At 42.5% G+C, this 51,894-nt stretch overlaps 1 protein-coding gene across 1 annotated transcript; it reads right to left on the reverse strand.

Moving 5' to 3' along the window:
- Positions 1-1,405: 1,405 nt before the first annotated feature.
- Positions 1,406-42,547, reverse strand: LOC114052344 (copine-4-like). Its single transcript, XM_027874903.1, has 7 exons — positions 42,374-42,547; positions 42,094-42,192; positions 31,583-31,669; positions 29,962-30,021; positions 17,484-17,617; positions 4,113-4,167; positions 1,406-1,474 (listed from the first exon to the last, which is right to left on the reverse strand). Exons 1-7 carry the CDS (start codon positions 42,545-42,547, stop codon positions 1,406-1,408), a joined length of 678 nt encoding a protein of 225 aa, XP_027730704.1.
- Positions 42,548-51,894: the final 9,347 nt, after the last annotated feature.

Below are 51,894 nucleotides of genomic sequence, written 5' to 3' on the forward strand. Positions count from 1 at the left end.
GGGGGGGGGCGTCTGGGAAATAGTTCTTCCTGAAAGGGTGAAGGGCTCACTACTTGTGTACTTCATCTCCCATCATAATCATATCTGCTCACAGGACAAACATAAACTTAACATATAATCCATGTGTGTGACTGACTGTTGGATATGTTTTAAAGGGACCCAAAGGACTGACAAAGAGCCTTGTCTCCCGAGGAGTGAGCATTGCCTTGCTCTAGTACAGTCTTTGGAGTGGCCTGGAGTGTACTGCGTGTGCACATTTTAGCTAAATTCTCAAAGCACGAGGGAGTCATAAGGCGGACCATAGGACTATAGAAGCACAGGATCACAGAATGAGAGTTGGAAATCATTTTAGAGGATGTCCAGTTCAACCCCCTCCCTTACAGATGAGGAAAATGAGGACCAGTGACAGTAGGTAACTCCCTAGACTGCAATTCTAGTATTCTTTGCACAGCACCACGCAGCACTGGCGTGCATATTGCTGGTTCCAAAAGCAATGGAGCTGGGCTCTGTTATTTATTGTCTCTGTAACTGTGGGCAAATCCAATATAAGTCAGCAAGATTTTAATAAACACCTCTTATGTCCAAGGCAGGAGGTGGCTAGGTGGTGCAGTGCATAGAGCTCTAGGCCTGGAGTCGGGAAGATCTGAGGTCAGTTCTGGCCTCAGACACTAACTGTGGGACCCTGGGTAAGTTTGTTTGCCTTAATCCACTGGAGAAGGAAATGGCAAAACCATTACAGTATCTTTGCCAAGAAAATCCCATAGACAGTATGGTCCACAGCGTCACGAAGAGTTGGACGTGACTGAACAACAGACAATATAGAAGGCAGGTGTCAGACAAAATAATTTTTAAAAAAATGGTTCTTGCCTTCAATGGCTAATTGCTTCTCTGGGCCTCAGTTTCCTCATCTGCAAAAATGAGAGGGTTGGACTATAATGTCTCTAAGGTTCTATCTCCTGATTTTCAATCTTATGATCTTAAGTCATTCTTTCAAGCTCCTTTACCTCCCTATTCCTGCGTCCTCACACTCCTATGGACTACCGTTGACTGGTAATTGACAAATAACTCTTAGAGAAAGTACCACCTTGGGAATCCCAAGGCTGACTTTGGTACAGAAGGATCCTGGAATGATTATCACATCATGGTGTTGTGTGTGAGAAGAGTGGCTCATAGAATTGGAAATGAAAAGGACCTTGTAGGTGATCAAATCTACCTCTGGCTTCTTCAACCCTCCATTTTGCAAATGAGGAAGCTAAGGCCCAGGAAAATGAAGGGACTTGCCTAAGGTCATACGGATAAGTAACAGAGCAAGGATTCAAACCCACGTCCTCAGACTCCAAATCCTGAGTTCTTTCCATTGTATTATATTGCACTCATGGAAAGGGCTGTAAGATTGGTTTATATTTTAAACTGTGATTTTACCTGCACATTCCGGATTGTCTTCATTAAAATTGATTGCAAAGTCATGAGAGACCTACACACCAATTAAAAAAAATGAAAGAAAAAAAAAGGAAGAGAAAAGAATTACAACTTTAATCCAGTAAGGAGGCCCTGGGGTTTAAAGTTTGCAAACAAATGTCCCTTACATTCATTATGGGTTTAACAGCAGGAATCGTCTTAAGCCTTTCTCCAATCAATCTGAGAAGGAAGCTAAATTCTCAGCTCCCTGGGGAGTAGAAGTGACAGGGATATTTGTTGAATAACGTTTGGTAGGGAGGGGGGGTAGGGGAGAGGAAAGATGCCTAAGAAAAACAGAAAGAACTGGGTGAGAGAAATACATGTCTAAGTAGCCTGGGAATGCTGGACACAGATTGGTGGCCTAGATTCTGGTGGGGTCTATGACCTGGGTGATGAATATTTTAAAAAAATAACAGTTCTATAACCTAATCGAGCCTTCCACTCATGATAATAAACAGAGGAGCTCAGGTTTGAGGTGTGGGTATTTTAGCATAAATTTAAAGCAAAGGAAATAGGAAGAATAAGTAGGAAATGGCCACGTAAATAGAGGTGAAATTGACCGTGATCGAATTTTTGAAAAGCAGCAAAGCAGCAACTTACCTCTAGCCTATCTTTCCATACAGATTTTTTTTTTTTTTTTTACTGTTCATGGTTGACGTATGGTATTTACTCTTTTCTTTCTGAAAACCCCTGAGACACAAGGGGTAGCAGAAGCTCTAGTGTCTGGAACTTACTATAGCTGGACATCTAAGAGAAAAGAAAATTGTCTTCCCGATCTTGAGAATCTTGGGATAGATAGACCCTGACAGTAAGAGAGGATCACTAATTAAAGAAAGGGGAATCTCACAGCCAGACACCTTTCCAATTCCCCCTTGTTAGAGAAAAAATTGTATCGTGGAGTGGATAGAACACTGAAATTGGAGTCAGCAGCACCTGGGTTTGAGTTCCACCTCAGACACATGCTTGTCATGTAACTCGCATGGGGCTTAATCTCTCTGGGCCTCAGTTTCCTCATCTGCATAATGAGGGGGTTGGATGTGATGACCTCTAAGGTCTTTTCCATTTCTAAATTTAGGATCCCTGAGAGCTAGTAGCTAATTGGATTAGGAGAGAAACTCCCTTTGTCTGTAGAGTTCAGAGGCTGCCAAGCAGTCTGGACTGAGGAAAGGAGAATAGGAGCCCCAGGTACTAGATGGAATGTTTAAAACTCTAATGGGTCCAAAATTGTGACTTGTGAAAATTATTTTCACAAATTTAAGGATCTGATCATTGCAGCACATGCTGCATTCTGGAGGTTGCCCCCAAGCCGGTAAATAAATCACTGGGGTAAAAGCCCCATCACCACACCTGATCCCCTTTGCCCTGGCTGCTCCCTTGTGAGTGAAGTTGAAGACAGGATGGAAAAGAGGGGTTCAAAGCACCTTGGGACCCAAATCAAGAAGAGGAGACAAGTCAGAGGACTAGGGACCAGAGCAGTAACAAGGATGGTGCATATGGGGTCTGCCCGAGGGTCCTCCATTTTAAATGGTGCTGAAGTTTAACACAGCCATTCTTACAGCAGCAATAGAAACAGCCAATGTTAGCATCTACTTTAGCAAGAATAATTAATGAAACTAGGAAGATGCCAGATGGACATCATTAATAATGCTCATCTGTGAGCTTATGGCAACTAATTTCCCTCCTGCTCCTGAATTTGTCTGAATTATTTCTTGTGTTCTTTTCATATCACTAGTAAAGTTCATGGGAGGATACGGTCTGTGCTGTTTACTCAAAGTAACAAAATGGCTCGTGCTGGTTTTGGGATCTCGACTCTGCTGGGGGGCTAGTCTGACATAGGTTTTCAAGTTGGAGGTGTGAGGTGGAAAACAGCCAGAAGTAAAAGCACGCAGCCAGGGCGGCTTTTGCCAACAACAATGGAAAGTAGGAACAAGAGAGACTGGGCTGAGGGCAATACTTGGGCTTCTGTTCTTTTACATAGTCTCTACAAGAAATCTTCTGTTTTGGGGAAACTACTTTTACTTAACCTTGACCTTAAGGCATATCCCAGGCTAAGGCTCTACGGGGAATGCCTGTTCCCATGGCTCTGCATGGATCCTTCCATGTTACAGCATCCGAATGTTTTATACCATCTCTGTCTCTAGGCATCATAATGCCTAGTTGTTGTGGCTCATTGCTACTGATTCCTTCACAAACCAGATTTTAAACCTTGAGGAGTGGATCTGCTGGAAGCACATTTAATAAATATTTTGCCAATGCTAAAGTACTTCAAGTTGCAAGAAATAGACTTGCTGAATATTTCTCCAATGCAAGGGTCACATCCTCAAGAGGCCGGACACTGGGACAATTCCTCTGGTCTATTTTCAGGAGCCACCCAGCCTTATACTTGACTGATTGCGCTATGGTAGATCATAGACCGTGGGTTTCAGTCTGTGATGATCTAACCTCACTGTTTCCATGTGGTTCAGTTCTTTTATCCACAGAAGGGAAGGGAATAAGGGAATAACATGTGTCACCTACTATGTGTCAGGCACTATGCCAAGTGCTGTTCAGGTACAGTGTAAGTTAAACCTTAATGGAGGCTAATAATGCTCTTGAGAGGATCTCAAGCAGTACAAAAAAATGATCTCTCCTCCCCCCAATCCCCACCCACTCACCGTGTACTCTGGAGGTATCCTGGCTCCAAAACCAAAAGCTGGAAACATTTTGTCACTGAAATGAAGATTTAAAAAAAAAAACTGATTGCTTTAATTTGCTTTCTGATGGATACAATAGGAATCCACATTACTTGTTTGAGAGGAGGTATGGTGTGACATCAAATGGTCCTAACAGCATAGGAGCACAGATTGAGGGTTGGAGGGGACCTTAGAGGTCCTCTTGTTCAAACCTTTATTTTACAGATGGAGAAACTGAGGCCTAGAGAAATGCAGTGACTTGCTCATGATCCCACAAGTAGTAAGTGACAGGGACCAGATTTGAACTCAAATTCAGGGTGTTTTTCCCTGGGCTCCCCTGCCTCTTCAGATGTAAGGAGAAATAAGGGGTGGAATGGGTAATAAAATCAGATGACCTCACAAATCTCATTAGTTATGGGTCTCAACCCTCCCCTAACTTTGTACAGAATTTAATGACAAGGAAAAAAAAGACCTCAAGGCCTTAAATTTTTTTTGCATCCATAGAGATGATGTTACATATTGAGCCACAGGAAAAAAAAATCATTTACATTTTGTTTTATACCATAGTCATATCTGTTCATGTCATATCTCTTCAACAGCAGCTGGGATCACAGTTTGTAGTTTGTATTCCCCCAGGATTCAGAGGCAGAATGGTGGAATAGATAGAAAATTATGGGTTCAGGTTTTGCCTCTGTGTGACCCTGGACAAGTCACTTAACATTTCACTGCTCTAGGCAACTTTCTAAGACTATAAATTGCAGGGAAGTTGCCAATGTGAATTGGTAGAGAGAGCTTTTCACCTGTGAGTTCCTCATGCCCATTAAATCACAGATCCAATCTTTCTCTATTCCCCTAAACACAGTACCTAGTGCCATAAGTGCTGACTAAGTGTGTGCTAGATGAATGGTCTATACACTGGTAGAATAAGTCTGTAAATGCTCAGGAGTTAGCTGTCTAGGAAAGGAAACCTCAAAAGAGCATGTGAAAAGCTAGCAGGACGATGCACATAACATTTCATGATCTGTGTAGTCAGCCATGACTATATGAATTGTTTTCTTCTTCTATAAAATGGGACTAATAATAATATCTACTTCACAGGGTTGTTATGAGGATCAAATGAATTAACATTGGTAAAGTGTTTTGCACACCTTAAAATGCTATATAAATGTCAGCTTTTGTTGTTGCCGTTATTATACGCTCAAGCCTTACTATACCCTTGTGTATGCCATGGCACCATGTTATGGGTCAAACTGTTAAAATGCAGCCCTCTTGGTATTCCTGGCTAAAACTCCTGGGATAACGAATAGGTTAGGCTCATGACATACAGTTATCTCTTCCATATGGCGCAAGTTAGGGCCACCCTCCCCACCCCACAGTCTGGAAAATCCATGTAAAAGTTTTTTGGCCCTCCCTTTGTACCAGAGAAGTCTGAATTATGGCATTAAAAGATCAAATATATTGATATTATACAATATTTCACATATTTTTATGCATTTATGAGTTTCTAAACTTTTTCTGTGTTGTCTGTTGGCCTTTGCATGTTGTCTGTGGCTTCTGCAAAACTCTCCAAATATTCCCCTTTAATTTCTTATGCCAACCCGTGATTTATTGAAACCAAAATGGGGAAAGTGGAGATGTGGAAGGGATGACCATACCAATTTTGTGCCCTTCTGATTAGCATGACAATGTATAGCCCTCTTCATAGTGACCTGACTTAATATTACATTTTCCATTTACTTCTTTCCCTGGTAGGTAAGAATAAGAAATATTCTTAGTCCTTTCCGAAGTTCGTAGAGCTTGCTAAATGGGCAAGATTTCAGATTTGCACTTGTCTTTTCAAATGCTCTTACTTTGTTCTTCGTGGTACCGTGGTGGTGGTCAGCGCTTCATCATCTATGATCTCAAGGGTCCTGTAACAGTGGACATAGTAGGTCCACCCAAGAGGATAGGGAAGGGATCAGAAGGTACTGTCAGTGATGCAGCTGTTGCTCATTGCTGAACATGTGCAATCATACCACCCAAGCCTTTTTTTGTTTCCTGTGCTGAAGTCTCAAGAAGTTCATAGCACAGCCCACCTCGCCTTATTTCCTAAGGGATTCCAATGACAAATGGGGGGGCAAGGAAAACCACTGGCATCTCAGAGCTGTACTATTCCACCATGAAGATGTCCTTGAAGAAAGAATTCTTCCCCTCCTTCTAAGACAATTAGTTCTGAAGTTCTAGTAGAGTCTTATACCCATGCCCCAAAGTTCTACTTCCTGCTTTTGTGTATAATCTAGAAAAAATCTCTGTTGGAGAAGAGACAAGTGCAAGCCTCCAGTCCTTTGCCCACAGCTGATGTTGGACAGCTCAGCTGTTCTGCCTTGTGGAAGGTGGTGGCAGTGTTCCTTTTTTAAGGTCTGTTCTTCCCCTTTCCATTTGTGGAGAAGCTAGGGACTGATTCCACCCTTCGCCTATGTCCTCTTGTGTGAGGGCATAACTGGCTAATCCTGGTAAGTGCCTTCTCCTGCCTTTGTGGTTCTTTCTGTAGAAAGATCTGAATGTCTCATCTCAGTCTTTCTCTACCACCCTCTGGACCTTCCTTCATTCCCTCCTTTCACAGGGCTAGGTTGGGCCTAGGGCTCCTCTAATTATTCCCTCTTCTCTTTTTACACCTTCTGAGAGAACAGTTTTCTCGTGAACCAATTTTTCTTTCGGTTCACTTGAGGTAGAGGATTCACTTCAAAGATCTTATTCCTTAGAATCTTCTCCTTACACTCAAGGCCTCTTGGCTTGACCTCCTGAGGGTTGGTAAGTCCTATCCCACCCTTCTCACTGTTAACTGCAGAACAAATGGATGGATTTAACAAACTTTATCCCAAACTCTGTCAGAGAGTGGGAAATCTGTGGTAGTAATGATAGTCACCACTGCCAGGAAGTCAAGGTGGAAATTGAGAGGAGAGAAAGGGAGAAGAGGATGATCTTTCCATTCTACTCAACCATCACTTATTAGACACTTTTATGTGACACACATTGTGCTAGACTCTGGGCATACAAAGGCAAAAAGGAAAAGTTCTTGCCTTCGGGAAGCTTACATTCTTCTGTCAGAATATAGCATATGCACCAACAAGTGAAAACAAAGTAAGCAAAGAAGGGAGAAAGTATTGATGATTGGAGGGATCAGGGATGACTTTTTTGTGGGAGAAATGGGCCTGGGATGAGCCTTGAAGGAAAATAAGGATTACGAGAAACCTAGATGGTGAGTGAGTACATTACAGAAGGTTTTTATGAGTATGAGACAGAATGTCAAGTGTGGAGGATGGCCAGTGGTCTGGTGTGGTTGGAATGGAGAATGACTGCAAGGGGAATAAGATAAAATGTCTGGAAAGGTAGGTTGGAACCAGATTGTGGAGAGACTTACATACCAAGCTAAGAACTTTGCCTTTTATTTAGAAGCAACAATGACTGAAAAGTTTAGAGCAGGGAAATGGCCTCTGCCTTTGGAAGACTATTTGAGAACGTATAGAGAACAGTTTGGTACAGAATTGACTCGAAGCAGAGAAAGCACACGAGGCTATTCCAGTAGTCCAGGCAAAATGTTACAAGGGACTGACTGAGAGTGATGATCATGTCAGTGGAGAGAGGGAACCACATTGGAGATACATGAGGTCCTAGAGGTAGCTTCAACATGACTTAGGATTTGAGGGAAAGTGAAGTGTCAAGGATCACTCTGAAGTCATGAATTTGGGTGACAAGGAAGATATTCGTCTCATTCACAGAAACTGGAAGTTTGGAGGAACTCTAGATTGAGGGGGGATGGGAAGATAAATTCTACCTGACATATTGAGTTAAGGTACTGATAGAACATCCAGGTACAGACATCTAGTAGGAGTTGATATGTGACTGAAGTTTAGAAGTTAGAAAAGGTAGAGATCTGCATAGAGGTGATCATTGAATCTAGGGCAGCCGATGAGATCACCAAAGGAGAAGGGGTATGTGTGTGTGTGTGTGTGTGTATGTATATTTATATGCATATATATATGTGAATGGAGAAGAGAAGGTCAAGGATGGTACATAGTGGGGGCAAGTTTAATGGCCAGGAGATGGATAATGAACCAGAAAATGACTGAAAGAAAAATTCAGAGAGGAAGGAGGAGGACCAGGGAAAGTCATGTCATTGATTCCTGTCTGGAGGAGGAAAGTGGTCAACAGTGAAAAATTGCAAAAAAAAGATCAAAGGGATGAGGCCTGAGAGAGGTCACTCTATTTATTTAATAGGTAAGAGACTGTTGGGAGCAGCTTGAGTCAAGTTGTGGGGTCAGAAGGCTGACTGTAATTGGTGAAGTAATGAATGGTTGGGGATGAAGTGGATGTAGTGAGAGCAGCCATCTTTTTTTTTTTTTTCTTGGAGTTGGACAGTGAAAGAGAAGAGAGATTTAAGACTGAGGAGATGGAAGCGTCAAGTGAAGATTTTTCAGGGAAAGGGGAGAAGTGAGTATGTTTGTGGGCAGAAATGAAAAGGATGAATATGGTAGAAAGGGAGGAAGCTATAGGCCAAGAAAGGTTGCAGAGTAGACGGGAGGGGATGGGGTCAAGGACGCAAGGAGAGAGGTTGGCTCCCTCTTCTGGGAGACTGGAGTGAAGGGAGCAGTGGAGGTCTGGGTTAGAGGAAACAAGAAAGCCTGGGGTCTTCAAGGAGGAGGCAAAGTCATCTATCTGCTGGGGCTGGGGCGGGACAGGCAGCAGTGTAGGAGATGTGAAGAGAGAGGGAAAGGTTTCCGACGCTCACTAGGGACGTGGGATAGAGTCAGGAAAGAACAAAAGCATTGTTGTGGAGCAGTGAAGACCCAGGTGAGTTTAATGGAATTGGCTGGCTCGGGTTGGTGACTTCCCAGCACCATTCAGCAACTTGGAGATTGAGTGGAGAAGGAAGACAGTGGGAATGCCTGAGGGGCGAAGACTGGTAGAGTATGAAGTGTATTAGGATGAGGTAGGTGAAAAGGACACAAGAGCAGAGGAAGTTGGTTAGTTGGCCAACTATAAGGACACAACTGAAGAAAGGCCAGAGCTGGGGATCCTGCTCTGGAGGCCATGGTGAACATGAATAGGCTTAGAGGGAGTGAGGGAGAAGGAAAATTGGAAAGACCAGGAGATTATGATAAGAGAGGGAAACTTTGGAATTCAGATTGATGGTGGTGGCAGTTATAGGTGATACTGGGATGTAAAGTATGATCAACATGGTGGGTGACAGATAAAACCCACATTAGCTCATTCAAGACTCAGATTCACCAATCTGAATAAGTAGAGCAGGTGTTCTCATGTCCATTTTACAGATGAGGAAACTAAGCCCGGCGAGGCAGAGAGCCCTGGGAATCACCAAGGAAGTGGCTGAGCTCTGTGTTGTTTCTACAGTATCGAGGTGATGTAATGAATATAGGATTTGTGGAGGTGACTAAGTTAAGGTTTGATTTTCTGGGTACTCCAATGCCAGGCTAAGATGTCTAGCAACTACCAACTCCCCACTTCTTTGCCGTTGTGGTGCAGAGATTCAGGCACTGCAGAATATTAGGCCCAGCATTCGTCTGAGAAGGTTAATGTTGTTGACAAATAGAAGAATCTTGACAGCTTAGAAGGGATTAGCCAGGGCTCTGAGAGAAATAAGTGGGAGGTTACTGGAAATATTGAAAATGCTTTACACCAGCCATTTTCCAGTGGTCAGAGAAGTCAGGACAAGCCAGAGACTTAGAAGGAAATGAATATGATCATCAAGATGTAAGCTTTAGTGGAAGTGGGCCTGGTCTCCGTGCTTATGATAAGGTTTATTATTATTCTATAATATACATTATATACTGTAATACAACATATTACATATTATAATAAAGATCTCCTATGATATTATTATTAATAGTAATAGCTAGTTTATATATTACTTTATGTTTCATTTGATCTTCACAATAACCCTGGGAGGTTGGTGCTATTATTATACCCATTTTACAGATGAGGAAGCTCTGGCTGACAGATTAAGTGACTTTGCTCAAAGTCACACAGCTATTAAGTGTCTGAGGCAGAATTCAAATTCAGGTCATCCTGACCACATCTGTTCACTGTGCTACCTAGCCTCCTACAAAACCAACTTGGAATCAGAGAAATAAGATGGCCCCAATCAATCCATAAACAGTCATTTATTAAGCACCTACTATGATGCCAGGCATTATGCTAGGTTCCAGGAGATACAAAGACAAAACAGTCCCTGCCCCCAAGAAGCTTACATTCTAGTGGGTGAAATTCCAAGTACACATAGAAGTAAATACTTCTTTAGGGGGATCAGACTAGGGATTTCATAAGTATAGGGACTGCCCTGAGAGGAATGTCCTCTACCAATACAGACTTACACCAGCCAGCACTTTTTCTATAACCTCTAGTCTTAAAGAGGTAAGTGACTTGCCCATGGTCTCACAGTCACCATGTGGCAGAGGTGACGCTTGAACCCAGGTCTTTCTGACTGGCAGGATAGCTATCACAATATCATAGTGCCTCAAAAATACAAAACATACAAAGGAAATAGAAGGAAATGTTACTGGGGTTGGGGAGGAGGGGAAGGCATTAGAATCTGGAACCTGTTGGAGGGGACATTCCAGCTGGACTTAGAAGGAAGTGGGGGATCCCGCTAGGGAGAGATGAGAAGGGAGAGCCTTCCAGCATGGTGTAGGAGGCCCAGCCCTTTACAAAGTGTTGAGATGGACAATGGAGTATGGTGTAGCCTGTGTAAAGAGGGGTATTTCATATGTTCTCCTCTTCTTTGCTTCATTTAGGTGAGACCTACCCAATTAGACTAAATGTTCCAACCCCAAGCACAGAAACCAGTGCCCTACCTTAATTACTGTTGTTATTTCCACATCCCCCCCATTATCAGAAGGGATTAAAAATCTCTTCCAAGCCACTGCAGGGAACCTGAAACTGGCTGAGCAGGACATAGTCGGTTATGTAATTGGGTTTCAAGAATAGGGAGGCAGCACTGTCTTACCTACGAGGGGAATAATTAATGAACTAGGAGACCACAGATTCCCCAAAGATGGTCATTAGAACCCATCTGGCTAATAACAGTCACTTAAAAAAGCCAAATCTCAGCATAATTGTTTTAAACATTCCTTCTCCTTGATTAAAATTAAAAGTAGGTAGAGCAGATCCCTGCTGTGCAAAACTCAAGAAGACTAAGGCCTAGAAGAAAATACAGAATTAATGTAAAAACTTTTAAAAGCATCTCCAACCAACCAGTACTTGCTATAAGCCAGGCACTGTATTAGATAACTTTTAGGGATACAAAGACAGAAATAAGACAGCCCCTGTCCTCAGGGAGCTTACATTCTATCAGGGGAGATTACATGTGAGTAAATAAATCTATATAAATTATATGCAAAATTAATACAAATTAAATATTCTGGCGGAAGGGAACCAGCAGATGGGTCATGGTCTCCTTTAATTTGACGGCCATGAGCTGTGCAAATCCAGAGCTTTTAGACTCAAAGGGACTTTCTCAAAGAAGGCAGCATTGAAGGCCATGATCCTCCCACACACAGTGGGAGCTTTGGTGAAAGGGCAGTGGAGGAGGAGATGGGAGATGCATTCCCATCTTAGCCCTGGCTCACTCTGTACCCTGAGACAACTCACTTTCCCTGAAGTTCAGTTTCCTCACCTTGAAAATGAGATGATTCAACTCGATAATTGCTAAGGTGCTTTTTAAGTGCTAACATTCCAGATTTTATGAATACACATTGTCAGGGACTTTTTTTTTAGTCTTTGTATGCCTTGAACCTAGTACAATGCTTGATGCTTTTAAAAAAGTTGTATTGCTCTGTTTAGTTTTTCTGTGACCTACGTTTCAAACATGTTCTTTCCTCCTCTCCTGCCCAACAAACCTTATAATCAGTGCTTGTTGAATGATACTGAGATCACTTAACATTTTTATGTCTCAGTTTTCTTCTCTAAAAATTGATAGTGTTGGAATTGTTGAGTGGTTTCAATTCAGCGCCCATTTATTGAATACTTCTTGTATGCCAGGGACTGTGGTAAGCACTGGGGATAGAGTTGGAAATGGAAACCAACCCTTCTAGCATTAAGTTTATCATGGATCTTCTAAACCTTAGGAATGAACAGACAGACTACACAGTAAGATTTCAGGAGCACCAGGAATGGTCTGCCCCCCAAAATACTCCTTCCGCTATGCATCATTTTCAGCCTTTTGTCCATTGTGGCTCCATACTTTTGCTTAAGGCTCTGTGCCCTGTGAAAATTTAGCACATCCAGGGACAGCTTAAGACTTTAAGTCTTGATAATAATAAATCCTTTAGAAAATCTATGTAAAATGCTCTATAAGACAAGAAATACCATATAAATGTGAGTTATTATTATTAGTGGGAATTGACTTAGAAAAAGTCCTTTTCTTGGAATGTAATTTGAAAGGCAGAATGAATAGAGCATTGGACTTGGAGTCAGTTCTAAATCCCAGGTGGTGAGTTCCATGAAGGCAGGGATTGATTTTCCTTTTCTTTCTATCTTGAGCACTTAGCACAGTGCCTGGCACATAGTAGGCACTTAGAGAGTGCTTGTGAACTTGGCTGCCTGGCTTACTTACCACCTGTGTGACCACAGGCAGGCACTAAGGCTGCCTGAGATTCAGATCCTCATCTCTAGAGTGAGGGGCTTGGCCTACCTGGCTGGGCTTCGGAAGTCCTCTCGAGTTCTAAATCTATGGTCCTATCCTGCCTCTGGGTCTTGTTTTCCTCATCTGGGGTGTAGAACGGTGCACGTAATGTCAGACTCAGCTGATGTGTTGGCTGGTTTTGCTGAATTGCCTGATTTTTTCCCTCTTTTTGTGCAATTTTTTACACAAGGGCTGACTTGCTTGCTGGAGGAGCAGGGAAAGAATAAGTCAAAGGAATCTGTAGAAATTAAATACTCGACAGAAACCTGTCGGACTGTTTTCTGAGTTATGAGCCCTACGTTAAGGACGAGTTCTAACCCTCCCCCAGAAGCTCATGTTTACACGGCACCTTCAAGTTTCCAAAGCTCTTCCAGGCAGTGCCAATGTCGCTAGCCTTTTTTTATAGATGAGGAAACTGAGGTACTGATGGTGAAGAGGCATTTCTAGGGTCACATAGCTAGCGAGCCTCAGAGCTGGGGTTCAGATGTAGGGCTCTCTTGACTCTGAATCGATTCAGTGGGCTTTCTACCTCACCACAGAGAACCTCAAACGAAGATCAATGATGAAGGCTGAAGCTACCGTCTGGTCTATTTGGCCTCGTTTATCTCCAGACGTTAAACATGACTATTTTCCCTGCCATTGTTGAGGTTGGGAAAGCACTTTCAAAAGAATTGGAGAATCACAGAATTTTAGCTTTGGAAGGGACCTCGGTGGTTGTCTAGTCACCCCAAATAATCCTCACAATAATCCCACGAAGTACCTAATGCAAATGTTCATCCCCAGTGTACAGATGAGGAAAACTGAGGCTTTGAGGAATTCTCTAGTTTTTCAAAGGTAGGAGATCATATTCATTCCACTACATCACATTTTTGTTCACAGCAGAAAGAAAAACTTGACTGTTCAGGGTCTTTGGGAGAAGTTGTATGGCTGCTAGGTTTCAAAAACTCCCCAGCTGCTGAAAAACAGGTATCCTCTATAGAACTTTATCCAGCTGCGTTGATTCTGACTTGTAAAAAATAATTGTGGCAGGACAGAAGGAAATTTCCTGACTTTGTGTCTGTCTCTCTCTCTCCATCCACACAAAGAAAGAAATGTCCCAGAACCTTGTAGGCTTTTAAGCTGACCAGATTGCATCAAGCATTCTCATGGAAAAGGCAACCCTCGAGTCTTCCAAGAGTCCCAGGCTTTCCCTTCCGACATATTTTTCCATCTAGGGCATTGTCTGGTTTTCATCTAAAGCTGCCTTAATATGAAGGATGAACTCTACTGACCTGCAAAACTCATTCTTCCTCACCAGTTCATTAAATAAAAAGAAACAGTACTGAATATTCTTCAGTGAACTTCTGTGATGTCATTTGCTACTGAACTTCATTTATCCTTTAGGTTTACATAGGTTCTGTATTTTCTTTGTAATTTAAAACATTTTACTCGGATAGTGGGTGAGAGCGTTACATTTGGAGTCAGGAGACTCCAGAGAATCAAATCCTGAGCCCCCTCGCTGTCCCCAAGTGATGGCACAGGGTCCATAGCCTGTGTGGGTCAGAGGCAAGATTGAAACTTTGATTTTTCCTGACTTTGAAGCTGACCTTGCTTGTTCTGACTTAGTTTATAATATGGTGGCACTTCTATAAGTCCTATCTACATTTTGCAGATGAAGAAATTAAGACTTGAGGAAAGAGGTAGGTAGGTGGCTTAGTGAGCAGAGGGCTAGATTTAGAGACAGGAAGACCTGAGTTCAAATTCAGCCTCAGACACTTAATAGCCATATGACCCTGAGCAAGTCACTTAACCTTTGTTTGTCTCAATTTCTTTATCCATAAAATGGGGATAATAACAGTAAGTTCCTTCCAGAGTTTTTGTAAAGGTCAAGTGAGATAATATTTGTAAAGTTCTTTACAAAATCTTGAAGTACTACATAAATGCTACTTATTATTATTATTATTAGCAGCAGACTTAAATAATTTGCTTAAAGTCACCCTGAAAATCAGCAGTAGACTCGGGACTAGATCCTAGGGTCCAAGTCTCTGAATTTCTAGATAAATTTTTTCTCCTTGAGGAATTCAACACCAGACTTTCTTTCCTCCTTTTGAACAGTTGTTGTAAGAGGAAAGGAAATGTTCACCTTATACCACACACATTGGCAAAGATGACAAAAATAGAGGAATAGTCAATGCTGGAGGGGTTGTGTGAAGACGGGTACACAGATGAATGTTGTTGGAGCTGTGAAGTAAGTTGGCCACCTAGCTACTTTTTAGAACGTATAGGATATGTCCAGGATTGTAAAAACACCAAAAACTATTCATCATTCATTAAAGAAACACTTATTGTGCACCAACTGTATGCATAGCATTACACAAGAGGCTGTGGAATATGGGGAAAGGAAGAACTAACATTAGTGGAAGGCATGATGATGATATATTTAAAGGGCAAGACTTGGACACTAGAAGACCTGAGTTCAAATCTCATTTTAGATACTTATTAGCTGTGTGACCCTGGGCAAGTCACTTAACATCTGTTTGCCTCGGTTTTCTCATCTGTAAGATAGGGATAACAATAGCACCTACCTCTCAGGTTGTCGTGAGGATCAAAGGAGACAATATTTGTAAAGTGCTCTGCAAACCTTAGAGCGCTTTATAAATGCTTGCCATTTTGAGGATTTTTACGAACTAGTGGAAAGAGAAGACACATGTATTTCCTTCATTTGCCACCAGCTGCCCTGCTTGGTTTCAGTTCCATCATCATCATATCCTTCTCTCCCTTTCTCATGATAAACTCAACCTCAAGGAGATTGTTTGACCTTTGCTACTTATACTTCATCAATACCCTCAGCTGCTTTGGCCCTTCCTCCCAGAGCCTCCATTTACAGAGGGCTCAAAATGTTCCCTCCTCTCTCCCACTCTATAATCCTATAATCCTTATTCATAGCATTTAGGGTTCAAAGCTTGAAGGGACTCATCTAATCAAACCCTGTGACTTAACAGATGAGGAAAATGAGACAAGTGACTTGTCCAAAGTCATTTAGATAGTATGTAGGACTTCTGGAATTTGAACCCACGGCCTTCTGGTTCCAAATATACCCTGGATGTGACCTGGATGTGGCATCCTGGGTCCCTAAGTGATAGAGGTGCCATATTTGGATGGTCACTACAGTCGGTAACTCAAATGTAGGGCTTAGAAGTCCTTAGGAAACATTTTCCATAAAATAACTCTAATGACTATAATGGTCAAACTGTCTTGTTCAGAATGTGCCATAGCGAAGGGGCATGAGTGACCACATTTCCTAAGTCTGATCAAAAATGGAAACATGAACTGGGAAAGACTTACATGAACTGATGCATAGTGAAGTGAACAGAACCAGGAGAATGTTGTACACAGTAACAGCAATATTGTTCAATTAAGAACTGTGAATGACTTAACAATTTTCAGCAATATAATGATCCAAGACAATCCCAAAGGACTAATGATGAAGCATACTATCAGCCTCCAGAGAAAGAACTGATATTGATTGAATATGGGCTGAAGCATGCTATTTTTTACTTTCTTTCATTTTTTCTTTTATTCAAGACATCTTGTACAAAATGACTAATATGGAAATGTTTTACATAATTGTACACGTATAACCTATATCTGATTGCTTAGTGTCTCAGAGAGTGGGGAGGGGAGGGAGGCTGGAATTTGGAACTCAAAACTTTAAATAAAATTGTTGAGTTTTTTTTTTTAATGGAAGTATGATCCTGAGTAGGAATAGCACTTGGATGATTTCAAAGGCTAAACTGGTTCAATAAACCCCCTCTGTTTTAACTCACAGTGACCAAACAGAATCAGAAAACCCTCCAATGGGACAGAGGCTGAAATTCTCAGATTTTTCTACTAATTTCATTTCTGTACCATTTTAGTCTCTGATAGGGGCCATGTCCCACCATGTGGATATTAACAGCCTTTCAAAAATCTCATCACCAAAGCTGGGTTAAGAAGAAAAAAAAATTCCTGCAGTAAATCATGCTATCCTAACAAAATTTCAATGAAACTTGGATGACAACATTCTTTTCACCTTTTCTTTATTCTACCTTTTTAATGCAAGAGATCAGTCAGCCAGCTCAGGCTAAGTCACTACTCTTTTCTTACAGATCACCTTCAGACTCCACAGAGAATTACAAATATCTAAATTTATACACACAAAATAGAAGGGTTTTATGAGCAAATACCTGAACTTTCCCACTCCATCCTGAACTGAGATAAGAATGAATTCAGCATGAAGTAATATCTGCAAATCTCATGAATGTAGCAACCTCTTTTATAGAAGATGAATATGTTTTGCTAAAGACATAAATAAAACAATAGTTGGACCCCGAAATCTCTTTCCTACATATACTGGTCAAAGTTATCCAGTGGACTTATCTGTATCTTCCAAGGAGAGAAGGCCAAGAGAAGGAAGCTAACGAAGGATTTTTTTGGTGACTAAGGTCAGCTATGTACCAACACAGCTTTCTCCAGATTGTGTGTCCAACAGTGAGTGTGGCCACCAGCTGGAGATGCTACATTTGTACATTTGAAGCCTTACCATAAAGTGCCTGGTGAATCACCTGGCAGAAGTTCCACTAGGTAGCTGGACACTGACACAGTTCTGACTCTATGGGAGAATCCATTAGGGAACCCCAGACCCAAACAATTACCTGTCATAGTCTTGGCAGATCTCTCCAACAGCTACCAAGGCCTTCAGGTATTCATTGGGTTGGTAAGGATGGATATAGTGCAGTGAACAGCTGTTCCTGGGATCCCCATTGGATGCAGTGAAGTCTATTGCTACCTGCAGGAGGAAGGAATAGAGAAATGTAATTGTTTGGGACTGTTGTCTTCATATGGGACCGTGGATCAGCGTCTCTTTCTCTCTCTCTGCTTTGAATTTCCCTACTAGTATTGTATATAATTGTATTGCATTGTATATAAAATAAAGTAAATACAAATACACTTCTCTCATCTCTGTGCCTTTTCATTGGCTGTGCCAGATGCCTGAGATGCTCTCCTTCCTAATCTGTACCTCTTAGAATCCTGGATCTTCCTTCAAAACTCAGCTCATGTACCGCATTCTGCATGAAGAAAATTTCTTGACCTCCTACCACAAGATGGTAGCAAACCTTCCCCCCCCCCACAACTACCTTGTCTTTATTTTTCATATTTTCTGCTTTTTTTTAATACATCCATATGTTGTCTTCTCAGTTAGAAGGGCAGGGGCTCAGTTAGAAAGGCAAGGCCTTTTCCCATCTTTGTCTTTGTATCCCTAGAGCCTGATACCTGATAGAGAAGGAAATAAGTTTTTATATAGTGCCTACTATGTGCCAGGCAGTGTGCTAAATGCTTTACAAATATTGTCTTATTTCATCATAATAGGGCCTTAATAAATGTGTGTTGAGTTGCATCTGCCGGCCATCCCCCCAGGCTCTGTCTCCATGTCTCTGCAGACACAGTGTCTTTTTTTTCAGGCCTCTTCCTTGCTCTCTCTGCAGCATCTGATCCTCCTGGCCCTCCTTCGTATTCCCTCTTCTCTCACCTTCACTGATGCTGCTCCGTAGGCGTTCTCTGCTCTGTGCTGTGCCCTCTGCCTCAATCAGCCTCCGTGGAGTCTCCCTTCTCACAACTCTCGAATATTGTAACAGATCAAAAGAGTGAATTTTCCTACAAACTCTTAGCGTGGGGGTGGGTAGGAAGGAGTACCCCCTTTCTTTTGTCTTTGCTCTTGTTTCCCTTCTCCTTTGATGACCTCCTTTCTCTTCTGGCTGATTCCAAATCCCTTACGCATCCCATAAGGCCCATTCCAAGTTTTTATTGGCTCCATGAAATCTCCCCTAGTTGCTTTCGAGGCTATTAAAGGTTGTCTCTTCTAAACAACTTTGGCACTTCTGGTTTGTGCCATCTCATTTAACTCCTAATGATGTCCTGTCTCATGCTGTATACTGCTGGTTATCTCAATTATAGAATCAGAGAAATCTCTATTCAGATCTTCAAGACCAGTGGTCTCATTTTAGAGTAAACTGAGGCTTGGAGAGCTCTGAATGTCAACGATTTATTATGATGGGTTTGTGACTAGGGCCTGGCTCCTTTGAGCCAGAAGTCCAGCCAAATTCTGTGGATGTTGGCAGAATTCTTAGGGCATCTCTGTGGCTGTCCTTCCAGGTTTCCAAAATGATCATTAAATAATAAAGCTAAAAGCATCTCTACTTCTCCTAAATTTGCCCTTGGAAGATTACCTATTACACTGCAGACCAATGATAAAATGCCAACTGCAGTAACTCAATCCAGTTTCCGAGATACAAGTAAAAAATAAATCCTAATACAACAAATCGGGAGAAATGCTCTGTACAGCAAAATGACTTTTGTATGTCTGAGATTGCTATTTAGAAACTATTCTTTCTTAGTCTGTTTATGACTTTTTTTCTTCCAAAAACAAATCCTCTACAAATATTTTCTTTCTCCAGTCTCTGTGTATATAGAGGCAGTCCCTCTCACCAACAAAAGACCTTGAGTGTTAATTTACATTGGAGGCAGAGAGAGGAACCAAGCTTTACCCTGCCACTAAGTGACATTTTCTTTGAGCCTTCTGAATAAAACCAAGACACTGTTCCCAGCCACCCATCCAAATAAAATAGCGAGCAAAATTAGCCAGGAGCTTTGAGGAGAAAGGGAGGGTATCGGAGGCATGCACGGCACCTCTCTCCTGTCCCTAGTTGACTCACAACATTTGTTTGATTGCTTAGTCAGGATACAGAGGCAGGGAGTGTTATTTCTGGCGATATAGCTATTTTTTTTTTAGCAAAATACCATTAATAATTCATGTTTTTATGACACTTTAAGGTTTGTAAACATTTCATCCTTTTCCCCTGTGAGGTAGGTAGGGTGAATATTATTATCCCCATTTTATAGATGAGGAAACGGAGGCTTAGGAAGGTGAAATTACTGACTCAGAATTATAGAATGAGCTCCCTGAGTGCAGGGATGGTCTTTTGCCTCTTTTTATACTCCTGGAGCTTAGCACAGTGCCTGGCACATAACAGGCACTTAATAAATGTTTATTGATTGATAGATACAGCAATGGAAATGTTGGAACTAGGATCTGAAACCAGGACTTTGCTGACTCCAGGCTCGATACATTTTCCGCTAAGCCATAAAACAATTTGTAAGTTCTACCAAATGAATGATGATAATAATAATAATAATGATAACGATTACGTAGTACTTTAAGATTTGCATAACACTTTATATATTTTATCTCATTGGATTCCCAGGACAACCCTGACAGGTAGGTGTTATTATTATCCTCGTTTTACAGATGAGGAAACTGAGGCACACAGAAGTTAAATGATTTGCCCAGAGACACAACTAGTAAGTATCTGAGGATGGATTTGAACTCAGGACTTCCTGACTCTAAGACCAGTGCCCTCTCCACTGGGCCACTAGGTGTCATAGTTATGGATGAACACTGCACATGTAGATCAGGATGGAACAGAAAGGAATGCTGGAGTGAGGTCTCCCTTAAGCATCTCAATAGGTCCATTAGCATCTGCCTCCATAGCTCTACAAGCAAACTGACAAATTTAAAACAATCACTTATACAAACTGACTCTACACCTCTCTGTAGGTGACAGAATAACAGTCTCAGAACTGAAAGGTGCCTCATAGGCCTTGAAGGAGCTGTGTGTGAATCCTGATTCTTCCACTTTCTGCCTAGGGTCTAGGGGAAGGAGAAAGAGCAGGATTTGACATCAGAGGAACTGGGTTCAAATCCCTGCTCTGCCAGCTGAGGGCACAGTGATTAGAGCACTGGGCCTGGAGTAGGGAAGACCTGAGTTCAAATTCAGCCTCAGGTACCTAGCAGCTGTGTGACCTTAGGCAAATCATTTAACCTGTGTTTTCCTCAGTTTCCTCAACTGTGAAATAGGGATAATGGTTGCATTTACTTCCCAGGGATGTTGTGAAAATCAAATGAGATAATTTTCAAGTGGCTAGCACCTAGGAGGCACCTTCCTCCAGGGCCAGAAGAGGGTATGAAGTGAAGGATTTGCAAGTGCATTCAATGACAAAAAAAAAAAGATGAAAGAGAAACCTGGGCAGATTTGTAACTGATGGCAGAGTGAAGTGAGCAGAACCAGGGGAACAATTTATATTATAAAAGCAACACTGTACCAACCATAGCAACCACCTTTGACAGACTTTACAAGTCTGGTCACAGCAATGATCAGTCATGTTCCAGAGGATCCATGGTGAAGAATGATACCCATTTCCTGACTGAGAAGTGATTAACTAAATATGCAGAATAGGATTCATTTTGGGGACATAGCCAATTGCTGACCTATGCCTATCTTGTTCCAAGGGTTTTTCTTTTCTTTCTTTCAGTGGGTGGATGAGTGGTGCTGAGAAAACAAATTCTTGTTTATTGAAAATAAAATAAAATTTAATTTAAAAATGGTGAAGCAATGAGCCATACCCTCTAAACATCCCAGAAGGAGAAACTTTTTATCATGTGTCTTGCCTAACAAAGGGTGCTATAAAGTAGAAGTTAACCAGCAGCTCTTTTTCCAGCTGACATCTCCCAAAACAGGTTGTCTTAATGAGATCTGAGTAAAAATGTACCAGAGGGAATTCGTTGAACTTATCTTCTGGCTCTGGCCATTTGCCAAAATTGTTGGATGCTCTTTAAAAGAAGGAGAGGGAGAGAGACAGAGACACAAAGAGACAGAGAGAAGATGGGGGCGGAGGAGGGGGAGAAAGGGGAAGGAAGAAATGACTAGGAAGTTAGGTGGGTAAGAAAAGGCAAAGAACTCTTGGGATTAAGTGGAGTAGGGGGAAAGAAACAAGGAATCCACCGAAATCTTATGATATTTTATGTATGGTTTATGGACCATGGTGCTTGCTGTGCTGTTTTCTTTAATGCTCATGGATTTGCAAGCCCCAGTATCTTTCTTTTCAGTCAGGATGCCTTATGAAAGCTCTAGGTTCCATGACCTTCTCAGAGGGCAGTTGGAAGGGAGGTCTGAGTCCCATCCACCTTCCAAGAGGCCTCTCTCCTCATTAAGATGGCCTCAAAGCAGCTTTGCGTAACTTGTAAAAGAAGGAAACAGCCAGCTTCTTTTCTAGATTTGGGGGTCCCAAAGTATACAACACCATTTCTCCCTAGGAAACCAGACATGAGCGATGAGCACTCTTGTATTATTTTTTAGTCTCCAACATCAAACAACTTTGCTCTTCCTCTCATACTGCAAACAAACTTTATGAACCCCCTGGTTAGATTTCAAAGGGATGCTGAAAGAAATGAGCCCCTGGTTATTTGCTAGAATTCTAAAACTGTCTGCCTTCCCCAAGGCTTTCCCAAATCATTTGTTGTTCTAGCATATGTGCTTTTAGGTAATGCTGATAATCTGTGCTGCTCTAGCTGAGCTTGGGGTGGTGTTTATTTTTTGGTGTGTGGGGGAGCTTTAAAAAATTATGGGTTACGTTCTTGCTCATTGTCTGTATTCCTCTGCATCTCTGCTGGGTGCGGTGAGAGAAGAATCTAGTCTAGAGAACTGAAGTGCTCCTGATGTCACCTAGGCTATTCTGTAGCCAGAGTGAGCACCATTCTTTTAAGTCCATTGGTCAGGGCTATAATTAGAGGGGTGGCAAATTGAGAGATCACTGATGGCACGTCCTTCAGCAGCCCTAGTTAGCAAGGAGAGTTAGCTAAACTAGCAAGTTTCCAGCTGCAGGACTGGAATAAGCTTCCCCGTCCTCTCCTAGCCTCATGTACAGAGCGGCTTCAGGCATATTGCCTCCCTTCCACAGTGTGGTGTCTCCCTATCTCTGCTCCCCTTTCACCTCAACCCCCCATCAACCGAGGATGAGCATCCTACTACTAGACCCCATCTAGTTGGTCTGTGGTACTCGTCCTGGGCACAGCATTGCTATGGTAGCTACTATTTGCTCCTGAGTCTGCCTGAAGGGGCTTCTTTCTTCATCATTTTGGGGAATATCCTCTCATTCCTTCCTTTCTTCCCAACCCGGATGATGGCACTGCAAAGTGAGGGCACACTATCAGTGCTATAGACAGAGTAAGGAATGCCCTGAGATGTATCCAGTTCACACACAAGTCCAGACTTCACCCGATGCTATCATTGGTCTCCCTTGAAAATGAAGGATGAACCATAACAACAAATCAAGGTAGGACCAATTTTCTGAAAGGGTATTTTACCTTATAAAGTAAAATCCTGCCAAAAAGATATTTAATGATACCGAATAATAGCTTTAAGGGTAAAGATCATCTCTATGAAAAAGCCATTTTCAGCTTTGGGGGAGTGTGATGTAATAGGAACAGCACAGACACATCTTGTCAGGAGACCCCGAGGAAGTCTTTCAATCTTTTTGGGCCTCAGTTTCCTTACATGTCAAAATGTGGGGTTTGATTTCTCTTCTAGCTCCTATGAAGCTCTATAAATCTTGACTCTGACACTTAGCTGTGTGACCATAGCCAAATCATTTAGCCCTTTTGGGTCTCGGTTCCCCTGTCCATAAATTTAGGATCATTATACTCAATCTTGGGCTGCTAGGTGGTGGATAGAGTGCTGGACCTGGAGTCAAGAAAACTTCAGTTCAGATATGACCTCAGACACTTCCTAGCTGTGTGACCCTGGGCAAGTCACTTAACCCTGTTTGCCTCAGTTTCTTCATCTGTAAAATGAGCTGGAGAAGGAAATGGCAAACCATTCCAGTATCTTTGCCAAGAAACCCCCAAAAGGGGTCACAAAGAGTGGGCCACTACTTAAAAACGACTGAACAACAAATACTCAACCTACTTAATTCACAGGTTTGTTGGAATGAATGTACTTTTTGAACTTTAAAACTCAATAGAAATGTTAGTAGTTGCTAAAATACAGCAAATGGAATAATAATGCACATGACTTTAACAAAAGAAGGCCACCTCTCTTTACCACCTCCTTTTCAAATAAGCATAGTGTGACACTGACTTGTGGTCTCTAAATGTTGATGTTTTATGTATAAGCACTCAGTGTCTTGTTTCATTGTTCATTGATTTGCCATATTCCAAACCTGAACAAAGACCAATTTTCCCCTTTAGGGGGAAGTACATAGTACCTGCTTAATGATGTGTGTGGAGCCCCTCTACCAGTGCAGGTCAGGTTCTGGATTAAAACTAGCAGTTATAATTGCCTGGGGCTCAGGATAATAATTTAGATCTGGAAGGACTTTAGAACACACCATTGAGCTCAGCCCCTCGTTTTAGAGATGAGAAAACTGAGGCAGAAAAAGGTTGAGGGGCTTGCCCAGGACCACCTAGCCAGTGTGTGACAGAAGCTGTGCTTGACCCTGGATATGCCTGACTTGAAGGTTAGCAGCCTGCCAAGCACATAGTAGGTGCCTAATAAATACTTGCCAACTGCCTTGTGACTATGATAGAGCTACTCAGATGCCATATTGGTCTAAAGAGAGTTCACACTTTCCTCCCCTTCACCCCCATGTGGCTTGCACCAAACGTGAGTAGGGTGGGCAGAGCACCAACTTGGCCTGGAGTTCTCATCCCCTTGTGTCTTCACTCCTTCACAAGTCACACAGCCTTGCCCTTACCGTTCTGGAGGGAAGACTTTGCAAGGAAGTCACCAGGTCAGCCCTGATATTGATTATTGCTTTCCAAGTGGAAAATACCTAGCTGTCTTTTGTACAGCAAGGGCCTGGGAACAAAGAAAACACTCTGTGCACTTTTAGGAACTTCCTTGTAACTGCAAAGTGTATCCACATAATAGAGATATCAGGTGACCTTGAGAGCACCCAGCAGGATGCTTGCAAAGCACTCATTAGGCCTTTGAATTCACAGGAACTCTAGAGCATGTTTTGGGTTGTTCTCAAATCCGGGCTTATCAGTCCAGCTTCGAGCTCCAATCAACAACCCTTTCAGACTACAGAGGCACTGACTGCTCAGGGCTGTGTGATTGAAATCCCAGAATCAAGATAAGTGCCCAGTCCCAATTTATATTTACCCTCTTTCCTCTCCTTGTCCTCTTAGAAAGCCTTCCTTTGGGGCTCAACTTATGTGCCACTTTCTATGGGAACCCTTCGTGATCCTCTTCCTCATTAACAGTAATAAAAGCCAGAGAGACGGAAGGATGGGAGCAAAGGAATGGGGGCTCTAGGAAAGTCTCAGCCTTAAGATAACAGGTAATGGCTTGCTAGGAATTATGGATACAAATTCTGAAATTTAAGATCTGTTCTATACAGTTTTTCTTGAATGACTATGTGTCGGAAGGAAAAGAAATGGAAGTTGGTACATTGTGCCTATGACCAAGGAGGAGGCCTAGAAAGGTATACCGAGGCTGGGTGTCATTGGGGGACTGATTTTTAACATGAAGGATGCCCAAGTGGGGCCTGTCTGGTCCTAATCTTGATGGGGGAGGCAGATATTATTTACAATTTTATACTGTCAATACTTGGCTTAATTTCAGGCAACTTGGATAAAACTTCTACCCCAGTGGTATCAAGCTCAAATAGAAACACATAAAGCAGCAGAGTGACTTAGAAAACCACATATTAACATTATCTATCTTGTATTGTATTTTTATTTATTTTGCTAAATCTTTCCCAATTACATTTTTTATTGCCATACTCATGGCCTGAAGGCTGCCTGTTTGAAACCTCTATAAATGAGGAATTAATGATTTGCTTCCCTAATAGCAGTGCTGATGAGGCAATACTGGCCAAGCTTACTGAGAACTTTAGCCAAGAAGCAAGCTTTTGCTTCCCTCTCTGGGAAGTTGATCCTTGATTGGTTCTGCCCCTCTTTGTGAGCAGAATGGAGAAGCTCTACCTGAGACTGGTAGGAAGGGAGCTGCTGGGGGCAGGTAGAAGCAGCAGCTTATGTCCAGGCAATGTGGTTACATCAGTAGGGGAATGGTTAAGTTTACCTCCAGTAGCTCAAGCTGATTGGAAGTAGGAACAATCAAAGGGTGACATCTCTGGGGATCTGCTGCTGCCATCCCCAAGATTCCCTACCCCTGAGGCTCCTGCATTATCCTAGGGGCCAAGCTAGGGATGGCTGGCTTGATCTCTGCAAGTTGTCATGGTCCTGTGGCTGATGTATGGGAGGGGAATGGGGATGAGTGGTCCCCCTGCTTTCAGAGCAAATAAGCAGTATAATAGATACAGGATTGGATTTAGAATGAATAAGAATTGAGTTTAAATCCCACCTACCAAGATCTGTCAGATAAAAATAATAACTTGGGTTGGGTTGAGTTTAGAGGTTACCACCTCCCTTCCCCTGGGTAGCCTTCTCAGTTGGCTTTTCTAATATCAACCGCCATTTTGTTTAGGACTATGATACCTAATATTCTGTTATTCCCTCCTCCTCTTCCTCTTTTAACCATAGAGCCCACAAGAATTGCTCCATGTGTGACCCTGGGCAAGTCACTTAACCACAATTGAAAAAAAGAGCTGCTCCAGCCAAAAGTCTAGAAATGTCCCTATACCTACAGTCTCAACACTCGAGGTTTCTTGACTTTGCTAGAGAGCAAAGGAGGTGATTTTAGAGTAACCAGTCAGGGGAGTTGGCAGCTGAGGCTCACCAGGTTCTTTGATGCATCAGAGGCAGCATAGTGTAGGAGACTGAGCTAGAACTCTGAGATTCCTTCCATCTCTAGGGTTCTGTTCTATCATTTTTAGTGAAGAAAAAACACGCCTAGAAAACCTAAGTACCATCCAAGCCCTCCAAAAGCAGACAAACTAATCCCCAACTTACAGAAATGCTCCAGGTGTGAATCCCTGAGTCATTTCCTTGGAAAAAATACATTTGTCCATGGAAACCATGTTTATACATGGTGGTTAGGTTCCCAGGCTCACCTCAAAAAGCCTGTTCTATCTACAGTATCCCTAAAGAACAGTACCAGTTATGCCACATAGTGGCAGTGAAACAAATGTGATGAGATTTCTATAACAAAAGAGTGTTCCAGGGGCAGCTAGGTAGCGCAGTGGATAGAGCACCAGTCCTGGAGTCAGGAGGACCTGAGTTCAAATCTGGCCTCAGACACTTGACACTTACTAGCTGTGTGACCCTGGGCAAGTCACTTAACCCATTGCCTAACAAAAAGGAAAAGAAAAGAGTGTTCTTAGATAGATAGATAGATAGAACATTTATAAATGCTACCAGGTATGGTGCTAATTTCTGGGAATACAAGTGAATGAATGCATAACCCATTATTAAGAACTTACTACATACAAAGCACTGTGTTAAACACTGGGAATACTGGTTCTTAATATTGATCCCCAGGAGTAATTGAGCATTTGGAAAACTTGGATGATGAAACCCTGGCAAATCTGGGCATATGATCAGCACAGTTATGAACTCGTCTTAGTCTCTACATAGCAGACCCAAAGCGCGTGCGTGTGTGCGTGTGTACATATATGTGTGTGTGTGTGTGTGTGTGTGTGTGAGATTATACCTAGAAGCTCGGGGGAGGGTGAGGAGGAGAACTGAAGGAATTCTGAATATGAAGGAAGGACTGAGCAGACTAAGGAAAAGTTTAGCTGACCACTTCTCTCTCCCTACCCTTTTTTTCCTGGGGAGAAAGGTGAGGACAACAGTAGAAGATAGGGTTTCCCTTCTGCTCTCCTCTTCTCCCTTCCCTTCTCCCTTTCTCCTCTGTTGCTGATGGGATGCAGGGGGAAGGAGGAGGAAGACGTGGTGGCAGACATCCCATCCTGTCTTTCCTTCTTCCTTCTCACCTTCTTCCTTCCCTTTATTGCTGCAGAATACTAGTGCCAGAGAAACCAGCTGAATACATATTGGGGCGGAAGAAGTAAGATGGCAGAATGGCTTTTTATTCCTTTTCTCTCCCTTTCCTTTCACCAGCATGTGCCTGCTCTCCACCTCCCCCAGCCCTTCTTCTTGTCTAAGAATTCTGGGCACTGAGATGATAGGACTGGTAGAGGTAAAGAGCCTTAAAGGAGCGTATGTCAGGGGGTAGTAGGGTCTGTGACAAAGAAGTTGAATGGGAGGCTTAGGCAAGGAATGAGAAAGCAATGTCTAGGGATGGTCAGGAGGGGAGTTCCTGGACAGTATGTCTGGGGTACCTCTTTGTTGGATGGATGGATTTGTCAGAAATAATAATAAACTCACATACAGTTTTAAAGACTGCCAAATGCTTTCGCAAGTAAAGCTTCACAATAACCCTGAGAAGTGGGTAATATAGGTGTTATTATTCCCATTTTACAGATAAGTTTTCAGAACTGTAAGGTGATGACCACATACATAAGTCATAGACTGCCTGAAATGGAATCCAGTATTTCTCTTAGATGATGGCAACAAGGTGAGTAAAATGAGTATCTAAAGGTTGCTCACGACCTATGCAATCTAAAAATGACCCAAATCTATACCATCCTGTTTTAAAATCTCACAAATAACTTCTCAAAACTATCCTCTGACCTCCCTGGGTAATTATTTCTGGTGGCTGCTAGTACACAGAATTTCCCCCTTGGCTGATGTCAATGCATCCTGCTTCCATCAAAAACAGCCTTCGAGCCCAGGAATCAGACATTCAGGTGTGGCTGCTCCTAATTTATCCACCTAGTGCTCATTAGCACTTCATTAATCGAGAAATTAGAAAAGTGCCAGGTTCTCCTGGTCTCATGGAGATGTCTAGGCACCAATAACTAAGATGGGATCATAGGAGTAGAGATGGAAAGTGAAAGCTGGTAGGGACCTTAGAGCTCATTGAGTTCAATCCCCCCAGTGTGAGATTTGTTCTCACTCCCCCCCACACACAGAATGAAACAGGCATTAATTACTTTTTAAGGGGGAGTCACATATCAATGTATGTCCAGCACCTACAGCCTGCCACAACCTGGCCCAGCCTACCTTTCTAGCCTGATCACACATTTCTCTGGGAGCATGGCAAAGCAGAGAATGTTGCATGTGGCTCACAAACTGAGCACTAGCTCTGTCCATCGGGTGTCAAGCATTAGCTCACCAATTAAAGGACTCCCTTGTCCCATTTCTACCCCTCCTCACCCCTCCACAAAAACATCTTGTGTGATAACCTCTGTTCAGGGTCAAGGCATCTTATCGAATCAATCAGCTCTTGCAACATTCCCTCTCAATTTCCTTTTGCCTGAAGCACCCCCCCCACTTTGTGGTTTAAGAAGATATAAACCCCATGTAAACTCCCTTTGAGGAGTTTCTGCCCATGTGGAAGGGGCTCCCTTGCTGGCAATCTCAATAAACCCCAAGACAAGTTTGATACTCTGAGATCTCATTATTCCTGCATCACCTACGTGGACACAGAGTCAGGAAGACCGGAGTTCTAGTCTTACCTTGGATACTTAAGTCACTTAAGCTCCCTAGATTCCAGTTTCCTCTTCTGTAAAATTATTCACGAGTTAGATTCAATGATCTCTAAGGTCCCTTCTGGCACTAAATCAATGATTCTATGATCCTTTGTATATTGTGGTTGAGCCAAACTGGCCTTCTTACCATTCCTCACACACACAGAACTTGATCTGCCATGTCTGTGCCTCTGTGTTGATAGCCCCCCATGCCTGAAATTCACTCTTTTCTCACTTCTACCTCTTAGAATCCTTGGCTTCTTTCAAGTCTTAGTGAAATGCCACATGAACCTTTTCCTGATCTCCTCCATCCACTCAAGCCTCATACCATCTCCCCACCCCATTAGCTTGTAGCTCTTTTGTATAGACTGACCACTATGGATTGTCACCCCCTTAAGAGGATTTGACTTTAAAAGTCTTTGTACCCCTTGTACCTAGAACAATGCCTGGAAACAGAGTAGGTGTTTCATAAATGCTTGTTGACTGTTTGATGGATTGATCTGGCCACAGATGTCATCACGGGAGAAAGAAAATAATTGGAAGTTCATTCAAATCTCCCACCCCCACCTAGAATGCTGCCAGTGTTCACCCCAGGAGTTTCTGGCTGTGAAGTCCAATGCCATAATGAATGCTGCCAATGTGATGCATAAAATGTTACCAATTTACTGAGAACAATGTCCACGTCTGCTTTTAAAACAACCATAAAATTCAACCAGACTCTGCTACCATACTAAATGAACACGGTGGACTTACAGCTTTGATGAACCCCCTGAGCCAAAGTAAATGGAGACGTGAACTCACTGTGAACTGGATCTGGCATCCACCCATGATGTAATCTAAGAAGGAATGCATCTTGTGGATCTGAAAAGAAGGAGGTGGAAGGATTCTGATGAGTAACAGTGAGGGCTGAACTTGGGACGGGGAGCTGCAGCTCACGAGTGCAGAAGCAACAGTACCAACATGGGAAGGAGCCCATGCTATTTTCCTTCTTCAAGTGGCAAGATAGGAAGAGAGAAACACAGACCACTAGGAACACCTGCTTTTCTTCTTCCTCTGCTTTGGCTTATTGCAGAAGGCGACTGGGGTGCAGTGGGAAGAGTGTTGGAATCCTGACTCTATCACTTAACCACGTCCCCAGTGAAAAAGTTGATCACTCTTCCGAGATCTACTCTTGCATTTTCCACTGCCTGCTGGACAGCTCCATCTCATGTTCCTTCCTGGCCCCTCTAAGTCAACGTATCCCAAACTGAAATCCTGGTCTTTGCCCCAGCCCTAATCTTGCTCCCAGAGGATGCAGGCTGAACACTCAGGATTCAAGACTGGTGGTGTATTACTGGGACCAAGAGGCAAGATGGCTCAGCAAATATAGAGCTGGCCTCAAAGCCAGAAGACCCACCTTCTTCCTTGGACACAGACTGACTCTGTGATCCTGAGCAAGTCACGCAAACTCTTCATGTTTGAGGGAACTCTCTGAGACTAGAAGTTGTAGAGAAGGTACCAACCTGCATTGGCAGAGGGATTTTCTTCACTGGGGAAACGGGGCCTGAATAAGAATACCTGTGTTGATTTAGAAAACCATGTATTATCTGTATTCTAGTGTGTGTGTGTGTGTTGCTGTTGATAAATATTTCCCAATTATATTTTGATCTGGTTTGGGCCACACTTGGGAGTGCATTTCTGCCCTACACAAATGAAATTACAGGTTCATACCCTACCTTAAATTGGCATCATGTTTTTGAGTCCAAAGCAATATATTATTTCAGTTTTGTTTCTTTTCACACACAGGTAGGATAGAAATGATCTCTTTCTTTGCAGAAAAGGAAACAGACACAGAGAATGGAGAAATTACCTGAACAGTCACACAGCGTACATTTGCCTAAAATGTCTGAATACTAACTACCAACAGAAAACAAGGGAGGCTTGAAAGACTATTTATTATGGGCACACGGAGATTCTCCTGTGCAATGAAGCAGCTCCCTCTGCGTACTATATCTTCCTTCTTGGTTTTCAATTATCTTCTTGCCTCTCTTTGTTATTCTCCTTTCAGCACAGTCTGATTAAGATATAGATGAAAGAATCAAAATGATCCCAGGAAAGGAGGATCAGAACTCTTTAGCTTTCCCCCCCTCTGTTCTTTCATATTAATTTATGTCTTGGTGTTAGATACAGAATGCTAGAATTTGAATCTCAACTCTGCTATTTAGTAGCTGTGTGACCCTGGTAAAAGCATATCCCATCTCTGTGCCTCAGTTTCCTCATTTGCAAAATGTAGATGACAATTTTTGTACTGCTTATGCCACAGGATTGGTTTTGAAACCTGAAAACCCTGTGGAAGTGGGTTATTATTTTGGCTATGGCTTCCCCTCCCCTTTTGACAACCTTAACTTGCAACTAAAAGGGAGAAGAATGTTTGTGGTCCTACCTTGCACTGGTTCAGAATAACCATGCCAGAGTTCTTGTAATTCTTCTTCTTGGCTTTGTACTTTGGATTGATGCACTCCCACTGTACCTGCAATGAGATCAGTCACAGCGTGAGAGCCACCCACGCAAGGAAGAAATTGAACCATTAAGAGCAAACCAGTGTGCTCTGAGATCGATATAAATGTCGACAGAAATCTGAAGTCAATACCAAGGGGACAAGTGGCCAGTCCAAGAAACGGATTCTGGGCCTGGAGGACGTGGTCTGGGTGAGTTCAGGCTGTAGAGGGAAGGCAGATACATTAATAGTGAGGAAACATGGCCATCAGAATTAATGTATATCATCTATCCAAGCAGTTAACTGTGCTCTGGTCTATCCACATCAGACCTGAATGGGGTTTTTCTGGATGATAGGACAAACATGGGCATAAAATCCTCCATCACCTGGCCCCTTCTTCCCTCTCCAGTCTTCTTACACCTTACTTCCCGCCATGGACTCTGCACTCCTCCGACACTGACCTCCTGTTCCTCACACATTTCCGTCACCTCCCTCCTCTCAGCATTTGCACCGGCTGTTCCCCTTGCCTGTAATTATCTTACACATCTCTGCCTCCTGTCTTCCCTGACTTCCTTCAAGTCCCAGCTAAAATCCCACCTTCTACAAGAAGCTGTTACCAGTTCCCTTAATGCTGGTGTCTTCCCTCTGTTCATTAACTCCAGTTTGGCCTTTATGTATCTTGTAAGTACATTGTTTGCATGTGGCCCACCCTAGGAGATTCTGAGCTCTTTTTTTTTTTTGGTATCCCTAGAGCTTAGCCTACTGACTCATAGTAAGTGATAAACTAATGCTCATTGACAAAGAAGGAAGGAAATAGCGTCAGGCACTGTGCTAAGTATTTTACAGATGTTCTCTCATTTGATCCTCGCAGCAACGGGGAGTTGGCATTTCAGTTACCCCATTTTACAATTGAGGAAACTGAGGTGGACAAAGGTTAAGTGAATTGCCCAGGGTCACACAACTGCTAAGTGTCTAAGGCACTTGACATGACACCAGGATCAGGATGGGCAGATGGTGGTAGAAAATGGGGGTAGAGGAAGTAAGATATAGTCTGGGAATATTATCTGAAGGCATCAGCTCTCAAAAGCTTTCAACCTATAGGCATCTTGGTGGGACATGATGGATCATTATCTAATCAATCCACCAGTCTATTTATTGAAGACACATTATATGTATTCAAAACAAAAATCCCATTTATCACCTTTGTCATCTACTTGTCATTACCCAACACCCTACCAGGAAGGAATGAGAAGGATGGTGCTGCTTTTGATGAGACTCTACTATGGTGATGCTTTCCAAGTCATAATCAAATTTCTCTTTGCCTCAATTTTCTCATCTGTAACATAGAGATAATAATAGCACCCACTTCTCAGATTTGTTGTAAGGATAAAATGAGATATTTGTAAAGGGCTTTGTGAACCTTAATGCACTATATACATGCTAGCCATTATTATAATAATGAAATAAATGAATAAATATTATAGAGGGACAACATTATGTACTAGACTTTAATGTTCCAAGACCTAGGCTGGGGTCCTGCCTCTATGCCTTTTTTAGCTTTGTGAACCTCAGTCCAAACTCTCTGAACCTCAGTTTCTTCATCTGTGAAATATGAAGTTAAAATTCTTGAATGACTTATCTTACAGGGTTGTTTTTTTTTTTTTACAAAGGTCAATTGAGATAACATATGTAAAATGTCTTGTAACCATAAAATTTCATTTAAATGTGGGTTGTTGTCACTATTGTTATCATATATAAATTAATTAAAACTGGGAAGAGAAGTGGTATGTGGCACATTACTGGTTTTAGAAGCAGACTGGTCCAAGAGCCATGAGCCAACTCTCTCTTAATGAGTGGAAAGAATTGGAAGTTCCTGTGGTATGGTGGAGAAGACACCGGCTTTAGGGTCAGGGGACCTGGGTTCAAACTCTACCTTGGATGCTGGCTACCTGTGTGACTTTGGGCAGACCCCTTACCCTCCTCTGGCCTCTCTTTCTTTATCCCTACAATGAGCATGTTGACCCCAAGGACCTCTAGGTCCAAGATCTAATGATCCTCTGATGACTGTGAACAGAGATGCTTCTCTGAGCTCTGGGGAACAGTGGTCACCTCCTGGACATCTATTTCCTCCCCTGAACTAGGCCTTGCTCTGATTACTTTATGGGACTTCCACTCTGTTTGCTGGTAATGAGAATTCTAGTCTCTTCCTAAACAATGACATAAGGCAACTACCAACAAAACCTAGGTCAGCCAGATTGGCTCCGGGAAAAATCCCAAACCAATATTGTATAAACTAGCCACAGGGTAACTATCTCAGCCCCAACAATATTAATGACATAGAGGGAATGTAGGGGGAGAAGGGAAGGTGCAAGGAAATTACGTGCAGGAAGGGATGATTGCCTATGTAATTTTCCAAGTAGGTGATAAGCAGAGTGCAGTGAGACATTTCATCCATTTAATAGACATGTATTAAGCACCTACTAGATGCGTGGTGGGGCAGCTAGGTGGTGAAGCAGAGAGACTGCTGGGCCTGAAGTCAGGAAGTCCAGTGTAGCTGGATCTTAGAGGGCATAAAGGAACAGTAGACAGTAGAAGACTGCAAAGGTAAGAATACTCCAGGTTGTAAGGAGCTTCAGAGGCTTTGATACTTGAAGGTAATGGGGAGCTACTAAGATTTACTGATTAGGGCCACTATGGGGGCGCCATAGTGCACAGAGCACCAGGCCTGGGAGAGAAAGTTCTGAGTTCAAATATGACCTCATATTCTTACTAACTGTGTGACCCTGGGCAAGTCACTTAACCCTGTTTGCCTCAGTTCCTCATCTGTAAAATGAGCCAAAGAAGAAAATGGCAAACAACTGGAGTATCTATGGCAAGAAAATCCCAAGTGAGGTCACAGAGAGTCAGACACGACTGACAAATAACTAAAAAAAAAAATTTAACTGAGTAGAGGGAGTGATGTGGTCAGACCTTCACTTTAGAAAATTATCAATTTGGCATCTTAGTGGTTAATGGATTGCAGGGGTAAGAAACTGGAGGCAGGAGATTAATTAGAGGATTTTATAATAATTTGGGTAATTGGTGATAAAGACCTGAAATAGGGTGGTGCCGTTTGAGTGTAGAGAAGGGGGCATAGAGGAGAGAGATTGTGAAGGTAGAAATAGCTAGACTTGAAAATAGATTGGGTATGTGGGGTGGGTGCCAGTGAAGAGTCAAGGATGACACAGGTTTTCATCTGGGGTGACTGAAGAATTGTGGTGCCCTTGGCAATAATAGGGAAGCCCCCAGTAACAATGATGCCACCATTATCCCACCTTTTTAACTATTTCAGTGTCACCCAGGGCTTTACTGATTATAGGGACAAAAACTCTTCCAAATTCATTTTCTTTTAAGGCAATTGGGGTTAAGTGACTTGCCCAGGGTCACACAGCTAGTAAGTGTCAAGTGTTTGGTCTGAGGCCGGATTTGAACTCAGGTCCTCCTGACTTCAGGGCCGGTGCTCTATCCACTGCACCACCCAGCTGCCCTTCAGTAACATTTTTGCAGAATTTTAATAGAATCTTAGAGTTGGAAGGAACCTCAAAGGTTCCTCTCCATTTTGGTGGACCATAGCCATATCCATTTAACAAAGCTTACATTAAACAAAAAACAAAAGCTCAGATCAGGAAATGTCTTCCCCTAAGTCAAAGACCCCAGTTTGGCTGCATTAAGGGCAGATGCTTTAATTTCCCTCCCTTTCAAAGAGCTCTTCATGCTTTCTGTCATTTACTCTATGATCAGCTTTTTAACAAGGACTTCATACGGCTGGAACTTGATAAGAGAATTTCCCAAACTTCCCCAGTGCAAAATGTGCCAGTCTGGATTCCAAGAATCTCAAATCCCCTGAGAAATGGTCCATGTCTCACAACCAACATCCAAGTACCTCTTCTCAATCAGTCATCCTGACCTATGTCTTGCTACTAGACTCAGATGACTCCAGAGGAGAGAGCGAGGCTGAGGACTTTGCACAGCCCTGCCTCACTTAAATCCAGTTCACTTGCAAGTCAAGACATCGCCCTCATAATGTCAGTTAAAGGCAAAGCAGTTTAGTGGGGACTGGATGGCTGGACTCAGCCAAGTACTGTAAGGGAATTCCAAGTTCTCCTGACCATCCCTGCTACAAAAATCACAATGACAATATTATAACCTAACACTTCATCCATCAATTATCTAGTCCATAAAACATGAAATAATAAGAATAATAGAGGAAGCATGGTACAGAGGATTGGAGGCTAGGGCTCTGCATTCAAATCCCACATAACTTCCCCCTCCTGAATGTGGTTTGCTCATCTGTAAAATGAGGCAGTTGGATTGGAGGGACCACTTAGTCTATGAGAAGATAAGCCCCTGGGATTATAACAGCTTGTCCCAGGACCATTTCTGGGTCACCACTACCACCTTGCCTGCCATCTCCCCTTAGACCTCAGACAGGCCAAGACTCTAAACCCAAGATCCTTGGGAGTAGCAGTGCTTCCAGCCCAATGTCCTCAGTCATCATCCTGGGGACCACCTGCTGTGGCGTTGCTGCCTGGCCATTGCTCCAGTATTTCTCATCTACTGAAGTCCTCGAAGAGACAGCTCCTTTCACCCAAGTCCCTGGCACTGTCAAATAGTTCGACAACAAAAACTGGTGCCACTTTATCAATGGAAATGATATTAAAAAAGAAGCATTAACATCTGTTTGCCATTGCACCTGAGGACCATGGGACCCTTCCATCTAACTTGCAGCAGAAACCTTCTAGGTATCCTCTCATCATTATTAGAATGTAAGCTCCTTGAGAGCAGGGAATATCTTACCTTTCTATTTGTATTCCCAGTGCTTTGTACACAGTAAGTGCTTAATAAGAGCTTCATTCATTCACATTCACTCACTCATTCATTTCCATTTAAAATCCATCGAACAAAACAACACAACTGAAATTTATATAATAGCCCCTTTTAAAGTTGGCGTGTCTCCTGTATATTGCCTTGTATGCCAAAGCCTCTCAAAATGGTTAGATGTCCCTAAATGATAAATGGTCAAAAATTATGCATAGACAGTTTTAAGAGGAAGAAACCTAAGCTATCAGTAGTTATATAAAAATGCTCCAAATTACTAATAATTCATGAATGGTGCTCCAAACTGGCTGGTCTGCAAAACCACTTTGGGTAGTTCAAAATCGCTGAATCAGAGGATCTCAGAGGTAGGGGACACCTCAGAAGCCAATTAACCCAGCCTGCAACTGACCAAGAATCTCTTCTACAACATCTAGAGGCAGTGTGATATAGTGGTTAATGTGCTGGCCTTGGAGTCAGGAAAACTTAGGTTCATAATCTGCCTCTGATACTTACTAATGGTGTGGCCCTTGGAAATCCACTGAGCCTGTTTCCTCACCTTCAAAATGAGGCCATTGGCCTATATGACAGTTCTTAATCTAAGACTCCCAGTGAAGGGTCACCTGGCCCTTTTCGTGAAGACTTCCCCGTGAGGGGGGAATCCACATCCTTCCCAGGCAGCACTCAACTTGTGGACAGCTCCATTAGGAGCTTTTCTCTCAGAGCAAACCTTCCCAGGCAGCACTTAAGTTGTGGACAGCTCTGTTAGGAGCTTTTCTCTTAAAGCAAATCTAAAACCTGTCTCTCTGTAACTTCCAGCTGAGGGGCTAAGAAGAAAAATTTCAGCGCCTCCTCCCTCCCTTACATACATGACAGCCCTTCAGATACTTGAAGTCAGCTCTGGGCCCACTGGCATCTCCAGTGCTCCCTAGATGGTGTCAAAGGTTCAAACGTAACCACAGGATGGAGAGTGACAGGTTTCTTCTTTTTGCCCGTCGAACAAAGAGGTCAGCCAGCAGGGGAGTCAGGAGAAGCTCATTTTCTAAATTCCAATTAAGGCAAAGTCAAAACCAGCCTCCACAGAAGCCATTTAGCAAGGATAGTTTCATTTTGACTTCATTCCCCACTTCCAAAATATAAATAAAACAAACCAGTAAGTAAAGAGTCCCCATGTTGTGAATATATCAGGTGTCCACAGTGTGGGGGCTGAACAGTTATTTATTTAGTCAGTTACCAAAACAGTCATGCATAGAAGTATTGCAGAACATATTTCCATGAAGTGGACCAGAGAATTCTTGGAGAGTATCTTTAGATTTTGTTGTTGTTGAATTTTTTTTTTCAGTTGTGTCTGACTGTTCGTGACCCCATTTGGGTTTTCTTAGGAAAGATACTGGAGTATATTGTGATTTCATTCCACAGCTCATTTTACAGATGAGGAACTAAGGCAAACAGTGTTAACTTACTTACCCAGGGTCACACAACTAGTAAGTGTCTGAGGCCACATTTGAACTCAGGTTCTCCTGACTCCAGGCCAGGTGCTCTATCTGTTTATGTCACCTAGCTGCCCTAATCTTTAGATTAGACTTTATTAAATTAAAAAAAAACATTAGGTATTGGGAGGGGGGAGGCATTTAATTGAGATATGTAACATTTTAATTTTAAATAGCCTCCTAGGATAAATAATAGTATTACAGGATCATGTAATAATAGCTAACATTTAACTAGCACTTTAAGGTTTGCAAAGTTCTCTTTATATGCTAACCCATTTGATCTTCACAACCACACTGGGAGATAGGTGCTATTATTATCCCCATTTTACAGATGAGGAAACTGAGGCAAAGACAGGTTAAATGGCTGGCCCAGGGTCACACAGCAAATAAGTGTCTATGGCAGGATTTGAACTCAGTTCTTCCAGACTCCAAATCTTGCTGTCTATCCACAGTGCCACGCAGATGCATCAGTACAAAATGGAAGACATTTAATAAATGTTCCTTGAATTGAGTTGAGCTATGTAACCTTGAGCTACTCTCAAATTTTAAAAATGAACGGATGACTTCTACAGTCTTGTCCAACTTAGAAATCCTTGACCACATTTTAACTCGAGGCAGTAACAGGCACCACTGTTGGTCTGTTAACTCTCCATGGTCTCCTGTGGGGTGGTCTGTCTCCCCGTTGTTTTGAGGGGGAATTAACTCCCTTCTCAGCTTTGGGGTCCCTAGTCCAGTCACTGTTGTAGCATGCCTTGGGGATCCCTTGCATTTTCTGTCAGGCAGCTAGTCCTCCATGGTGGGTATGCCTTGTAACTGACATCATCTATCATGGGGACTATGCTAAAGCCCAGACCAAATGAATCTTGAGGTTTCTAGGTCTTGGAAAAGCTGGCTTAGAATGACTGGAATGGCCCTCAAGTCTCTGTAGGGTCAGTTTTCCCACTCAGTCTGATCACATCTCGACTTTAAACTTGGTCTAAGGAGAAAGCCTTGGGCCACCTCCATGAAGCATTGGTTTTCACCATGCTGGGCCACCAGAGATGTTTTTAAATAGGCAGGGCACAGAAATGACCTCTCTCCCTTTAATTTCAATCTGTTGCTGTCCAGTCACTCTTTGGTCCTCACTTACAGCCCTGACTTGGATGCCCAAGTCTTAATTGTGACAGAGGTTAAAACAGCAGAGGGATTGATTTTCGTCCACTATTACTGGCCCCAGTGTCTACCCAGTTAGGAGATGACCTAATGAATTCTCATGAAATTGTCCCTGTCCCTGGATTTCTAGGGGCTTTAGCCAACACTGGGCCTGCTGGTTCACTGCCCCTTGCCAACACTGGTATGACTATTCTGGGAGCAACCTCCTAAGGTCTCGCCTTTCTGACAAGTTTCTCTTTGAGTCTTTGGATCTGAAGGACAATCTGGACAGTAGGTTTGAGGGGGGGAGGCAACTCAGAAGTCATCTATTCCATTGCTTCAGGCCGATGCAGATCAGCAACTGTTCTATAGTCTTAGAGATGTCTGAGGCACTGAAAAGTTAAGTGACTTGTCCAGGGTCACATAGCCAATATATGTTGGGAGGGAGGTTGGAACTCAGACTCCAAGGCTGACTATCTAACACATCTCAGCACACTGTCTCTTGACAGCCTCTGAGTCTAAATTCATTACTCTTTCTCCTGTAACATGTAGGACCTTCAAGAACATCTAGTCTTATCACCACTACCCCATTTTACAGATGGGAAAACTGAGGTCAGAGGGGAAAAAATGGGTTGTCTAAGGGTGTAAACTGGAGATGTGTTGCAAAGTTGAGGTTTGAACTCAGGTCCTCCTGGAGGGACTATTTTGATATAGATGTATACACAAAACCCCACAATAAAATGTTAAGTAAGAGATAGACTATGTTCTCTTACCCTTTATCTACCACTTGAGTATTTGAACAGTGATATCCATCATTGTGGTAGAGAAAGCATGTGTTGGGTAGCAGGAGAATTCAGGTCTAGTTTCTTCCTATAATTAACTTATTATGTACTTTTGAGAAGTCACAATCCCTCTGAACCTTTATGTCTTCATCGGGAAATGAGGGTGATGTCAACTACCTGCTTCTCTGGGCTGGTGTAATGATAAAATGAGGTAGTGGACAGTGAGATGTAGTACAAAGAACATTAGACTGGAATCAGAAAATGTGGGTTTGGTGCTGGACCAATCACTTAACCCCACTGATGAGTTTTCTCGCCTGTAAAATGATGACAAAGTGCTATTGACCTCGTGGGGCTCTTTTTTTGGTCCTCTTAAGATTTAGAGATCATTTCGTCCAACTTCCTCATTTTCCAAGGGAAGAGACGGAGTACCCGCACAAAGTGAAGTGACTTGCCCTAGGTCATCCAGGTGGTATAAACAGCAGAATTAGGAGGATTCAAATCCAGCTCCTCTGAGAGTAGAACCAGGAATCTTGCGAATTGTGAATCTTGTGGATCAGTGTTCAGCACCAAATGTACAATGATAAGCCCTTGGGATTTCTGGATGTAAAAGTGTTAAGCACATGTAAGATATGACTTGGTAATGTGACCATTTTGCCTTGCACAAGGACGTGATATTGTGCCTTACACAATATGGTTTCTGCTCTTACTGGAGTTGGAGGAGGTGGTCTCTTTAGGGGTTGAGATGATGAACGCCTTAAATGTAGGAAGGACTTCCCTGTGGGGTCTAGTTTAGTAGTCCCTAATTCAGAATGTCCTGGTGATACGCCAAGCTTAGATCAACCTTGCAAGCAAGCATTCATCAGGGCCTAATAGAAATGTTTGCTGGTTAGGGAGAAAGTAATGTGTGAATTTCACATCTTGAAGACCTCTGACAGCTATCCTTACTGATGTGCTGATAGGAGTAATTTTATTTAATTGGCTGTAAATTTCTCCCCAATAAACTTTTCACCAATATCAGAAATCCAATGGGTTGGTTGGACTTTCATGCCCCCCACTCCCTCTTTCCCCTCTCCTTTTTCTCTTCACTTGATGTGGGAAGTTCTAATGGGTGCATGATGACCAAAAATCAGGTAGCAGAAGGGAGAAGAGAAAAGGGGGAAACATGAGGAAAAAGGAAGGAAAAGCCCAATCTTCTGACCATCTTTTGCCAATGCTCTTTTCATCCCATCATACTGCTTCATTTGACACAATTATATTCCCTTGTATATTTTCATCTGAGCAGTGTGGGGGGGGATGTGTATTTCTGATAGAGAGCTAACCTCAAAGTCAGAAAGATTTGGGTCCAAGTCTTGCCCCGGACATATATTAGCTATTTGGCCCTGGGCAAGTCATGTAATCTCTTAGTTGGTGTTGTTGGTTTATTTCAGTCATGGCTGACTCTTTGTGACCCTATTTTGGGGATATTCTTGGCAAAAATCCTGGAGTGGTTTGCCATTTTCTTCTCCAGCTTATTTTGTAGAGGAGGAAACTGAGGCAAACAGGGTTAAGTGACTCGCCCACGGTCACACAGCTAGTGAGTGTCTGAGGCCTGATTTGAGCTCAGGAAGATGAGTCCCTGATTCCAAACCCAGTGCTCTATCCACGGGGCCATGTAGCTGCCCCATTCTCTTAATGTCACAGATACCCGCAAGGTGCAGAGAGAATGCCAATTTGCATTGGTAGAAGGGATTTCTTCATCAGGTGTTCCTTGTATCAGTGAAATCCCAGGTCCCCGTTCCCTGTCCATCCTGTTGTTGTCTACAGAGCACTCTATCCACTGGTTAGACAGAGCACTGGGCTTGGAATAAGGAAGACCTGAGTTCACGTCCCACCACTGACCCCTATTAGCTATGACTATGGGTGTGTGATTTGATGAGCTTCAGGTGATTCCCAAGGACTGTAAGTTAAAGAAGGGTTCTGATCTGCATGGCTGGAGAGAGTCTGCTCACGGATGAAGCCCTATTGCCTTGTGCTTTCGATGCTGGCTACGTGACTGCTTCTTGTAACCTTTGTCCCCGTCTCTAAAGGAAGGCTGTAAGAAAAGGCCTGAACAAAGCCACTCAGAGTCACAGGGCTCAACAGTGACCCTTCCCGAGTTTCAGAGTAAATGCTTAAGGAATGAAACAACCCAGGAATGCCCCCACTCCCGCCCAGCTCTCACCTGTTTCCCTTCCATCGCTCCTCTCATCTCCTTGAACGTCGAGGTAAACTCTCCAATGAAATCATGCTTGCCGTTGGAGTCCCAATCCCAGACGATGCACTGCAAGAGAAGGAAATGAATGTCCCTTAGAAGGCCGCCTCTCTCAGGGGAGGCGATGTGGACTTTGTGAAAGGCCAGATGGTTGAAGAGGGAGGAGGAGGAACAGAGAATAAACAAACGGTGTCAGTCTGGGAGGAGAGGACACCCGAGGCAGCTTTTAGTGACACGATTAAGAACTCGCCTCTAAAGCGGAGCTGTAGAGCTCCCGGGGTGGGCGAGCTCCGAGACACTGGTCAACTGTGGTCACACTGCTAGTGTGTGTTGGGGGCAGGTCTTGGATCTGGATCTCCCTGGCTCCAAGAATTCTATCCGTTCTGTTATGGCTCTCGAAATAAGAAATTGTCCCTGCTTTCATGAAACTTAGAATCCAGTATGGGGAATGTGAGAGGTACATACATGCATACATGTACTGTAAAGAATATAATAAAGTTAAATGATGCGGCCACTGCGGTGGTGAGCATGAGACCAGCTCGATACTCTTAACCCGGAGGTGCATTGATGAGGCGGGAGACAGCGAGATGGGAGAAGCTCCGTTTATTAAGTGCTAGTAGCTTTCTTTTATGTCCCTAGTAACACCTGATCAAAGCATGATCTCCACGTGATAGCCAATCACCAAGTCTGCTAGACACCTGCAGCCCTCGTGTCAGGGGTACGAGTAGGACTTTTCTCCCAACGAGAGGAGAGCCGAGCCGACTGTGGGAGCTGCGTGTCAGCAAAGGAGAGGTCTTGTGAGACTTCCTTGTTTTTGCCACGCAACAGGTTGTGACCCTCAGCTTCTGCCAAGGGAAGCTAGAACTCCCATGGGAAAATTCTCCCAACAGTTAAAAGTGTTAAGCAAAGTAAGGAGAAGAAAAGATTATTTTAGGCAATGCTGTATGTCTTTTATATATAGTCTGTTTGTGTATGTTCTGTCTCCCCATTAGAATGTAAGCTCTTGGATGGCAGTGATGATTTTCCCTTTTGATTTTCTTTTTTTTAAATTAATTTATTTTGAATTATCAACAATCACTTCCATAAGTTTTTGAGTTTTAAATTTTTCTCCCCCTCCTTTCCCACCTCCCTCCCCAAGATGTCGAGTAATCTGATATAGGCTATACGTATACATTCCTATTAAACATATTTTCAAATTAGTGATGTTGTAAGTAAGAATTAAAACCAATAGAAGGAACCACCAGAAAGAGGAAACAAAACACAAGAGGAGAAAAAAATAGCAAATAGTATGATTTGATCTGCATTCAAACTCCATAGTTCTTTCTTTGGATGTCGATAGCATTTTCCATCATGAGACCTTTGGAGATGTCTTAGATCCTTGTATTGCTGGAAAAGAGTTAAGTCTGTCAATATTAGTCATCGCGCAACGTGGCTGTTACTGTGTACAACATTCTCTTGGATCTGCTCACTTCACTCAGCATCAGTCCGTACAAGTCTTTCCGGGTTTTTCTGAAGTCAGCCTGTTCATCATTTCTTATAGCACAGTAGTATTCCATCACATTCATATACCACAACTTGCTCAGCCATTCCCCAATGTATGGGCATCCTCTCCGTTTCCAATTCTTTGCCAACACAAAAAGAACTGCTATAAATATTTTTGTACATGTGGGTCCCTTTTGACTTTCTATTGCCCAGAACTTAGCACAGCCCCTGGCACATAGAAGATACTTAAATGTTTGCTGATTGATCAACTGAAAAGAGGAGGTAGGGGAAACAGGAATAGAGATGAATCCTGAATAAATCTGATGAACACTGTGCTGCTCATCAGCAAAGGGAAGAGAACTGACCAAGGAGTAAGGTAGCCCGGGTTCTAGGATCAGCTCTGCACTAATTAATTACATTAATAGGCAGCTAGGTAGCACAATGGATAGAGTGGTGGACCTGGAGTCAGGTAAGACCCGAGTTCAAATCCAACCTCAGACACTTATTACTAGTTGGGTGATCCTGGGCAAGTCACTGAACCTTTCTGCCTTGGTTTCCTCATCTGTAAAATGAGGATAATAATAGCAGCTATCTCCCAGGACTGTTGGGAGGATCAAAAGAGATAATATTTGTAAAGTGCTTTACAAACCTTAAAGTGCTGTGTAAATAATAGCTAGCTATTATTATTAGTTTAGACAAATCACTTAACCTCTCTAGGCTTTGGTTTCCTCATCTACAAAATGAGGGGATAGGACTAGATTCAGTCAAATGACTGCACTTGAGGACCTAGAGGGCCACATGTGGCCTTGAGACTGCAGGTTCCCCACCCCTGGACTAGATAATCTTTAAGACTACACATAGCTCTAGTTTTCTAACATCCTATGAAATCCCATCATAGCCAACAGAAAATCTGGAGGAAGGAAATCCTTTGCAATCTTAAGCAACCTATTGGAAAGACAAAGTAACTGAATTCAATCAAGATTTAAGGCCCAAAACATACAAGTCAAAATGCCCACCAGTACTGCTCAGCAGAGGGCTTTGTTAACCAGAACTATGATTTCCTTGGCATAGGCAATTCTCACTGAGTGAAACCCCCTACCAATACAGATCTGCCTTTACTTTAAAATCTATAGTCATAGAGAGCATTAGTCTTAGCTTTATAGTTTTAGAAGCTTTGAGAAGTTACATAATTTACCCAGGGTCACACAGCTGGTATGTATCAGAAGTAGTACTTGAAGGTCCTCCTGACTTCCAGACCAACTCTCTATCCACTACACCATGCCAGCTCTGAGCAGAGGTCACCTGCCAGCAAAAACAGGATTTTCCCCCTCAGAATAGTGAGGGCCAGCAGCCTCATTTTTCACAGTGGACATTGGCACTAATTGATGACTTGGCCTTTTAGAAAAACCACTTTGGATAAATTGAGTGAGAGACAAGATATAGATTGCCTTATAAGGGGTCATGTGCATTTATTACCAAGAAGTTTCTTTTACCCTCCCTTTTTTAAAAATGGAGATATTTAGCTCTTGGGGAAGAGAATGGGAAAGATGAAGAGAGCTTCAGGGTCCAGATGTGCTCTGAGCAGCCCTCTTGCACTCACATATCGCCACTCCTCACCCCATTGCAATACCTTCCTTTTCAGTTCTCTCAAACAAGATGTATCTCAAGCTGTTAAAGGTGACAAGTATAAACAAGCCCTCTTCTCTCTTTCCTAAGAGCAGTTCCTAACCTCTACTCTCCACCTCTTCACCCCACCCACCCCATGCAGCCTTCCTTGATTAATTGTAATCAAGGGGTAATACATTTCATCTGACCCCATTCTGTCTGAACATGGTCCTCTCTCTTCTTCCCAATACACCCTTCATCCTCTGCTCATATGGTTCAGTATGGGGTTATTGAATTATTCCATTCTTTCATTTGCTCCAGTCAATGCAGCTCAAATTTTCTTTTAGTAGCCAGAAACTGGAAACAGAGTGGGTACCTATTGATTAGGGAATTGTTGAACAACTTGTGGAGTATGAGTGTTGGGAGATCTTATTGCCCAGTTTGATATACTGCATATGAGGAATCAGAGAAACATGGGAAGGCTTGAATGAACTGATTCAGAGTGATGCAGAACCAAGAGAATATAGACGATGAAACCTGCCCCACAGTCCTTAGCTCTTATGTATATATTCACTGCACTAATTTCATTGGTGAGTCTTCCTTAAAGAATGCATTCTCTAACTATTAAAGAATCAAAGTGTTAAGCGAGCCTCATCTTCTTTTTCCTCCATGAGTTCCTGATAAATACAATGCTAAGGGGCATCAGTAATGACACTAAACACCACAATGACTTTTGGTGCCAGAAAACTTATCAAAAAACATTCTTCCCTCTGCTCAGTGGAGAAGTGGTAGAGTATGGACTCTGAATATTGCACAACTTCTCTGACACACTGGCAGCATTGGTCTGTTCTGTATAACTGCTTATAAAGGAGAGTTCTATGAACGGCAATTATTGGGAAATGAGTATGGCTGTGATATAAAAAAGAGCAAGAAATGATTCAAATGAAATAACGCAGTTTAATACCCACTGAGAATTTATAGCACTTGTGCTAAACTCTGGGGGATGTTTAGCATTTACTTGGGGAGCCTGATGTCTGTCTGTGTTGGTATTTCCAGTCTTTGTAATCTACTGGAAAAGAAGGACCACATGTGTTAACTGAGGAAGGGGTTAATAGTAGAGGGAATATTGGCTGTCCAGTCAGAGGAGCCGGGCTCAAATTCTGAGTTGGACACTTAGGACCTGGGTGACTTTGGACAAGTGCCCTTCAGATTCCTCATCTGTAAAATGGGAGGATTGGACTAAATGATCTCCAAGGCCCCTTCCAGCTCTGGACCTGTGACCCTATGATCTCTCCTCTGGCTAATTATTCTCAGGCCCTTTCCCAAATACAATTCTATGAATGCCCTCACTTAGAAGCCTGGATCTCTCCGATTCAGAGAGAGGAAACATCATTGTGCCTTGTAGGTCCTGCCACCTCTAAATCTCCCAGGTCATTTCCTGTCTCTCCACTCATTTTTGTTTGGTTTTAATAATATTTTATTTGTTCCCCAATTACGTGCAAAGACAATTTGAAACGTTCTTGTCTCTCCACTTTAGTTCTGACTCTGATGACCTCTTGCACGGACCAGTCTAACAATCTTCTAATGGCTCTCTGTATCTCTCCAGTCCATCCTCCACAGAGCTGACAAAGTGACATTCCTAAAGCACAGGCCTGGCCATGTTTCTCACCTCAAGAAGTTCAATTGTCCCTATTGTTATTAGGATGAGATATAACCTCCTCTGGCATACAAAGTCCTCTACAAAATGGTTCCAGTGACCTTGCCATATTAATAATAATATTAATATTTATTTTAAATTATGAATTTAATATATTTAAATTAAATTGTTTTAATTTAACCAATTATATTAATCAATAATATTAATTTCCATATTAATAATAATAAGAATAACTAACATTTGTATAGCACTTAACTATGTGCTAAGCACTTCACAATTATTATCTCATTTAATCCTCACAACAAACCTGGGAAGGAGATGCTATTATCCCCATTTTATGGATGAGGAAACTGAGGCAAATAGAGGTTAAGTGACTTACCCAGGGTCTCACAGCTAAGAAGTATCTGAGGCTGGATTTGAACTCAGGTGTTCCTGACTCCAGGCCTGGCACTCTGTCCACTGTACCACCTAACTGTTGCTAGGCTTCTGCTTATACTATGACAAGACCCCAAGTGGCCACATATGTCATTTCATCCCTGACTTGTGCACCATACCTGTACCTGTTAGAACCCTGAGTTCTTTTCAAGGGCCACCTCCTTCAAGAGCTCTTTCCTGATTTTCTGGGTCATTGGTAGACTCCAAATTATTTTGTAAATTGAATTTACTTATCTGTAAACATGTTGTAACCTCCCCAGCAGAATGTAAGCTCCGTGAGGACTTTCCCATTTTTGTATATGAATTCCTAGCAGAGAACCAGGCAAACAGTAGGCACTTAATAAATGCTTGTTGATTATTTCCTTCAAAACTCTGCTCAAGTGCTACCTTCTACCTGAAGTTTTCTCTGGTCACCCTAGCTACTGGACAGTCCCCCAAAATAAGTCCCTTGTATTTTCTTTTAGTCTTCCCTACTAATGTTACCTTTCATCTATTCTTTATGTATCTTTTTTATGCACCTGGTTATCTATATGTCATTTTGCCCATGAAAATGTAAGCTCCCTGAAGGCAGGGATTATTTTTGCTTTTCTTTGAGTACTCAGCATTTAGCATAGCTCCTGGCACATTTTTGTTGTTTTTCAGTCATGTCTGACTCTTCCTGACCCCGTTTGGGGTTTTCTTGGCAAAGATACTGGAGTGGTTTGCCATTTCCTTCTCCAACTCATTTTATAGATGAGGAAACTGAAGCAAATAGAGTTAAGTGACTGGCACAAGGTCACATAGCTAGTAAGTGACTGAGGCCAAATTTGCACTGAGGAAGATGAGTCTTCCCACTTTTCAGGCACAGCACCACCTACCTGTCCACCTGGCACATACTGCTTAATAAATGTTTGTTGACTGACATGTTTCCCTCACTAGAGTATGAGCTGTAGAGGGCAGGAACTGTTTTCACCTTCCTTTGTATCCCCACCACTTAGCTCAATACCTGCTTAGCACAATACCTGGCAGGTCAATCAAACAATTGTATTTGATTGCCCGACTGATGCAGATCAAATCCAATGCCTTTTAGAAGAGAGAGAGAATGCGGGCTGCATTAGTTCTAGCCAATGATTTCTGTAGGGAAGCTCAGCTGTCTGGGCGAGCTTTGATCCTTCAACAGCCTGGAATTTCTCAGCATATCAGATGCAGAATTTTGTGTTGACCTTTCTCTGAGCAGGTCCCAAAGGAAGGAGAAGCTTGGGCCGCAAACAAACAAAGCAGTTGCCTTTGACTGCATGGAGATGCTGCTAGACAGCTCTGCAGCTAGAGAAGGGCACCATGAAATTGTTCATTTTTCACTTGGAAAGAATGAGACAAAGCTCACAGCTTGAGTCAATAAGGGGGAACCAGAAAAAGAGTTAGACGTTATCTTGGAAAACCTGGCTGCCAGCAGAGAGGGGCTTTTGGAAAGCTCTAAAACCTTGCTGGGGGTTGACAGAGTAGTGGAGGGGACAGAGGGCTGGTCTTGGAGTGAGAAGCCTTGAGTTCAAGTGTCTGCTCTGACATTTACTTTGTGACCTTATGTAAGACCCTCAAACCTCCCATAGTCCCCCACCTTCCCACCCTCAACTTCCTTATCTGTAAGATGGATTTAACAGCATTTATATGACCTGCCTTAGAGGCTAAAAGATTTTTTTATAAAACTCAATGTATTATTTAATAGTCAGTCTGATACAGGGAATTCTGGATCAATAGATATATTCATGAAATTGAAATAGAAATTTTGAGTTCTGGTTGTGGAAAAGACATGATTACAGTTCAGTCACTGTTCAGTCGTGTCAGCCTCTTCATGACCCCATTTGGAATTTTCTTGGCAGAGATACTGGAGTGGTTTGCCATTCCTTCTCCAGCTTATTTTACAGATGAGGAAACTGAGGCAAACAGGGTTCAATGACTTGCCCAGGATTACACAGCTGGCAAGTGTCTGAGGCCAGATTTGAACTCAGGGAGAGGACATAGTGCCAGGCCTGGTGCTCCATCCACTTTGACACCTACTTGCCCCTTGCCACCTCGCTGGGTCACATGACTGACCCTCATTCAAAGTGTATTCAGTGATGATCAGTTTTTTAAAAAAAGCAGGAGCTAAGAGATGCTATGGATGGAAGAGTTAGGCAGTTAAGGCTTTTAGATTTCATCTTCATTTCATTATTAACCTATTGGCAAGCCCTCGTCTTCCCTTCACAAATGCCTTGTCTGGCCTCTGCAGTAACAAAGATGCCAAGCATTATAGCTTTCTTGGTTTAAAGGCAGAGCCTGGATATATTATCTTCCTCTATATCATTTGCTTTTATGTCACCTTTATTTCCAAATGCATCTCTACTCTTCCACCAGACAGGGAACCAGCCTTTCTAATAATTAAAATAAAGAAAGAAGAAAGTATTTCAGCAAAACTAACTAATGTACCAGCTGAGCCTGACAGCATGATCCCCCACCTCTGCAAGAGAGAGAAGCATTTTTGTTGCTGTTCTTCCCCCTCCCCCAACTCTTCTTTGGAACTCTGCTTGGTCACGATAATTCCATGGTACTGATATATTTTCTAGAGCCTTCATTCTGGAGAGCCCTTGTCTTTTTTTTTCCCCATATGATCTCTCTCTTCCATCCATCAAGATCTTTGAATTCTGTCTCCTCTATGTATACTACACTCTTTCTTCATCATATGATCCGAGCTGGAAGGGACCTTGGAAATTGTCCAACCCTTTCATTTTGCAGATGAGGAGAAGTGGCTTATTTGAGGTCACACAGGTGGCAGAGCTAGGGTTTGAACCCAAGTTCTTTGACCTCAAATCCTGCACCTCTATCTTCTTTCCTTTCTACTGTCCAAAGTGAAAGTGGAGAAACAGGCTCCTGGGGCTAGAGTTTATTGGAGACCAGGGTCAAATGTCAACAGATACTGGGCTGAGGAATGGAAGAGTTATGGAGGGGAACTAGAGGGAGTGGTCATGCACTTCTCCACCTCCAGAGAAGAGGAAGGCGCTAGGAGAGGAGTCTGGTGGTAACCATGAACGTTGGTTAAGTACCTGCCATGGTCCAGGCACTGTGCTAGGTGCTTAAGACATACTGAGACAAAAATGAAATAGTTCCTGGCCTCAAGGAGCTTCCATTCTGTGGGGGGAGCAAGATGCACATGTGTGATAAATACAAAATATAGACAAAGTAGAGAGAAGGCAATTTTAATTGGGAGGGGAATGCCAGATGCAACTGAATGGGCACAGAGCGCAATCCCACTTGAAGGGAACTGCCATCCTCCTTGGAAGGAAAGCATTTTGTAGACCTTAAAGCATCCTAAAAATGGGCGTAATTATTGTGATGTAGCCTGCCCATGGATTGACCTCCCCGTTCTTCGTTTGAAGCTCTAAGTTACCAAGGTCTTGTTATACCAACTGAATTCACTGACACCAAGCAAGCACCAGATCATGGTGCCTGCAGAATATAAACAAATTCAACATCTTGAGACATGACCCTTTCTTCCTCTCCTTCTGGCCTTCATTTGAAATTCGCTTGGAGATCTTTAAAAAGAAGATTGCCACTTAATCTCTTTGATATTCAGCTTCAGCCTTTGAAAGATGAACTTTGCAGAGGGTGTCTTTCCTTCTAGCTCTTTAAATTCTATGATGTAAATACATGTTTGTAGAAGAGACTCCTGAGTGGCTGAGAGAATACTGAGTGACACACTGCATGCTGTTACCTTGTTTATTCGTCTTCTATCCACTAAACCATATTGCCTCGAATATTAGCAATTAATACTGGGGTTGGAAAACTGGTAAAACAGTACTTTCTAATTTCTTTCCCTGTACAGGGGAATAGCAAGGTATTCCCTGGTTACTTCAAAGTAAGCCTCTGTTTCCTAAAACCAGATGAAGTTGTTTTTGTTTTTGTTTTTTTGTCATGGATACCTTTGGCTGTCTGGTGAAGCCTATGGATTCCTTCTTAGAATAATGCTTTTAAATGCGTAAAATAAAATGAAATACATAGGATTACAAAGGAAACCAATCACAGCGAAATGTAGTTTGTCATCCATCCATCCATCCATGTATTTATCTATGAATGAATGTATGTATGTATCTGTCTGTCTGTCTCCTACAGCCAGATTACACCTACCTTCTGTATCTATCAACAATGCATAGCACATAGTAGGTACTTAATAAATATTTGTCAAAAGCTTGGTTAGTTTTTAGGTAATCTGTAACTTCAGTATTTTGGAGACTTAATATTCTATGATTCAAAGCCATACAATGCCTCCAGAAGAATTATTTCCCACCCTGAACCAGTGATTTCATCAGTATTGAGAGCTCTCAATGCAGAAATTCCATCTATGAATGCAGAGCAGCAACTGTTATGTAAATTATATTATTAGAGAGTAGCCCAAGTTGCTGAGAGGCTAAATAATACAGACAGAATGTGTCAGAAGTGGGACTTGAACCCAGGTTTTCTTCCATCCAAGGTCAGCTCTCTATCCTTAATACAACTCTGCCTCTCACTAGAAGACTATTTTTTTTTAGTTTTTAACATTCATCTTCATAAGACTTGGAGTTCCAAATTTTTTTCTCCCTCCC

This window comes from Vombatus ursinus, unplaced genomic scaffold, assembly GCF_900497805.2.
Source record: "Vombatus ursinus unplaced genomic scaffold, bare-nosed wombat genome assembly UNPS02003559.1, whole genome shotgun sequence".
Classification (NCBI taxonomy): Eukaryota; Metazoa; Chordata; class Mammalia; order Diprotodontia; family Vombatidae; genus Vombatus; species Vombatus ursinus.

Coding starts and splice junctions, on each gene's coding strand:
- LOC114052344 (XM_027874903.1), bottom strand. CDS start 42,547: ATGAAAGCAGGGACAATTTCTTATTTCGAGAGCCATAACAGAACGGAT. Junction 17,618..29,961: donor GATGCCAGATCCAGTTCACA/GTGAGTTCACGT, acceptor TTCCTCCTGCAG/GTAGCAATAGACTTCACTGC. Junction 1,475..4,112: donor GGATACCTCCAGAGTACACG/GTGAGTGGGTGG, acceptor ATTGGTGTGTAG/GTCTCTCATGACTTTGCAAT.